Genomic DNA, 72,089 nt, shown 5'->3' on the forward strand with positions numbered 1-72,089 from the left:
ATGAGGCTGACCTTGTCTTTATGCCCTTGGGATTAGTGCCCCACCCCCCATCCTAGTCCACAAACACAGAAAGGTATCCCCAGCAGCTCAAGTCTGTTCCCCTTCTCCTCCAGCCTCTTTTGTACTTAACCCCTGGCAGTCTCAGCACCACTGACTTTTCTTACTTTCAATACCTTGAGATTCAAACCCTACTAGGCTGTGGGAGTGGAATAAGCGTACGGTAAAATTTTTCATACTAATATTCTGACCTTTGTTTTTTTTTTTTCTGCAGGCCTGGGGGGAAAAACAGACCACCTTTTCTAAAGGGAAAGATACTGCAGTTCCACCCAGGAGCAGGAAATATCGATTGCTTCATAAAACAGAGTGCAGGAAGGATTCAGGCCCTGGCACTGCCTGCACGTTTCTGAAGCAGATCCCTCGCCCCGCTGCCCTCAGTTTCCATGTCTGTGAAATTCCATCAATAATTCTTGAACCTTTATCATATCAAAAACATGTTATACTGGTATTATGTAAGAATTAGATAATAAAATTATAGAGCTGGAAACGATCTTAGAGATCATCTAGTCCGGTATCTTTGTTTGGAAGACTGAAAAACACAGGCCAAAAGAAGGAAGTGACATGCAGTGTTATGAAATTAGTTCATAGACTTTAAACACACGGTGCTGAACAACAGCTTGCTAATCAGCTTTGTCACTAACATGCCTTTTCCTAGTTTATCCTATGCCTGATAATAAGCCTTATTGGCCAGGAAAGCAACTTTCTTTCTCCAAGGAAGGAATTCCCCTCACCCAAGGACTATGTTTTCAGAAATGCTTCCCTTTACTAAGAATCCAATGGTCTTGTAATAGAACCTGAGTCACCCAATGCCACATGCCTCTCGTAGGGGCACAGGATGAAATTCAACAGGCTGAAGGTCTGGGGCCCTGCTCTCAAATATGAGTGGGCCTGTCTTTGACCTAAACCTGACTGTGAGCACAGCCTCAAGAGCCGTGAGCAGTAGAGATTGTTAGGAATTTCTTCTTTGAACAAATCTAGTGTTTCCCAGGTTGGAATGTAAACCCATTCATTTGTCATTCATTCACTTACTCACAAGCACTTAATAAAAGCCCATTTTTTGCTAAGCCCCTGAGAGCTGATAAGACTCCTACAATGAGTAGGACCGAGCCTCAAGGAGACTCAGAAGGAACCAGCAGTGTAAACACTTATGTGCAGTAGAGCACTGTGGGCACTAGGATGGAAGGAGGAGATGGTCAATTGGCCTTGGTTGGGGTTTAAGGAATCAGGAAAATGTCATAGAGGAGGTGATACTTGAGCTGAGCTTTGGGAAATGAAGGTTATTTTCCAGGTTGAAGTGAGGCAAGTACATGGCATTCAGATAGAGAGTGAGCCTGGCGTTTGGGGGGAAAAAAAAGAAAATTTTGGTCTGCATTGTATGAGGAAGCATCATACTAAACTGGAAATTTAGTATGATGTGAAACATTATATGACAAAGGAAGAAGTTTAGATTTTATTGTGGCAGCTCATGGGAACCTTCGAAGAGTTTCAAGCAGGGAAGTAACGTGATCCAAACTGCATTTTTGAAAGATGGCTCCAATGTCAGTGTAGAAGATAGAATGGGGAAGAGGTAGGAAGAAGCAAGACCCAAGGCAAATAGACAATACAAAAATTTAGGTGAGACAAGACAGCTGACTCAGTCTCTTCAAAAAGTCAGTGGAGGGGGGCTTCCCTGGTGGCGCAGTGGTTGAGAATCTGCCTGCCAATGCAGGGGACACGGGTTCGAGCCCTGGCCTGGGAAGATCCCACATGCCGCAGAGCGACTAGGCCCGTGAGCCACAGTTGCTGAGCCTGCGTGTCTGGAGCCTGTGCTCCGCAACAAGAGAGGCTGCAATAGTGAGAGGCCCGCGCACCACGATGAAGAGTGGCCCCCACTCTCTGCAACTAGAGAAAGCCCTCGCACAGAAACGAAAACCCAACACAGCCATAAATAAATAAATAAATAAATAAATAAAAATTTTAAAAAGTCAGTGGAGGGAATTCCCTGGTGGTCCAGTGGTTAAGACTGCACTTCCACTACAGGGGGTCTGGGTTCAATCCCTGGTCGAGGAACTAAGATCTTGCAAGCTGCACAGTGTGGCCAAAAAATTAATTAATTAATTAAATTTTAAAAATTTCAATGGGAAGGATCAAAGAGAGGGAACTGTTCTACTTTCCAAGAGGATTCAACTACATGAAATGTGTGGACCTTGTTTGGATCCTGATTCAAACAGGCCAGCTGTAAAGAGAAAATTTGGAAGAAAAACAGAGTATTAGATAATATTAAGGCATTCCTGCTAATATTGTTAGGTGTGAAAATGCTACTGTGGTAACATAATAAAACAGCATACTTAAGTGTTTATGGGTGAGTTGTCATGATGTCTGGATTTGCTCTAAAACATTGTAGAAATAATAGATGAAGTAGCTATGGCAAAAAGTTAATAGTTATTCAATCCAGATGATGGATATGTAGGAGTTTGTTATACTCTATGTATATTTGAAAATCTTCAAAATAAAAAGCTAACATTTTAGGCAAAGGATAATGAGATCCTAAATTAAAGAAGTTATACTGAAAATGAGGACTTCCTGGTTGTCCAGTGGTAAAGAATCCTCGTTCCAATGCAGGGGACTCGGGTTCAATCCCTGTTCAGGGAACTAAGATCCCACATGCAGGTGGGGCAACTATGCCCGCAGAACGCGACTGCTGAGCTTGCACGCCTCAACTAGAGAAGCCTGTGTGCCGCAACTAGAGTGAGGCCCGTATGCCACAATGAAGAACCCGCATGCCTCAACGAAGATCCTGCGTGCTGCAACTAAGACCTGATGCAGCCAATAAATAAATAAATAAATAAGAAGTTATACTGAAAACGGAGAGGAGAAGAGAGCTATGAGAGACAGTAAAAAGGCAGAATTAACAGTACTCAGTGACTGATTATAAGTGGTTAGTGAAATTGAAGAGTTGAAGTGACTTCTAGGCTTTTGCTTGGGTGCCTGGGGAGACGGGAAAGAGTTTACTCTTTCAGGCATGTGGAATTGGACTTTCAGTGAAACATTGACTTAGTGCTGCTTAGTAGGCAGTTGGACACATAAATTTTTAAAGCTCAGGAGAGAGCCTGGGGCTGGTGGTGTGGATTTGTGAGCTGTCAGCTCATCAACACTTGGGTGGTGATTCAAACCGTTAGAGGAGCATGGCAGGTGAGAAGGGAAGATGGCTGAGGAAGAAGCCCAAGGCACACTTACATTTAAGAAGTGGGGATAGGAAGAACTTGCAAAAGAGATTAAGAAGAATGGCCAGTGGGGTATGAGGAGAAACAGGAAAAAATAATTTCTAGAGAATCTGTCAAGAAACAATAGTCAATAGAATCAAATACCCCAAGTTAAAATATGAAACCCATTGGATTTAGCATCTAAATGACAATTGCCAAAGAACTTTCAGTAGAGTATAACGTAAGAGGGGAGAGTAAGTGAAGCCTGGAAGATGAGGGAGGGCTGGATGGTCCTCACAGGAGGAGCGAAGTGGCTAGAAATGGTTTGCAAATGGGCAAGCTCTGGTCCAATGGGATGATCAATTACCTCTGCTCAAGGGGGCTCAGTAGAAGTGAATTCCTGAGAGAAAAAAAAAAAAGTTTCAGTTAGGGCAAGGAGGAGAAGGGTATACTCTGTAGAGATTAAGAATATAAGGTTGGTCCAATGAAGCAAAGATTCCAGAGGGCATTGTGGAGAGAGTTTACAAGAAGGTCAGCAGTGTCTGAGAGTCAGGAGGGTAGAAGGGGACTCTTGTCCTCTGGCTGGAATATTTTAGCAACCTCTTCAATAGTCTTCCAAATACAATTTTCTCTATTCTCTGCCATCTTGCAGGTATCAAATCTGGAAAATGTTTATAAAGTACGGCCTTGATCATGTCAAACCCTTGCCCTAAAACTTTCATTAGCTCCTAATACCTACTGAGTTAGGTATAATATAGATATTGAAAGCCGTTCCATAATCTGATTCCAACCAGCTTTTATCAGCCTGATCTTTCTGGGTTTATTTGTTTGTTTTTGTTATGTTTTGTTTTCCTTTTCATGAACCTTCCTTCCAGGATGCCAGGTATTCACTCTTCTCTGAACATATTAATTATATGAAACATCAATATTATAGGAAAATGGCATATAGTAGTGTCTAGCATATAGTAGTATTCAACAGATGTTAGTTTTTGCATACTGAACTATTTATAATTCCCCTCCAACCATTTCATGAAGTTCTCTTTACCCTGAAGTCTCTTTCTACCTTTCTTCATGTCATACGGCAAGATTCAACTCAGGTGTCATCTGTTCCAGGAAGCCTTTCCTGGGTTCTCAGGCTGGACTGTGGTGCCCTTGTCTGGGCTTCTGCAGCACCCCCATCTCTCCTAACACTCAGCCTATTAGATCTGTTTATATGTCTGTTTCCTCATTAGAGTATAAATTTCCTGAAGGCCATGGCTGAATTTTTTTTTGACATATTTATAGCATCAGTACCTAGTACAGTACATGGCACTATATATGCTTAAAAAAAAAAAAAAGATATATTGAACAAAACTTCACTTCCTCTCTTCTTTAACTGCATTTTTATAGATGTGTGATATTGTTTCTTATATGATACCCTCACTCTACTCCTGAATGGAAGTGGACATTGTTTTTGTCACCACAGTGTCCCTTCCTGTTCTTCTGGCAACAGGCCTGATTTTCTCTGTGAATCCTCTGCTCTTGGTCTTTGTGATCTGGATGGGGCTTCCCCCAACACTTTGCCCCAGGGTGGAGGACAAGACACAGGCCTAAATCAGCCAGTTATTGTTCCATTTCCTGTGGCCTCACTGGTTTAGGTGAGCCACGTGCTCTAAGCCTTTCCAATCACAGTAAATCTCAGGACTGTCTTCAGTTACTGGAAGAGGGATTCTTCTCTCTCTCTCTCTCTCTCTCTCTCTCTCTTTCTTCCACACATGGTCATTAGGCCCAGGGCTATTTTCATACCACAAGAGACAAATATGTTTGAAAATGAAGGCAATAGTTGGAGAGAACACAACCGTGAGAGAGAGAGAGAGAGAGAGAGAGAGAGAGAGAGAGAGAGAGAAACAGAGTCCTGGTGATGGAAAAAGAACTGAATTCAGCCATACTTGGAAAGAAAACTATTGCTTATCAGTTTGTGTTGGATTTTCTGTCATTTGCAACAAAACCATCTTAACTAATATAATATTTATGGGTATCTAGTACATTGCTCGACACATGAGACTATTCAACAAATGTATTTAATAGATAAATAAATTGTTGTGAGGAACAGCAATTATTTACTTCTACAGGGCAATTTGGCAATATATAGCCTTAAAAAAGATCATCCTTCTGGAGATGGATGATGGTGATGTTTGCACAACAATGTGAATATAATTAATGCCACTGAACTGTACACTTAAAGATAGTTAAAATGGTAAACTTTATGTTATATGTTTTACTACACTAAAAAAATGAATAAGAGAAAGGAAATGATCATCATTAGACCAGAAATAAAGGTTTATAGCCCAGTTAACACATGAAAACATAGTGTCAGGAAAGCTTGCTGCACTCGTATTACTATTAATACTAGTAATCATTCTCTACTTTTAGAAATGTATCTTAGGGAAATAATTAGGTAAGTATACAAAGTATGTTTATCTGAACATTATTTATAATATCAGTAGGGATTGGCTAATAAAATTATGATATATTCAAATAATGGAATATCATATAGTCATTAAAATAAGGTAGATTTATGTGCCACTTCTTATGAATATATACATCAGAGTGCTATTGGAATTATATTAATATCAAATCATTTCAGAAAAATCAGGCAAGACTTTTATGAGATTTATGAATTAGAACCAAATGATTGGAAGGAAGAACATCATTCAGTGGCTGGTAGGAGGTAAAAAAGCTCACTCAGAAAGAACTCACGATATTTCACTGAATTTCAGATACCATCGGTCGTGAGATGCTTCCTGATTTCAGAGATATCAAAATGTGAAAAACTATACAGCAGAAAATTGTGCATAGAGATAAATGGGATGAAGGGAAATAGGACATGAAAATCATCAGACACAGTAAACTCAAAAGGAAAAGTGTTATAAGGTTTATAGAATAAAATTATTTTATACCTAGTGAAAGGAAGCTTTGAGGAGGGATGTAAGATGGCCACAAAAACATGCACTGAAGGTTGATTTTGTAACTAATCTAAATTCGGAAGCAAGTAACTCTCCCTGATAATTTGAACACTGCATATTAGGTAATAGTGAGTGTTAATTCATTTACATTTGTGAGGTTTCTTTCTCTACCTTTTCTTAAGTGGAGGCCAGGCTTGTAATTTTAGCTTCCCCTTCTCCTCCTTTAAGAAGGAGTTTGGCAGCTGAAGAGAGATAAAAAAGAATGGGAACAACAAATTGCTAATACTCAAGGAGAAGGTCAAATGTCTACATTTTTCATGTAAACAGAATATACGGAACTCAAGACTTCCCCTTAAGAGTGTTCAGTATCTCTTCCCATCTTTTTTAAAGTAGCCTCACAGGTTAGGAATTTGACCAGCTGTCTATCGGGAAATGGGCTTTTAAAATGTCAAGCATTCTCTCTCTCTCTCTCTCTCTCTCACACACACACACACACACACACACACACACACACACACACACACACGCGTGCGCGCGCGCACGTACACGCACATTCACATTCACAGATTTCAGTGCTTAGCAATACACTATACGTACGCTATTTACTCACATAGCTTGTTCCTTATTTTCAGTTATTTCTGTCCTTGGTAAAGAGGGAAGCATTCGGGAAGGCAAATTGCTCTTAGTTTTACTATGACTCACAATGAGCTCAAGTCAGGCGCCCAGGACCACTGCCACCAGCAACTGCTGCATCCAGAGCATCATCATAAGGACCTTCCATTTGATGTAATTACTGACCACAGACAGAGGGACTTGACCAAAAGCCACAGGTATGGGTCTAGGCAAAATGCATTGGTAAATAAATTTAACCTCATAGGTAAACAAATTTTCAGATCTAGAAGGAAACCTAAAGAACATGTAAGCCCTGAAATTCTTAACTTTTGTCAAGCAACAAACTTACCTCAGGACTCTTGAAACATCTTGGGATGAGGTCCCAGGGTTGTATATTTTTCAAAAAGCTTCACATGCAATTCTGCTGTACATTAAAGGCTAAGAATCACTGTTCTAATCCCATTCCTCTTATTTTACAGATGGTGACCAGGGGCCCAGAGAGGTGCTGCCTTGCCCAAGATCACACACCTGGTTAAAAGCAGAAACAAGTCTAGAACTCAAGCCTCCTGATTCCTGGACCAGGGTCTTTATTCTTACAGTACCATCCTGCCCCACTGACTGTTTTCCAAATATTTACTATTATTCCTTCCTAATACCACTGAAAATGTATAACCATTGGTTATTTAATGACAAATCATAGAGTTGCAAAATCTGGCATTCACGAAAGGAGCCAGTCACAAAAGACCACATATCATATGATTCCATTTATATGAAATGTCCAGAATAGGCAACTCCATAGTGATAGAAGTAGATTAGTAAATTACCAGGAGCTGGGGCAAAGGGTGGAAATGGGTACGGGTTTCTTTTGGGGGGTGATGAAATATTCTAAAATTAATTGTGGTAATGGTTGCACAACTCTGTAAATATTTAAAAACCACTGAGGGGACTTCCCTGGTGGTGCAGTTGTTAAGAATCCACCTGCCAATGCAGGGGACATGGGTTCGAGCCCTGGTCTGGGAAGATCCCACATTCCGAGGAGCAACTAAGTCCATGTGCCACAATTACTGAGCCCGCATGCGTAGAGCCGGTGCTCTGCAACTAGAAAAGCTGCCGCAATGAGAAGACCGCACACCACAACGAAGAGTAGCTCCCGCTCGCTGCAACTAAAGAAAGCCCGTGCACACCAATGAGGACCCAACGCAGCCAAAATAAATAAATAAATTTATAAAAAATAAAAATATATAAAAATAAAAATAAAAACCATTGAACTGTACACTTTCAAAAGATGAATTGTATGGTATATGAATTATATCCCAATAAGATTGTTTAAAAGAGTCTAGGACTAACTTCTCACTGGACTCTGAAGGATAATTTAAAAGTTTTACTTACTTCATTCTTCAACATATCTTTAAAATAATAGTTTCCAAATGGGTCTCATCCTTAAATGTAGTTTATCCCTACTTAGGCGCATTTCCCAGTGCCCTATACCCCCCAAACAGATTAATCTTCCCAGAGCTTAGTCTGGCATTTAGGATTTTTGTCCTTCATGCCACCAGACTTTGTGCCTTTGCCAAGACTGTTCCCTCCACTGAGGAGGCCAAATTGTGTGTTCAAGGCCTGGCTCATATGTCATCTCTTCAAGGGCCTTTTGTCTCCACCACACTGGAGGTGGTCTGCCTTCCAGGGTATAAGAGGTGACATTTTTTTTTTTTAGAAACAGACTGTATTAAAAATTTTAATTAATTAATTAATTTATTTTTGGCTGTGTTGGGTCTTCTTTGCTGCGCGCAGGCTTTCTCTAGTTGTGGCGAGCGGGGGCTACTCTTTGTTGCAGTGCATGGGCTTCTCATTGTGGTGGCTTCTCTTGTTGCGGAGCACATGCTCTAGGCACGCGGGCTTCAGCAGTTGCAGCACGCGGGCTCAGTAGTTGCGGCTCACGGGCTCTAGAGCGTGGACCCAGTAGTTGTGGTGCACGGGCTTAGTTGCTCCACGGCATGTGGGATCTTCCCAGACCAGGGCTTGAACCCGTGTCCCCTGCATTGGCAGGCGGATTCCTAACCACTGCACCACCAGGAAAGTTTCTGTTTTTAATGTATTTATTTTTGACTAATACATCAAAAATAAACAAAAAATAAATAAATCTACTAAAAGAAAAGAAAAAAAAAGTCTGTTTCTAAAAAAAAAAGTCACCTCTTATACCCTGGAAGGCAGACCACCTCCAGCGTGGTGGAGACAAAAGGCCCTTGGCATATGAGCCAAGCCTTGAACACACAATTTGGCCTCCTCAGTGGAGGGAACAGTCTTGGCAAAGGCACAATACACATGTGGTATACATTTTTGGTGTATTAGTCATGTTTCTCCCAACTAGACTATAAATTTACTTAGGGTAGGAACCATGATTTATAGTTCCTTAAGATCATAAGTTCTGGAATCAAAATATACTCAAATCCTGGCTCTCCTACTTGCCAGCTGTATGACATTGGGCAAATGGCTAACTCCTCTGTGCCTTAGTTCCTAATATTTAAGACAGACATAGTAAAAGTACCTATCTCATACGAGTGGCTATAAGGCTAAATGAGGCGGCTCATGTACAATGCTCAGCAGGTACCTGGCACGTTGTAAGAACTCAATAAACATTAGCTATTACTATTACCCTCCACATTGCTCAGCATATCACTGAACACTGAGTAGATGCCTAAAAATTAATTGTTGCTGATTTATTAGGTTACATATAAATTTCTTTTAGATGCCTAAAAGAATCAGAAACTTGTATTAAGACAAAAAGGGTGTATTTGTATAGACACTAATTATTTTTAAACATTTATCTGGACAATTTTACTTCCCCATTTTTGAGGAGCATCTCACCATTGCCCCCATATATGCTCTCACCTGGTCTTGGAGACCAGGTGAGGAAAGCAAGAGGATTATCTCCCTCACTTCATAAGGAAATAGGGAATGAGCATTAGATGACAAGATAAAACTCAGATGCTTGGAGTATTCTGGGTGCCAAGTACCAGCCATCTGCTAAGAATTCATACTAAAGAGTCCATATTTGCATAGTTTTTTTGTTTTTGATTATGTGTACCTCAAAGAAATAAACATAAATTACTGTATTGGCCTGTTGGTAGTTGAGGGGACAGTATGTCTAGTAGAGTACAAGACAATAATAAAGGTGAGAAGAAGGTAATTAAAGACCCAAGGCTGAGCTCTAGACACACACTATTATTATATTTTATATTATACCAATTACCATGCATGCCCCTCCCCCCAACACTCTACAAGCTAAATGGCTTCAATCAGCTTATCTGGAAGAGCCAACACCTTAAGTCCCATGTGGTCCCTGGACTGCATCCTGGTAAAATCCTTGGGACTCAGGTTGCTACAGAGAAAAAAATTATTGTTGGAGGGGGAGGGGATATGAAACTGCAGCAGATGATACTACCTAGACAGTTGTGGGATGTGTGTGTGATCCATACCATTAAAAAAAGATCATAGAATGCGAATTGCTTTGTAAAAGAATTCTTTGGGGCTATTCCTCTTCTTTTACACGTAAGTGTCATATTTTCCAAATGAAAGATTAAAAAAATAAGAGCTGGTTGAAAATCAGAATTGATTTATTTATTTTAGGATGTGATGATACAAGACAAGGCTAGAAGGCAATTGCACTGAATCACAATCCCATCTGCTGACTGTTCCCTTTGTCCAAAACCTCTGATGGATGAGGGGCCAGAGCTGTCAGGCAAGGTGGGAATCAAATGCAGATGTGATGGGAGGTCAGGATGCCGTGAGAAGAGTGAACACACCTGGCTTCCAGCCCAGTTCTGCCACCACTTGGCTCTGCCTCTTTGGACAGGTCACTCCACTTTTCCTCATCAGTAAGATGACCAGCGAGGGACAGGAAAATCATCGCTAAAACTCTTTCCAGCCCTGACATTTTATGATTCTGTTGAGTCTGAGAAAATCTATGCATTATCCTGCAATGTAGATTACTATTTACCTAAAAAGTTGATCTTTCTCTCTCCCCTCCTCCTCCCTCTCCTTTCTCCCCAAAACCTCCTAGCATGCACACACTGTCCCTTTCTCCCCCTGACTTTCACTTCAGAATCTGAAAAATACTCCCAAACCTAAAATTATTGGTTACAACAATGTTTTCCCCTGGATGTGTCTAGGAGGCATTTGCTGAAAGCTTGAATTTAAATTTGTAGTTTCAAAGGAGCAGGAAGGATGATGATACTGAATGCCTGGCCATGTAGAGCTGTCTCAAGGCAGTTTCGTTACACAAGCTGAACAGTAGTTCCACATAAAGCAAATGATTATATTGCTTCTCTATTTCCCTTCAAATGGTTCCTTAGAATTAGGATTGCTCTAAAGTCTCCATAATTGTTTTAAATGACTGGGTCTTTCAATACCGTTCTCTAATATAATTTCTGGGTAGGCAGCCAGCATAAAAAAGGACTAGGTCAGCTCTCTCTGTGTCAGCGCTTGGCAGCACAGCTCCTCTGGGATGTGTCTCCTGGCATCCACCCAGCCTAGCTATCAACAATAAAAGCTTCTGTTTGTGCTTCCAGTAAGTCATAAATAAATCTCCTCAATACCACCTGTTTTCTGAGAAGAGCTTCAACAGTGTCCTTTATCTTGGGTTAAAAAAAAAAGAGACATGATTGTTGCTTTAGGAAAATAGGTTTTAAATGTCCATTAAGTAATTGTTCCTTTTCATTGTTCCCTACTCCCAACATTTAGATGTGTAATTTGAGTTGCAGTCCCTTTGGTTGCCAAGTTTCTGAGACTGGACTGCTTTCCCACTTTATGTTAATTGCCTTTTTGAAGCTGCTCAGCCTTAAGCGACCCTCCTGGGTATGGAAAGTGTTAGTTGTAGAAGAAGGGTTCTTGACCTGAGCAGCAGGAAAGGCATACCCTCCGGTAACGCAACCACACAAGGGGCAGAGGCAGTGACCTACCTGGCTATGGCTTCAGGAACCCTAATTATCATCCTCAAAAGGTGAGAGGTCCCGGACTGTTGGCCCCTGGGGGAGTACCAGGCACCAAGGCTGGTACTAAAGGAAGAACAAAATAGGGTTCCTGTTTAGCTAAACAAGAAAACAGGCAATCTCAGTTGCTGCCCAAACAGGTTGGATATCTTAAACACTACTCGTCACAAACCTCCTCTGAAACATTAAGCCTCATATTACTGTTCTGAGGTAAACATTAATCTTATTTTCCGGCAAGATGTAGAATGAGGTCAAGCACATTGTTTCCTACTGCAGTCAACATTGGAATTAAAGAAATCAGAATCTCTTCTCAATACTACATAAATGAGTCATTTCAGGTGATTCATCACTGAGTTCATATGAGCAACATGTTTCCTGAAGCATTAAAAATGGAAGCAGGGATTTTTTTCCCCTCTGTCACATTCCACTGGCCATGAAAGAAACCCAGAAGGACCAGAAGTGAATGTTACCAAAGAAAGTCTCCTATCTGTACTTTGGTCCTTATGAAGGGACATAGATTTCTGTGCTTGTGCATACTTCCTTCTCTTGTTATTATCCTTTTTTTGTTTTTTTTTCTTTCCCCCGCGCTGTGTGACATGCGGGATTTTAGTTCCCCAGTTCCCGGACCAGGGATTGAACCTGCGCCCTCAGCAGTGAAAGCACAGAGTCTTAATCACTGGACTGCCAGGGAAGTCCTCCATACTTCCCTCACTTGTAATGCCAAACTCTGCAAGAGAACTTTGCACATGTTCCCACAATTCAGATATGTACAAGTTTCCCTTTTTATAAAAATACCAGGGGATTAGGGCCCACACTAATGACCTCACCTTAACACGATTACCTCCTTAGAGACTCTATCTCTAAATAAGATCACCTTCTGAGGTACTGGAGGTTAGAACTTCAACATATGAATTTTAGTGGGGGATACAGTTCAACCCATTAGACTGTCACAAGTAGGATTCCCAGGGAAACAGACTCTGAGATGGAACTTAGCATGCACAGTGTTTTTTCTGTTTTTTAATTTTAAATTTATTTTATTGAAGTATAGTTGATTTACAATGTTGTGTTAGTTTCTGCTGTACAGCAAAGTGATTCAGTTATACACACACACACACACACACACACACACATTCTTTTTCATATTCTTTTCCATTATGCTTTATTACAGGATATTGAATATAGTTCCCTGTACTATATACAGTAGGACCTTGTTTATCCATTCGATATATAATAGTTTGCATCTGCTAATCCCAAACTCCCAATCCATTCCTCCTCCACTCTTCCTCCCCCTTGACAACCACAAGTCTGTTTTCTATGTCTGTGAGTCTGTTTCTGTTTCGTGGATAAGTTCATTTGGGTCATATTTTAGATTCCACATATAAATGATATCATATCGTATTTGTCTTTCTCTGTCTTACTTAGTATGATAATCTCTAGGTCCATCCATGTTGCTGCAAACGGCATTATTTCATTCTTTTTTTATGGCTGAGTAGTATTCCATTGTATATACATATACCACATCTTTTTTATCCATTCATCTGTCGACGGACATTGAGGTTGCTTCCATGTCTTGACTATTGTAAATAGTGCATGCACAGTGTTTATTGAAGCTTGTCCTTGGGATCAACATCTGGGGAAGTGGGGGAAAGAAAGCAGGCAGGATTAGACAGAGGGATGTCAAGTTGTCATGCAGGTCCCACAGCTGCCTTAGCTGACCCCACAGAGCTCTCTGGAGCAAGAATGGCCCTTCCGAGTTGTACTAAGTTGCGCTGAGATGGTCAGGGCTTTATACTGCCACATCAGTCAGTCATTGGACCTAGCCACCTCAGGAAGTGGCATGACTTTGGGCGAGGCAGTTCTCTATAGATGAGGCAGTCTCTGAAGGGGCTGACAGCTGAGAGCATCTGCCAACAGCACGCCCAGCAGCTGGGGCAACAAGCCCTCAGTAAAGGGAGATCTGGTCAGTGTATCATAGAGCCCACCACACTGGCTACAAAAATGGAATATGGTGTAGGTCTTCTGCAACTTGCTTTTCAAAAATGTTAATGATTATTTTCAAACAATTCCAAAGTAGAGAGAACAGTATAATTAACTGCTATATACCCATCATCTAGATACTTCAATTATCAAGATTTTGCAACACTTGCTTCATCTATCCCTTTCTCATTTTTGATTTATTACTTTAAAGTTGACTTCATGTCATTTCACCCCTGAATACGTCAATATCCATCTCTAACAAATATGAACATTTTCTTACATAACCTCAATGCCATTTTCATACCTAATAAATTAATAACAATTCCTTGGTCCATTTTTAGATTTCCCTAATTATCTAAAAAAATTCATTTTTATAATCAGCATGTTTCAACTAGAATCTAAATAAGGGGAACACATTATTTTGGTTATGTCTCATTTCTTTTCATCTAAAGCCATTCCTTTTCCCCTTTATCTCCATGCCATTTTCTTGTTGAATAATTAAAAGAATGTGGGCCATTCTTGTTTATTTGCTTCTTAATGGTTCTTTTAACTTGTCCCTCTATCCTCCATGTTTCCTGTAAATCATAAGCTAGCGCTAATGCTTGCTTAGATCCAGGTTCAAAGATCATAGGTAGTGCTGTGTGCTTCATACCGCACCACATCAGAAGGCACACAATTTCTGGTTATTCAACTGTTAGTGATACTAAGACTCATCAGTAGGTTCAGGTTGTGACTATCTGAGCCCTCCATTGTAAAATTCTCCATCAATCTTTCTTGTGATTGTATCATCCTTTGGTGATCTTTGCCTGAATCAATGATTTGACATTGAGTTGCAAGAGTGATTTTCTAATCCTGGACTTTCCCCTACATTTATCAGCTAAAATTATTTTGTAAAGAAGTGCTATTTGGTTGCCTGAAACATAGTTTATATGGAAAAGATAGGATAAAGCTTAATTCTTTCCCTTTATATTGCCAATTTTCAGAATATAGCGATGAATGTTTTTCACTTTCTCTCTGTAAAATCTCTTCATGAAATCATGATTTTAAAAATATGATCAGTGTGTTTCCATCAACTGCAGTAATTGTTCTTTTGAATGCTATGGTGTCCCATTTTTTACCAAGAAGAGTCTCTTCGTGTTAGCTCCTGTGTCCTTTTGACACAATCCAACTAATTTTTTGAGAACTTACTTGGTTTCTGGAATAACAAGATATCTCAGGCTCGTACTGTACATTTTATTCCCCAGACAAGGAATTAGCCATTTCTCCAAAAAGCTCTGCTTCCTTTTAGTAGGAAATTGTTTTTTTTTCAAATAAACTTTTTGTTATGGAATAGTTTTAGATTACAGAAAAAATTGTAGCGATAGTACAGAGAAAAATCTCAGATACACCATACAGTTTCCCCTATTATTAGCATCTTACATTAGTATGGTATATTTGTTACAATTAATGAACCAATATTGCTGCATTATTATTAACTGAAGTCCATACTTTACTCATATTTCCTTAGCTTTTATGTAATGTCTTTTTCTGTTCCAGGATCCCATCCATGATACCACATTACATTTAGTCAACATGTCTCCTCAGACTTTTCTTGGCTATGACAGTTTCTCAGACTTTCTTTGTGATGACCTTGACAGTTTTGAGGAGTTATGGTCAGATATTTATAGACTGTCCAACAATTGGGATTTGTCTGATGTTTTTCTCATGATTACCCTGGGACTGTGGGGCTTGAGGAGGAAGACCACAGCGGTAAAATGCAGTTCTCATCACATCGTAACAGAAGTTCATGCTGTCAACATGACTTATCACCGATGATGTTAACGTTGATCACTAGGCTGAGGTAATGTTTGTCAGGTTTTTCCACTGTAAAGGTACTCCTCTCCTCCCTCTTCATACTGTACTCTTTGGAAGGAAGTTATCATGCACAACCCACACTTAAGGAGTGGTAAGGTATGTTCCATCTCCTTAAGGGGGAAGTATCTACATAAATTCTTTGGAATTCTTCTGCATAGGAACTTTGTCTATTCTCCTCCATTTATTTATTCATTCAATTATCAGATATTGATTTTATATCCTGGGTGGTTTTTTTTTTAATTAATTAATTAATTTATTTATTTTTGGCTGTGTTGGGTCTTCGTTTCTGTGCAAGGGCTTTCTCTAGTTGCGGCGAGCGGGGGCCACTCTTCATCACGGCGCGCGGGCCTCTCACTGTCGCGGCCTCTCTTGTTGCGCAGCACAGGCTCCAGACGCGCAGGCTCAGTAATTGTGGCTCACGGGCCCAGTTGCTCCGCGGCATGTGGGATCCTCCCAGACCAGGGCTCGAACCCGCGTCCCCTGCATTGGCAGGCAGATTCTCAACAACTGCGCCACCAGGGAAGCCCTATCCTGGGTTTTAATCCAATATTACTTTATTTATTTGTGCTCAGATTGCTCCAGCTTTGGCCATTGGGCTCTTTCAGTCCACTCCTATGTCCCTTTGACATAACCCCATCATTGTGGGGTTTCTTGAGCACTTTATTACTTTCTGGCACTACAAGATGCTCCAGGATCATCTTGTATATTTCTTGCCCTAGTCTTTTTTTTTTGGCTGTGTTGGATCTTTGTTGCTGTGCGTGGGCTTCCTCTGGTTGCGGTGAGCGGGGGCTACTCTTCCTTGCGGTGCGCAGGCTTCTCATTGCAGAGGCTTCTCTTGTTGCGGCGGAGCATGGGCTCTAGGCGCGTGGGCTTCAGTAGTTGTGGCGCACGGGCTTAGTTGCTCTGCGGCATGTGGGATCTTCCCGGACCAGGGCTCGAACCCGTGTCCCCTGCATTGGCAGGCGGATTCTTAACCACTGCACCACCAGGGAAGCCCTCTTGCCCTAGTCTTAGAATCAGCCATTTCTCCAAGGAGCTCTGGTTCCTTTTACCAGAGAATGTTATTAGAAATACAAGATAGGTGTGCTTGTTCATATTGGGGTGTGTCATTGCTTCTAGGCACTCTCAGCTGACAGAGAAAGGAAATATATGTATGTATACTAATCTGTATATATACACACATATTTATTAATATTTCTATATGTAACCACTGTATCTATATCAAGCTAAAAATGGGTTCACACTGATGTCTCGAACTCTAATCCATTATCACATGGATCATTTTAGCTTTCTCCTCTTGCTGTCTGTAACCTCCAACTCCAGCACTAAGGAAGAAATCTGGCTCTCACCATTCTCCATCCATTTACCTGATTGTTCAGTTCCAGTATGGATGTATACTGGTTTCGGAATTGTTAACCTGTACCCTTGTGGGAAACAACTTTATTGACTAGAGTACAGTACTTATGTACGACTCCTTTCACTTTTAGTCATACAGACTACACTCATTTCCAAAGTTACTTAGATCAGCACCTTTTCTCCCCATGCTTTTCAAAGAGGTTGGCTCATACATTTGTCATACAGCTAGATCCTTTTATCACATTCTATTCTAGGATTCTCTGACCTCCTAAATGTTCTGAAATGGTTTTTCCAACTTACAATCTTGGTGCTAAGGGAGCTGTTTGCTACTATCATGTAATTATTTCTAGACCTATTCAGTGAGAACCAGGAAATAATTTTTTTCATGGCTATCATCTTTCTTTTTATTTTTTTGTTTTTGTTTTTTAATTAATTTATTTATATTTATTTTTGGCTGTGTTGGGTCTTCGTTTCTGAGCGAGGGCTTTCTCCAGTTGCGGCGAGCGGGGGCCACTCTTCATCGCGGTGCGCGGGCCTCTCACTGTCGCGGCCTCTCCCGTTGCAGAGCACAGGCTCCAGACGTGCAGGCTCAGTAGTTGTGGCTCACGGGCCTAGTTGCTCCGCAGCATGTGGGATCTTCCCAGACCAGGGCTCGAACCCGTGTCCCCTGCATTGTCAGGCAGATTCTTAACCACTGCGCCACCAGGGAAGCCCCATCTTTCTTTTTTAAAGAAGCTTTATTTAGATATAATCAACCCATTCAATTATATCTAACCCATAAAATTCACCCACTTAAAGTGCACAATTTAATGGTTTTACGTATATTCACAGAGTTGTGCAACCACTGTCACATCAATTTTAGATTATTTTCATCACCCTGCAAAGAAATTCTGTATTCATTAGAAGTCACTCTCCATTTCCCCTAACCACTTCCCATACCCCCTCTCCCTACCAGTCCCAGGCAACCATCAATCTGCTTTATGTATGGATGGATTTGTCCATTCTGGACATTTTATACAAATGAAATCACACAATATGTGGCTCTTTATGTCTGATTTCTTTCACTTAGCATAATGTTTTCAAAGTTCATCTATGTTGTAGCATGTATAAGTACTTCATTCCTTTTTATTGTTGAATAATACTCCATAGTAAGGATATACTGCAATTTATTTATTCATTCATCAGTTGATTAACATTTGGGTTGTTTCCACTTTTTGGCTATTACAAATAATGCTGCTATGAACATTTGTGAACTAGCTTTTGCGTGGCCATTTGTTTTCTTTTCTCTTGGGTATATAGCTAGGAGTGGAACTGCTGGGTTATATGGTAACTCTGTGTTTAACATTTTGAGGAACTGCAAAACTGTTTTCCAAAGTGGCTGCACCATTTTACAATCCCACCAGCAATGTATGAGGTTCCAGTTTCTCCACATCCTCAATAGCACTTGTTATTATCTGTGTTTTTTATTATAGCCATCCTAATGTGTGTGATATGGTATCAGACATTTGTTTTTAATCATAGAATCTTCTAGCAACTATGCTCTTTTCCCAACACATATTCTATGGTAGGAAAGTTTATCAGGTAAATTTCATTTAATGGTTACAGTTTATTGTTGATAAGCAGCTCTGAATTAGTAGAAAGAGAATGAAACCTAAATTTAGATATACTTAAGCTAAGACCTAAGTTTCTGTCTTCTTGTGTGTATAAAATGAAGATAATAAGAATATCTATCTCACAAGGTTGTTGAATGGATTAAATAAGATAACTTGTGAAAGCTCTCTGTAAACTATAAGGCACTACACAAATTCATTATTCCTAGTGTTGTGGGATGGTAAAAAAGTAAAAGTTTTTCCTTAATGATGCTCCTTTATAAGATGCTGCACTAGACTTTGAGCTCCTAAAGGAGTGAAACCATGTATTAATCTTTGAGTCCCGGACAATGTCCAGCACATCTTGAGCCTACCACCTTCTCCTTTACTTAAACTCTCAGGGAACACTCAGACCCATAGATAGGAATCATCTGCTTGCTTTTTCCTCAAGATTCACTTTTCCGTTGTCTTCTCAGATCATTAGAATTTCTGCAGGCAGGGGTTCTTCTGGGTTTCCATCTTGTTTGTTTCAGGTCTTGCCTCCCCTCTTGTTTCACCCATTTGGATTTAGCAATTCAGCTTTAGAATGTGGTAACCTAAGCTCTACTTGCCTGGAAACCTGATGGGTCACTGCGTCTGGCTATTGCCCCATGACTCCATACCCTATATCTCACCTCCCTGCCCCGCCTCGACACTTAGGACATTATGAGTTGTACCATCTGGGGAGGGACACTAGACACTCAAGTCCTATCAGTTACCAAATCCTGAAAAATCTGCTTCTAAATTTCTCACGTTGGATTCTTCCTCTCCATTTTCACTGCCATCAGTCTCATTTAGGTTTCATTACCTCTTAGATCTTTTAAAATCATGTCCATCTTCAAGGGACTTTGCTACTAGAACATAGGGTAACTGGAAAGGAAATAAGAGTACTGTAAATTCTGTTTTAAAATAAGATACCAGTAGTAAACTGAGCCATGGCATGGAGCCATATATACAAAAATCTGGTACAGTGAATTTCAAACAGTAGGTTTACTACTCATTAGTAGGTCGAGAAATCAATTTAGTGAATTGTGGCCAGCATTTAAAAGGTGAAATAGAATAGAATTTTAGGTAGAAAATACCAGATGATATTATGCATAGTAAGAGTATTATTCTGTTTTGGATATATAATATGAATGCAAAATGTATTTTTTACAATGGGTCGATGGTCAAAGGTTGAAAACACTGAACCAGTGGTATTCTATATATTATGTTAAACCTAAATGTTAATCTTGATCTACATTTAACATAAAAAAATATACCAGAAGGCTTCCCTGATGGCGCAGTGGTTGAGAATCTGCCTGCCGATGAAGGGGACACGGGTTCAAGCCCTGGTCTGGGAGGATCCCACATGCCGCGGAGCATCTAGGCCCGTGAGCCACAATTACTGAGCCTGCGCGTCTGGAGCCTGTGCTCCGCAGCAAGAGAGGCCGCGATAATGAGAGGCCCGCACACCGCGATGAAGAGTGGCCCCCCCCACTTGCCGCAACTAGAGAAAGCCCTCGCTCAGAAACGAAGACCCAACACAGCCATAAATAAATAAATAAATATTTAAAAAATATATATATATATATATACCAGAAGGCCTATAAAGGATTAGAACTCAGATTTCTTGGGTTTGAACTCTCGCTCTAATATATACTTGGTGTCTTTCAGCAACTTACTTATAAACATTTTGTGCCTCAATTTTGTCATCTGTAAAATGTGCATATTTGGCACATAGTAATAAATTAAGAAATAAATATTCTCACATCATTTAGCAATAGAAAATTCCATTTTTCTGACAGTTACCATTCTAAGTTGGGTCATAGGCTTCTCACACATAGGCCCATCGTCTATAGACTAGGCCTATCATCTATAGATTTCAATAAAGACTCTTTGGGCTATCATCTCAGAATCCAAAAGCTACCTACAGATGTTGTTATGAGAAATTATGCTGTCCCTGCAACCTGCTTTTACTTTCACTCTTAGACATTCCCAGATACACCCAACATTCTGACAAGATGTGGATCGTACCATAGCCTGTTCTGTGTCAAATATCGAACATAATTTCTACCAAGTCTTATGCTTGAAGGGTATAAGCTGTATGCCCTCATTTAATACTTGTACTAGTACACATCACTGAGCTGAGGACTTCATTTATACAATACAGGAGAAGTTCAGCAACATTATGCCAGTAACACAAGGATTGACTATGTTTCACTGAAGTTAAACAGTTGATGCATTGCTTTTTGAGAACTCCTCTCTTAGTGGTTTTCTAGTAAATGTTTAACAACTAGCTCTCAGAGAGGGAAAAAAGCCCTGATTTGTAGCACTGGCCAGTTTCCATGGTGTAAATTCTTCCCTCATGACCAATTTCAAGCTACCAATATGATTCTGATCACTAAATACAGAACTGGGAAGAGGTACATACAATCAATTCTCACGAGCCCTTACAAGCAGACCACCGCACACCACCTGCATGTAACTATTTCAAGCTTTTTGCCCAGTGCGTGTGGAAGAATGAAAGCTTTTTTAAATAAAATATTTTTTAATCATCAAATATTTCTTTGCTTTGAAATATCAATTCAATGGAGTTGGTTATGCAAAGAGAAAGATTTATTCTGGAATGAAGATTTTTAAAAATATTTTCTTTTTCTTTATCTTTAAAAAATTTTTGGCCACACCATGCGGCATGTGGGATCTTAGTTCCCCAACCAGGGATTGAACCCATGCCCCCTGCATTGGGAGCACAGAGTCTTAACCACTAGACTGTCAGGGAGGTCCCTGGAATGAAGATTTTGAGACAATGTGGCTCCAAGGCACTAAACCACTCTGGATAATGTAAAATGTTACAGCTCTCCAGATTGTTCTTTTAAAAGGCTTTCTTTTCTAAATTAGAATTCAGACCAAACAGCCCCTAAAAATGATCTCCTGTTCTTATTAGATAAGGAAATGAGAAGAAGAGATCAGGTGAGTACAGGAAGGCTCTAGAGGCAAGCCTTCCTCACACTGAAAAAGAACTGCCAGGTTGACTGGACTGGGACTGCAGAGCCCAATCTGAACCATCCATCTAAAGACTCCACTAGGTGTTATTACATATGGAATAACCTAGATTTGGGGAAATGCAAGGATGGGGAACTGCAGGGTTCTGGAGGACTGTCCTGGTAGGGCCATTATGGCAAAGCCAACCAGAGAGCAGACATTCTGAGTTTCAACTACCCTACAAGGGAACAGAGGAACACCAGAGCCTATACTCTTCACCTTGACACAGTGATGTACTACACAATTTATTCCCACACGAAAAGCATTCTCTAATAAATGGAATACATAGAATAGTAGTTCAGAGTCAAAAGCTGGAGCAGGATAGGTCCAGGTTTAAACTATCATTTTGCCACTTACTAGCTGTGAGAGACCTTGGGCATATTATTTAACTTATCTGAACCTCAGTTTCCTCAACTGAGGAAAAAAGTGAATATAACTGTACCTACCTCCTAGAATTATTTTAAGGATTAAGTTAGATAATACATACAAAGTCCTTAGCCTTGATTAGGTGCTCAAAAATTAGTAATAATGACAATAATAAATAACTCTCAGTCCTACTTTTGGAGGCTAGATACCTGATTTTAAGTAGATATCATGTCTTAGCATTATAATAAATCTCACCCCAGATTTATAATTGTTTCCAGGTAAATTCAGAGCTAAAACTGTCTATGACTGGGCAGGTGTTACACAGGAAATGAAATTTAAACCCTGCATCTGTACAGGATGGCTTAAGTAAGTGGGCTGTATTGATTGTGAGGTTCATCTAAGAGCTGATGTTTAATTTCAAGAGACAATGTCCGTTATTCTGGGGATGATGCTGACATGGATCTTTTTTTTTAATTGAAGTATAGTTGATTTACAATGTTTCAGTTGTACAGCGAAGTGATTCAGATATATATATATATTTACAAGATACTGAATATAGCTGACATGGATCTTTAACAGAATCTTCTGGATTCCTATTTGAAATGGTGCCATCATTTGCACCACGGCTTCTGTGGTCACTACGGTGTCATGCTGTCAGCAAACATTAAGGGGACCACCCTACCTCAGAATAGGAAGTCATCTAAATCTAACAAAATCTTTCTTGTCTGTGTTCCCTATCTCAGACTCTTTACTGTGTATTTAGTCAAAGCTGGTGACACCAGAATATAAACCTTATTTTATTAAACCATCCCCCCAGGGTCCTCTTGGTGCTCTGCACTGAGAGCACTGGCATTCATGAAGAGGAAGCTGAGGATGAACTCTTTGCGTGAAGTCTCCATTTTACACTGATTTTCACTGAACACAAGATGGACTGTTTGCAGCAGGACCACTGGGGACAACAGGCTCTGGATTTTGTGCAACGATTTCTATCTCTGGTCTTTCTGGCATTGATTAAGGTTTCAGGCAAACAGAGGCACTGAGGACCTAGCAACAATCGCTAGGGAGCTTCCTGGTTGCCAGCAACAGTAAATACCACAGAGACACAAAGACTCAACCTTTCACATGCACACAATGAAACCTAGAGCCTGGTTTCTTATTTCAGATACCAGAGTCCTCTAGGTAGAGCACAATAGCTTCTTCTTTCCCTTCTTTATTTAGATTTGTTAAATTTTGTACAGAAATACATACCGCCCAGGAGCCTATATAACCACCTTGTTTCTAAATTTGTCCAAGAACATTTATATTATAACCTCCCTCTTAGTACTATCTTTTTTTTACTATTTTGAGGGAGAAATGGAAGGAAATAGTGTTGTATATCTGACTTTGGAATTTTAAATAATGTATGACTTGTTTAATGTGTTTGTAATTGGCAGTCTTCTGTAAGAGTTACAATTGATTTCCACCCTTCTGAAAATATTCAGGAATATTATCGGAAAGCTCTTCTCCAAGTTTACTGTCTAATATGCTTTTAGAAAAGATAGAAGCATACAGAATATGAAATAGAGCACTGGCAATTTAAGGTTTTTTCATGACTCATTTAAGGAAATTGCATAACAGCCTTCCTCGGCCAACCTCACACACTCTTCTCAAATACCTTGCTGTTTTCCTTATTCTATTCCCTCATCCTGGTCTCTTTTTCCAGCCTTTCTATGGGCCATTAACTTTTCTCTCTTTTCTCTAAGGCTGTATACCTCTCTAGGGTACAGTCATGTGGTATGCAAAGTGATGAGGGAAAACTGAACTACCCCCTAGCTTGCTAGTCTGTCTCCTGGCAACTGTATGATATGTTGCTTAGTAACACGAAGGGTGAGAGTGAAGTCTCTCTTACATACCTAAAAATACTGAAATCATTTAAAAATATTAATACTGGGCTTATTTAGTAAAGTATGCTAAATCCAGAGACAATCTTACCATGAGGAGGGACTTATTTCAGGGCATGCTACCTTGAGTAAACCTCTACATCTCTTATAATCGGTATACTAAATAACAGGATGCTGTTCTTATAAATAGACGAAGAAAAAAACCCGCAGCCTTTTCTAATCCTTTCTCTTCAACACATGCATAATCAATGTTTAAGGGGAATAGAGAAATGATCTTTTAGGCTGAGCAGCCTTTCCTCTCTTCTGCACATGCATAATTGATTTTTAAATCTAAAGGAAGATGGAGAAATGTTTCTCAAAACCTTTTGCAGCTGGACATCACTGGGAGTTGCGCCTTTCAGGATTACGACTGTCTGGAGAGCAATTCTCTGTCAACTTATCCAGGGGTTATCAGAATTTAGAAGTAACTGAATCACACTACTCCAAAGCATTAAAACTCTTTAGTTCCAAGCAGTAAATTATTAATTCTAAGAGAATACTATTTACTGAATTAGACCTACTGCATCAGACTTCAATGCAGGAAATGGAATCAGTATTTTTAACTAGCACCCTAGTTACTTCAGCACAGTTAGGAAACACTGGTGTAGTGGATGATTCCAATATGTTACAAAGGGTTATCTTCTACTATTTTGGCTCATGGATTTATACATGTAATGCTTAAAGAGGAAGCTTCAAAGACCAATTCCTAAATATTCTGCCACATCCTCCCCTTGAGCTAAGCCCTTTGGCTAATAAAATTGGTCAAGCTTTAGATGATTAGTCATTTGTTCATCCTGCAAATATTTATTAAGATAATTTTGAAATATAATTGACAGAATTTAGTGATTAGTTGGGATTAACTTAAATCAGTTAATAATACATATAAAGTGCTAAGAATAGCGCCTGGCACATAGTAAATATTATATGAAGTTATTATTATTTTAATCTCACTTGATAGACTAGAAAGATGGTGACAATGAACTGATATTGAGAATAGAATAATTGAGAGTATAGAATACTGAGGAGAGTAATGGAGAAAAATAACTAATTTCACTTAGATATATTGAATTTGAGATGCCTGCAGGTCATCCAGGGGGATAAAAACCAGTAAGAAATATAAGTCTCAAAGATGGGGGCATGTTGTATAAGACCTTTAAAAAATAAATTCTTACTTTTTGTGTGGTTAGCTCTACATAAAAATGGACCAGTTATAATTCATCAGTATTTTACTTCCAACAATATCAAGGCATCTATAAACAATTTTGGAGGCAGTAAAAATTTTTTCTCACTAGTAAATCAATCTCACCCTGATTTCTCTATAACATGGAATTAATTAAGACAAGGACTTGAGAGAAAAAAAGAGAAACGCACATTTGGATGGTTGGGGGAAGGGACTCTGGAGCTGTTTTTGATTGCTATTAAATCCCTGTAGACAGTACACCATGGCAACCTTCCCAGTCTGACACCTAATTTCCATCTGCTTTGAGGTAGAGGGGCAGGACTGAGGCAGTTCAATGTGCATTCTTGTGAGTGTATGTAATTTGGGTTAATGAAATGCAACTAAATTATAAATTGTGTTTCATGGAAAACTGAGATTACCTACTGTCTTTTACACTTCTTTCTCTTTCTTCTCTTCTCAGGATGTCTTTGAGCCTCTTCAAGTTTTGTCCCCTTTTTCCAAATGTCAGATTCCATCAGTAGACTTGGGTAAAGCACCTCCTCAATGTACCAGAGCAAAATTACAAATTAAAATGTGTATCTCAGTACATAAATATTTTGTTAAAAACAGTGGTTCAGTAAATGACTGAACATCAATGAGTGACCTCAAAACATTGCACTACAATACCAGAGATATATTTTTCATATTACAGAGTACAGGTGTTTAATGTGTTATTTTATAAGTCTTACTTCTGGAACAGAAATTCATTAATATTTACCTCTGCTATACTACATATAAACGTCCTTCCCAAAACAGATGAAACTCAGGTACCAGAATCACCACAGATAATTTTCTTAACCACCATTATCCAGAAAAAAACTATTATTTAGTAATAGTGCATTTGTTGCCCAGAGGTTGAAAAAGTGAATGTTAAGCTTTAAATAAAACTCTGAATTCGGGTGTAGGGTCATATTCTTACCTAGACCTTATCATTGAAATTTTGCCAAGGGGAATGCAGCAGATAGTTTTTAAAGGCCATACTTAGTGAGAGCCAATTCACTCAATACCTTGATCAGTGCTGAACCCTAAAATAAAGATAAGTGTAAAAAAAAAAAAAGATAAATGTAAATTCAGCATGTCAGCATAATCATATTCATCTCCTTGCTTAAGTTTAGAATTTGAGGTGTGTTTTTGTTGTGGAATTCAAGGGAAACTTAGTTGTTTGAATTTATCCATTTACAACCAAACCTACATGAGGAAAGCAGCATGAGGTGGACAGGTATGGTCATTTCAAAAGGATGCAGAGGCAGTGTACACCATAGTGGGATGAAGTGGGGAAATGTGACACAGTTCTTTGTGTGTGAAAGCTCCTGCACTGACCTCTCTCTCACAGCGCTCAACACAGTTTCCATTCTCGGGACCTTGAACTCCTCTGGGCCAGAAAACATGTTTTATGTCTTTTGGCCAAGCCCTTGCTGTATACTTATTTCCTTGTAGCTAAATCCAACGAACACTCTACTGTCCTTATTAACAACCCCTCTACAGTATTTGTTGTTACTCAGCACTCTATCCTGACACTGTCCTTCCTTTGTTTCTATAACATCAATGTCTTCTGCTTTTTCTCCTCCTTCTTGGCCAGTGCATCTGTGTGTCCTTTTCTGACACTGCTTTCTCTTGAAGTCCTTTACTGTTATTTATTTATTTATTTAATTTTTTGGCTGCGTTGGGTCTTTGCTGCTGCACGCGGGCTTCCTCTAGTTGCAGCGAGTGGGGACTACTCTTCATTGCGGTGCGCGGGCTTCTCATTGCGGTGGCTTCTCATGTTGCAGAGCACGGGCTCTAGGCGCTCGGGCTCAGTAGTTGTGGCGCACAGACTTAGTTACTTAGCTGCTCCACAGCATGTAGGATCTTCCCGGACCAGGGCTCAAACCCGTGTCCCCTGCACTGGCAGGCGGATTCCTAACTACTGCGCCACCAGGAAAGTTTCTGTTTTTAATTTACTAAGTCTATTCCCAAATCAGGTAAGTCAAACTCCAAAATATCCACCAAATCCGTCACTTTCCTTCCAACCACTCTCTTTCCCTCTATCCCCATGACTTTCATCATAAAGCCTGGATGATTGCAATAGCCTCCTAATTAGTCTCCTTGTCTTCCATCTCAAACGCTTCCAATTCATTCTTTAAATCCATAATGGTCTTTCTAATCTGGTCTAAATTATGACAAAAAGGAGAATTAAGCCCAAGGCTGCCTGGCTCTGGAGGCAGTAGCCCCATGCTTCATTCCTTGCTGCTCCTCATTCCTACATATCACCAGCTCCTCTAGATTCAACCTTCCATATATTTCCCAAATATATCCACTGTTTTCCATTGCCACTACCACTTCCTTAAATTAGTGTTATCATCAACTAACCAGCCATCTTCTAACCAGTCTCCCTGCCTCGTGTTCCTCCATCCCCAACTTTGTTCTATCTATTCTCTCTGCACAGAGCAGTCAGGATCTTGCTGAAATGCAAGGTTCATTATTCCTCTTTCCTTTAATGGCTCTCATTGAGTTTGGAATAAGGTCCTTTCATAATCAATTCTTTGCATAATCCTCCAGACTAGTACTCCCCAATCCCCTTATACTTTATGTAACAAACCACTTCCAGTTTCCGAAACTCACCCAGTTGTCTGCGTATTTCCATGTGGACTCTCCTCCGCATTTGTACCTACTACTCCTATTCATTTTTCAAGACAGCCCCAAGTATCACCTCTTCCAGGAAGCCTTCCTGCATCCTCTACACCACACCACCCCCCAAAGACCTGGAGATTATAAGTAATACATATCTCTTTGCACAGGATCATGCCATGCCTCTTCCTTGGGACTTATCAGAATGCATTATGTCCAGTTAAATCTTAGCCAAACAAGCACCTATTAATACCCTAGACTATGCTTGGCCCAATATATGCACCTTAGAAGGCAATCAATATGTTTCCAGAAAGAAAACAAATGAATAAACATGTGAAGCCTACAGGGTTGTTCATCCATATGAGTTAATCACTTGGGTTAAAAAAAGATTTTAATAATTTAGAAAATGATTAAGTTGGAATACATATGAGCTAGAAAGAAAGGAGGCTTTCCATATATATATGGTACCTTGATTTATGACAAAGGTGTCACTGCAGTCTAGTGGGAAAAGGATGGTCTTCTACATAAATAGTGCTGGGTCAACCGTTATCCATATGGAGAAAAAAATAAATCTTAATCCCTACATTGCACCATACACACATAAAAATATCAATTTCCATGTGTATTGTGGAACTATATAAAAGGTAGAACAATAAGTCCTTTAGGAGAGTATGTTAATGACCTTGTGGGTAGGCAATGATTTCTTAATTATAACTCAAAAAATGCTAACAATAAAGAAAAAATGGTAAATTGAACTACATTAAAATTAAGAACATCTGCTCATCAAATGACATCATTAAGAGAGTGAAAAGGCAAGGTACAGAGTGGGAAAAGATTTTCTTTTTCAATCTGTAAATCCAACAAAGGACTCTTATTCATAATATATAATGTATTCCTACCAACGCTTAAGATTGGTAAAAACAGGCAATCCATGAGAAAACATGAGAAAGACTTGAACAGGCATTTCAGCAAAGAGGATATCCAGATAAAAAAATAAATAAACAAATGAAAAGGTGTCAACCTCGTTAGTTAAAAATTAAAGTCACGGGACTTCCTTGGTGGTCCAGTGGCTGAGAATACATCTTGCAATGCAGGGGACCCCAGTTTGATCCCTGGTTGGGGAACTAAGATCCCACGTGCCATGGGGCAACTAAGCCCACGCGCCACAGCTAGAGAGAAGCCCATGCACCGTGACGAAGAGCCCGTGTGCCGCAACTAAGACCCAATGCAGCCAAAAAATAAATAAATAAATATTAAAAAAAAATTTAAGTCACAATGTGATAGATATACTATAAACTCTCCTAATGGCTACAGTGAAGGAGGATGAGGAATAACCAGAACTCTCCCATACTACTAGTGGGAGTGTACATAACCACAACCACTCTGGAAAAATTAACATTTTTTTCTACTAAACTGAACATATACATGCCTTATTACCCTACAATTCCACTCCTAGGAATTGAAATTCCTAGCAGCAGAAATGCAAACAGCAGAAATTTGTAAATATATTCACCCAAACACATGTACAAGAATGCTAATAGCAATGCCATTTGTAATAGCAAAAAACAATGCAGATATCCATTAACATTGGGAAATAGATAAATAAATTATAGTATATTCATACAATGGGGTACTACATAGAAATGAGAACAATTTACAATTGCATTCAATGGTATGAGTAAATTTCACAAACATAACATTGAATAAAAGAACCCACATATAAAAGAGTATATTCCACTTATACAAACTTCAAAAACAGGCAAAACAAATCCATTGTGCTAAAAGTCAGTGGGGATTACTGAGAGTAGATAGTGACAGGGTAGGGGAACCAGAGGGAGGCCTCTCAGATAGTTCTGTTACTTGATCTGCATACTGGTTACACTAGTAATCATAAGTTTGCAAAACTGTACATTTATGATTGGTGAAAATTTATGTACATACGTTATCCTTCAATAAAAAGTTTTCAAAATAAAGAATAAAAAAGAAAGAAAGGCTCTTCACTTGGTGAACATAACTGTACTTGTGTTGCCCATTCAACAGCATAACTTGAAATTCTGGGTTACACTTGGAGAATTCTATTCTTATACCACACCACTGGCACATAATGCTGTTGTCATTAGGTTCCAAATATACATTGTCACACCTCTGATGCTGACCTCTCTCTGAGAAGTGCCAATCTCAGATTCCCAGTGGCCTCTACGACTTCTCCACTCAATTCACCTATCACCTCAAACAGTATAACATTGAACTTGTAAGATCACATTGACTGATGGGTCCTGCCCTTAACACCCTCCCCAAAACACACACACAAACGCATTTCCTGCTTAGACATGTATCCCTTCTCAACTTCCCTATTTCTGTAAAAAGCAGCACTACCATTTCATTCTCTTAGTTCTCCAGGCTCAAAACTTTAAGGGTTAATTTTGACTCTTTCCTTTTTACCTCATGTCTAACCAATCACCAGTGGGATTCTTCCTTTGGATGGTCTCTTCTATTTTTACCTTCTACCCATTCCTACTGTAATTACAATGGTTTGACACCTTCTGCTTAGATTATTACTATAACCTCCTTATTGATCCACTTATCCCCAGTCTCTTTCCCTGCTCCACTTACCTGTCAGATTAATTTTACAAAAATGCTGTTCCTTTCCCTCCACTCTTTTCTATAAGAATATAAAGGCTTCACACAGTCTATGTGTGTGAACTCAGCCCAAACTCCTTCTTCAGACTGGGGTTCAAAATGCTCCACTCTCCTCATATAACACATCACCCACAATTCTCTTGCATGCCCTAATCAAGTCAATTTCTTTGCCCTCCCTTATACAGGCACCATATCATCATCATACTATGTCTTTGCTAATATTATTTTCCCTATTTAAAGTACTCACTCTGGGCTTCCCTAGTGGTGCAGTGGTTAAGAATCCACCTGCCAACGCAGAGGACACGGGTTTGAGCCCTGGGCCGGGAAGATCCCACATGCCGTGGAGCAACTAAGCCCATGCGCCACAACTACTGAGCCAGCACTCTAGAGCCCACGAGCCACAACTACTGAGCCTGCGTGCCACAACTACTGAAGCCCGCACACCTAGAGCTCGTGCTCCACAGCAAGAGAAGCCACTGCAATGAGAAGCCCACACACTGCAACGAAGAGTAGCCCCCACTCACCACAACTAGAGAAAGCCTGTGCGCAGCAACGAAGACCCAACGCAGCCAAAAATAAATAAATAAAATAAATAAAGTTTTAAAATAAAATAAAATAATAAAGTACTCACTCTACTCCCAACCCATTCAGTTAAAAGCCACCATTCCCAATAAAGGTTTTCACGATAAACCATAGATCATAATATAAAGACTTTTTCCTCCCTCTTAAATTTCTATAACTTTCCACTTAAGGCAGTAGAGAATAAATTGTGAAGTAGATAAAATTTGTCTTCAGCATTCACAATTTCTCCTTTTTATATCTTTTAAATTTTTATTAAGAAATTTTCAAACATACTCAGAAATAGAGAAAAAAGTATAATGAACTCCATATACTCATTATTAAAACTCAACAACTATCAAGATTTTTGCCACAATCTTTTATCTATCATCGTTTCCCTTTTTCTTTGCTGAAGTATTTTAAAGCAAATCTTAGACCTTATTTCATTTAACCTACCACTTTTGCATGCAACTCTAAAAATTATGGAAATTTTCTTACATAACCACACTACCATTATCACACTTAATAAAATTAATAATAATTTATTGGTATTATCTAATAACTAGTCCATATTCAAATTTCCCTGGTTATCTTCAAAATGTTTTACATTGGTTTGTTTGAATCAGGATCCAAACAACATCTGCTGTTATATTTAGTAGTTAGTCTCCAAAATCTCTTCTAACCTAGAGCTGTCCCCCTTTCCCACCTTTTCCACCCATCCCACCATTGACTTGTTGCAGAAACAAGATAATTTGTGCTGTAGAATGTCCTACACTCTGCAGTTGTCTGTTTTCCTCCTCGTGATGTCATCTGACTTCACGGAAGTTGAAGTTGTCAGACTAAACGGAAGTTGGCTCTAAAGGCTTAATTAGATTCAGCACAACTGTTTCTGCTAGATCACTTCATAGGTGATGCTGTGTACTTCTTACTGGATCACATCTTAGGTTCACAGGGTGTGACTGTCCCACTTTTAGTGATGCTATGATTGACTAGTGAGTTCAGACGGCAACAGCCTATCCTTCCATTAAAACATTCCCCATCAATATTTTATCTGAGTTTTCATCCACTGATAATCTTTGCCTTAATAAATTGTTTCATTAGAGGATATAAAGGGTGATTTTTCTAACTCTATTATTACTTCCACATTTACAAGCTGGCATTACTCTGTAAAGAATGATTTTCTCTGGTTAACTAGGGCCATTTGGTCACCTTGAAATACAATTTGTACAGGAAATGCAGGACAAATGCTCAATTCTTTATTTGACTATATGATTGCCAGTGTATAGAATATGCAGTTGGTGCCCTAGTTATTTCCAATGGTGCAATGGTATCAGATGATTATTTTTAATTCACTTTTATCTTTTTTTAAATTTTCTTTTGCTTTGTGGGGATAACTTTATGAACTCATGAGTTTATACTGTTAAAATTAACATATTATAACTGTATTACGACATGATCAGTGATATGTATTACAATAAGATCACTCCAGCTGTTGTATGGAGACTGAACTGGACAGGGGTAAGAGTGAGTGAATGTAGAGGAAATCTAGAAGGGCACTGAGGTTTTCTGGGCAAGGGATGATGTACTTATTAGAGTGGAGGCAATAGAGATGAAGAGAAAAGAATAATATTTGAGAGATATTTAGGAGGTAGACTTGACAGGACTTAATAATTAATTCTATGGTGTTCAGAAAAGGAGATGGAGATGTCAAGAGTAATTCTTGTTTCTGATTTGAGAAAACAGATGTGTGCTGCTCTATTTACTGAGCAAGAGAGACTTGTAGGAGGTGCATATTTGTGAGACGATAACTAGTTCAATTTGGGATACATGTGAGAAACCCAGCCAGAGATTGGAAGTTTACTGTAAGATCTGGATCTAAAAGATGTCAAGCAAGACAGGAATAAAGACACAGATGTAGAGAATGGACTTGAGGACACAGGAGGGGGAAGGGTAAGCTGGGACGAAGTGAGAGAGTAGCACTGACATATATACACTACCAAATGTAAAATAGATAGCTAGTGGGAAGCAGCTGCATAGCACAGGGAGATCAGCTCGGTGCTTTGTGACCACCTAGAGGGGTGGGATAGGGAGGGTGGAAGGGAGACGCAAGAGGGAGGGGATATGGGGATACATGTATACATATAGCTGATTCACTTTGTTATACAGCAGAAACTAACACAACATTGTAAAGCAATTACACTCCAATAAAGATGTTTTAAAAAAAAAAAAAAAAAAAAAGAAGATGTCAAGGAGCCATTGGCATACAGAAAGGATCTGCAGTGTTGGGAATGAACACACTTACTAGACACTAGGGTAAGATCCATAGAATAAAATTAGGAAAAAGTCTAGGACCGAACCTTGAGGAACTCCAACATTTAAAGATTAGGAGAAGAGGAAGAACCAGCAGAAGCTGAGAAGAAACAAAAAAAGTAGGAGTGAAACACAGAAAATAGAGAATTTTTGAAGCCAAGAGCACAAAATGTCTCAAGAAAGAGATAACAGTCAACTGTGACAAAGCTTATCACGGGTCAACAAGAACCAAAAAGTGTCCAATGGATTTGGCAACAAATGGAGAGGGCATTTGGTTTCAAGAAGTGGTAGGAGCAGAATCCAGACTGAAATGTATTTAGGGATAAATAGGAGGTGAAGAAGTAGAAAAATTGTTAGACAACTCCCTTGTTTCCTACATAAGTTTTAATACATGGGGTCATGCAATGGATTCTACAAGGCTCCTCCCCATACACACACAGAAACACATGCCATTCTCAAAACTATGTACTTGTACTTCTTTTATTTCTTCGATTGGACCAGAAGATTCTAGAGAAGAGACCACGTTACTACCTCTGAATTCTCCATGCTACACTGGATGGTCCAGGGCTTATTGCAGACAGCAAGTAAATGCTTATTGAATAAGCAAGGTAAGATACTTTATTAAATACCTTTAAATTATTAACCATGGTAATAGTTATGAAAATATGCACAGACAGAAAGCATTCATTTAATTCAACAAACATGTATATGATGTCTACAATATGCTAGGCAATCTGTGACGAGGATTCACATTTTAATGGAGAGGAGATGTAGACACCCAAATAAATAATTTAAATTCCACAAATACTATGAAAGAAAAAATGTTTTATCCTAATTTTACTGTGGACAAGAAAGAATACATTAGTAGAATATTTATACATGTATACTGATGTAAGTTAAAGAATTTGGCAGTAAATATAAAAAAATGATCTAGTAGGACTTCCCTGGTGGTGCAGTGGTTAAGAATCCGCCTGCCAATACAGGGGACACAGGTTTGATCCCTGGTCTAGGAAGATCCCACAGGCCGCAGAGCAACTAAGCCCGTGCGACACAACTACTGAGCCTGCACTCTAGAGCCCGCGAGCCACAACTACTGAAGCTCACCTGCCTATAGCCCGTGCTCCGCAACAAGAGAAGCCACTGCAATGAGAAACCTTTGCACCTCAACGAAAAGTAACCCCTGCTCGCTGCAACTAGAGAAAGCCCGCACACAGCAACGAAGACCCAACGCAGCCAAAAATAAATAAAATTTAAAAAAAAAATGATCTAGTAAAAAAATTTTTTTTTGCTTCCCATAGCTTGTATGCTATTAAGTCAGATAATCAGGAACAAAAAGAATAGATTATTATTTTCCCTCCTCTCCCACTTATATATTTAAGATTAACAGTGCTCACATAGTCTATTTCTGACCTAGATCTTATTGTTACTTATGTCCAAGAGGAGGGAAAAAAATCCTAATTTTCATGAATGCTTCTGAGATAGAATTACAAAGAATCAATTGCATGAACCCTCCTCTCTTTTATTTAATCCTCTGTAAATTGCAATAAAGAACTGAGACTATTGGGGAAATGACATATTGCTTTCGAATTGTAAAGAAAATAAAATTCAAGACTGTGCCTCTCATTCCAGAAAAGGAGATTTGTACACTTTACCATGGTCCAGTTGTGTGTAATTTATTTCTTTATTAAACTTTTGAAAGAAGTATTTTCAAAGAGCTACTTATTAATCCTTATATTTCCCTATGCCATTTAATTCTTACTTTTGTTAAGTGTATTTCCTGGTTCAGTAAAAAGTATTCAAGTCATCCTTAACCCTTCTGTCTCTTTACTGAAATATACTTTTATTTGCTAAAGGGATAGACACAAGATAATGAAGATTATTTTTCCTGTAAAATATGCAAGAAATAGATAAAATTATTTGTGTGTCGGGTCTCATTTTTTTGTAGGGATGACTACTGCAGCAAATTTGAACAAGTAAAGCAGAGCTGTGGCTGGCAGGCTAGAAAAATCCATGGTCGCCACTGTCACACCACAACCTGCAGCAGCTGTCTCAAGTTCCTCCCTCCCACGCCCAAGCACTGCCTGCCAGCCCAGCAGGAATGAATGGGCTCTGCAGAGCACTATAAATGGTGCTGTAGACGCTGAAAATCTGTTGCTAAAAACCAAAAGGAAAAATTATCCACCAAAATACAAATTTTCAACTTCGGTGGCAATAACCAACTTCTTTACCTATGAAATTTCATTAGCAACGTCAAATGGTACCCAGTCAGAGTCATATTCTGCATACCACATCTTTGTTGGTAATGGAACCTTTCTAAATAGCAAAAGAATGTTACTGCAATCCATTTCCTAGGGCTGGAAGCAAAGCCTTTTGTCCCAAGAGGCAATTGAGCAACCACCAGAGTCTCTAGTTGAATAGTAACAGTATGAGGCTGGCTACAATTCCCACAGTTAAAAGCCCAATCTTAGAGGAGGAGAATTTACTGAATTCACATAAGAGCTACATAAAAAAGAAATGCAGTTATTGAGCTGACATCTACACGGTCATCTGTGGAAGGAGACAATATTACAAAACGGTTTTCTTTTTTACACTATACAGCTTTCCTCCTTTTTAATTTTCTCTTTCCGGAAGAGAGAACAATGCAGAATATAACTGCATGCACAGGTAGTACTAGCTTCTGAACTCAGTTCTTTCTCTTTGTATTTTCTCAGTTCTTTATTAGGAAAGATGATTCATTTTAAGGAACAATACGTTACATAAAATATATTACATACACTTCTGGTAAAGGAATATTTCTAGCAGACTAAGTATGGTATGTTCATTAGATCTTAATTATCTTCATGTTAGAACTACTTGTGTGCTTCCATATTTAGTATGATTATTCTTTCCATCTTCTGTTTTTGTTTAACTATTAGGGAGAGGGTTGCAAAAGGTCTGAAAATAAATTACTTGAACCTGAGAAACCATTTTGGATGGTCCTATTATTGAATCTTATTTAATTAAAAAAAAATTACATTTACCCAAGCCATTTTAAGCAACATTCCCATCTTCTCTTCTACTTTATTTTTAAAGCAATTAGAGATGTTGAATCCTCACCGAATGCAGTTTAGTATACTTTGAGGGAGAGGCTGGGAATAATTTTCCATTAAATATCTCATCGCAAATTCTGCGATTACATGTTGGGGAAAAAAACTCTTACATTGGTAATTTTAACTGTAGTTTGAGGTTTAAACAATATAAAATCATCCAACTCCAGTTCTCTTTCTTCCCTCCCCTCACCCCTTCCCAACCCCACCCCATAATGGATATTCGGCTGACTGTTTTTGCACGGTCTCTTTGTCTGAGGGATGCAAACAGTCTATGGATGCTAGGGAAAAAGGGGTGGGTGAGAGATTACCTCATCCCATGTCGCTTGCACCAATCACCACTCTTCTGTCGTGGCTTCTCTGGGCAGATTGAGGGGTCTGGACCAACAGGAAAAGGCCCCAGCCCATCCCCATGGTGACCGAGTTGTATATAGGGAGCCGCATCCGCCCATGTGCCGCAGGTTCTCTTACATCGACCGCCTAAGAGTCGCGCTGTAAGAAGCAACAACCTCTCCTCCTCCTCTCCGCCATCTGCTCGGCAGCCACAAAACAGCAACTATGGTAAGAATGTTTTCTCCGGCTCTTTGTGACCGTTGGGTGGGGTCTACTTGGAAAATCTTAAGCCCTTCTTCCTTTACAACTCGTTTGGATCAGTGGAGCTTTACGCTTTATTTGCGAGGTGGAGATTTGCCCCAAATCCTTGAGCCCGGCCGCCGCCGCAGTGCGGGGTGCAGGAGCCCAGCCAGAACCGCGTCGAGGGCGCAGCGCAACAGTGAGGGGAGAACAAAGGCGGCGCGGAGGGAGTTTTTGTTATCCGAGCCCTTCGTGGCAGCAAGCAGCTCATCTGTCGGTGATGAAAGGGTCTGGGGCAGGGAAGGCGATATTGGCGGCGCCTGCTCGGCCCCTGTGTGTGCGCACGGTATTCGTGTGACTCGAAGAGCCCTTCCTCGCGTTGTTCCCCAGGGACAGGGAGAGGCGGAGTCGACCAAAAAGTCGGGGGTCGGGGGGTGTTGCTGGGAAGAAGAGGTGGAGGGAAGGAAAGGAACAAAGCGGAGCTTCGGGTTAATATAAAAAGATCCCTCGCCAGTTCGTTGGCGTTTTAGAAAGATACCCATGTATTAACGGGGAAGATGGTTAGTTTCTGTTGGAACCCGTGGCGGCCGGCGTCACGGCGGCGCAGGGGCGGAGTTGTTTGTTTTTTGCTTCTCTGGCCTTGGAACCACAGGGCGGGGTTCGCCCTCACTAAGCCTCCTCTGTCAGGAGAAGACGTTTAATAAGCCTTTCATCTTTGCAGAACCGTAGGCGTTAAAAGGTTTTTCATTCACTGTTAAAACTTAGATGAAATTTTTTTTTCTTGAGGAGCAAAAATCACAATTCACTTGACAAGCCCTTTAATGTCTGGTCTGGGGCCGCCCAGCCCTGACTGACTCGTGTGTGTCCGTCTTCGCCGCACGTTCAGCGAGAGAGAAAGTCGATTTTGTGAGCCAGGGTGCTGTATTGCGGAGGACCCAGGGAAACGCCCTTCCCTCCCCCCACCCCCACCCCCGCCCCCGCCCCCGCCCCCGCCCCCATTTGTCAGTGAATAGACAACGGATAGACAAAGGAAGCTGTAGCCATAGAAGCCATAGAGAAGACACTCTCTGTTGAAGGTAATGAGTACGAATATTCTGTATTCTGTGATGGTTACAGAATCTCAGAATGAAAATACTATTTTTTGTTTTAAATAATATTTCATTATCCCTTCACTGGGCTTTTATTCCTTGTTTGGTAGCTTCTCATGTGCTATTTATTTGTAATTTAGGAACCGTTGTTTTAAAGATACTAATAATTTTTCAGTTTTTTGCAGTGGAGAAGATTCTGGGAAAACTTTTTTTTTTTTTTAAGTAATGAAAATGCTGCAGACAAAGAAGACATACTCTTGTGCAGCTGTCTTTTGTTCTAATGCATCTTCATTAATTCATTTCAATGTAGGCATATGGTCCCAGGCTGGGTCAGAGGAGGAAAACTGGCAGAATAGCACAATGAGATCATGCAGGCAGTTGCTGGAAATCGAGCTTGTTCTGTTAAATAATGTAGCAGACAGTACAGGCTGGCACCAGGCACAGCAAATGCAGCAATGCAGCAATGCAGGAGGCATTCCTTGTTTAGCTTCTAACCCGCTAGTACTGATGGATTCTGCAGAAAGACTGCAAAAGGGTGTGGCTTCCAGCCTCAGCTGCAGTACAGATGTCCATGTTGGAATACCAAGTCCTGTTTAGCAGAAATGCTCATCTTTATTTAAAGGGAAAGGAGGCAGTAATATTGATTACAGTTAATTACTGATTGAATTTACTTCATTTTACAAATTCTGTGCTTTGAATATTTTTTAAATATGAGAAATCTTCTATTCAATCATGGCTTTTGGAACAATGGGCTTGCACCATGTGCTAAACAGTGCAACATTATTATTCGGACCACTCGCATCTGCAGCATTCACAGCAGGTGGTTTTCCTTAACTATTTCTATTGTGTTATGGATATGACCTCAAATAAATTTGAAGAATACTTCTACATTACTTAGTTTTAGAAATTTACTGAAAACTGAAAATGCTAATATAACTAATTTTACAGTTTTTCTCTGTTCCTTCCCACAGCGTGAGTGCATCTCCATCCACGTTGGCCAGGCTGGTGTCCAGATCGGCAATGCCTGCTGGGAGCTCTACTGCCTGGAACACGGCATCCAGCCCGATGGCCAGATGCCAAGTGACAAGACTATTGGGGGAGGAGATGACTCCTTCAACACCTTCTTCAGTGAGACAGGCGCTGGCAAGCACGTGCCCAGGGCAGTGTTTGTAGACCTGGAACCCACGGTCATTGGTGAGTTGATCTCAGTAACCCCAATGAGATCCCAGGGGTCTGGGACAGGAGGTGTGTCCTGGGGGCTCCACTGATGCCCTGGGGTCGAGAAGACTTGTGCAGGTTGTTAGTGATGGGTGGCTGCTTCGTTTTCCTTTTCCAGATGAAGTTCGCACTGGCACCTACCGCCAGCTCTTCCACCCTGAGCAGCTCATCACAGGCAAGGAAGATGCTGCCAATAACTATGCCCGAGGTCACTACACCATTGGCAAGGAGATCATTGACCTCGTCTTGGACCGAATTCGGAAACTGGTATGTTTATTCTCAAGAATAAAGTAAATTAATGAACCTAAGGGAGATATTTGGAATATGCTCTTTTTTTCACACAGAATTGAAATGTAATAGTGAGGTTAATTATTCCTTTAAAGTTTTTTTTAAAGTTCAATTAAAATATGAACTATTTGATGTCATTTTATAAATATTAATAAAGATATTTTTGATAAAGAAATGCTGAGTAAGGAAGGTCTACATTTTTAAAAAACCTGTTTCTTGTCAAAATATGATCTAAATCTTTGTAATTAATATGAAAAGTGAAAATATTTACTATGATTACTATGATGGTATCACAAAGAGCAATAACTATGTTTTTTCTATTCCTCTTTTCTAACAGGCTGACCAGTGCACAGGTCTTCAGGGCTTCTTGGTTTTCCACAGCTTTGGCGGGGGAACTGGTTCCGGGTTCACCTCCCTGCTGATGGAACGTCTCTCTGTCGATTATGGCAAGAAGTCCAAGCTGGAGTTCTCCATTTACCCAGCCCCTCAGGTTTCCACAGCTGTAGTTGAGCCCTACAACTCCATCCTCACCACCCACACCACCCTGGAGCACTCTGATTGTGCCTTCATGGTAGACAATGAGGCCATCTATGACATCTGTCGTAGAAACCTTGATATTGAGCGCCCAACATATACTAACCTGAATAGGTTGATAGGTCAAATTGTGTCCTCCATCACTGCTTCCCTGCGATTTGATGGAGCCCTGAATGTTGATCTGACAGAATTCCAGACCAATCTGGTGCCCTATCCCCGCATCCACTTCCCTCTGGCCACATATGCCCCTGTCATCTCTGCTGAGAAAGCCTACCATGAACAGCTCTCTGTAGCAGAGATCACCAATGCTTGCTTTGAGCCAGCCAACCAGATGGTGAAATGCGACCCTCGCCATGGTAAATATATGGCTTGCTGCCTGTTGTACCGTGGTGACGTGGTTCCCAAAGATGTCAATGCTGCCATTGCCACCATCAAGACCAAGCGTACCATCCAGTTTGTGGACTGGTGCCCCACTGGCTTCAAAGTTGGCATTAATTACCAGCCTCCCACTGTGGTACCTGGTGGAGACCTGGCCAAAGTACAGCGAGCTGTGTGCATGCTGAGCAACACCACAGCCATCGCTGAGGCCTGGGCTCGCCTGGACCACAAGTTTGACCTGATGTATGCCAAGCGTGCCTTTGTTCACTGGTACGTGGGTGAGGGCATGGAGGAAGGAGAGTTTTCTGAGGCCCGTGAGGACATGGCTGCCCTTGAGAAGGATTATGAGGAGGTTGGTGTGGATTCTGTTGAAGGAGAGGGAGAGGAAGAAGGAGAGGAATACTAAAGTTAAAATGTCACAAAGGTGCTGCTTTTACAGGGAAACTTATTCTGTTTTAAACATTGAAAAGTTGTGGTCTGATCAGTTAATTTGTATGTAGCAGTGTATACTCATGTACAATTACTGACCTATGCATTAAAACACGATGCTTTGTTATAGTTCCAAGCTATCCATTTCTCTGGTCGGTTTGAATAAAGTATTCCCTGTCTTAAATGAGCTCAGTCTTGTGCTTTCTCTTTGGGTGTCTGAAAATTTTCATCTATTCAGTAGATTGAGAAGAAAGAATAACTATTGACTGTGGTTTATACATATTCTATGCAATGATTTGTTTTTTAATTTTAAATTGTCTTAGTATATTATAAAACTTATGTATAAAATATAACATGCATATCTAAAGATTACTATTAGATGTAAATCAACCATACTTCAATTTTAAAAATCGATTAAAAAAAAAAGGCGGTAAAGATTACCATTAGATAACATCCATGCTACTTTTAAGTTTTGACTCCATTATAATAGTTACTTAAATTGCTAGTACTTTGAGAATTGATATTTGCTAATGCACAACCAAAATCTGGTTGACTGCTGAGTCTCATACAACTAACAGATAAAATGGTGAATATTCCAAATGCATCATCAGGTCTTATAAGCTTATTTTCATGCCCCTCATCTCCTTGGCAAGTGTCTAGTGCCATCATGCTTCCTCTGCCCTGGGTTCTCAAAAGTAGTCTGTTCTCTCCAAGCAATTTCCTACTGTGCTAGACCTAGTTCTTTACTTTCTTCTCTCCAAACTTATTTTCAGCTGAATATCACACTGGAAAAGCCTGATACACTTATTCACTCTAATGTGTTAGTTATATGTCTGAACTTTAACTCTCCAAGGATATTCTTATTTTAATATGGGCCAATAACTTCAAAGGACAAAACTCTAACTGTAATAGTAGGCATCAACAACCAACACAGTGAATGAAACAGTTTTGGACCAAGGGGTTTTGTCAGCAATAGAGTTCAGCTGCCAGTCCAAATGACCAAAAGGCTAAGAACCCAGGAACAGCAAGTTGTTCTGTGCCATCACATTATCTTGTTCTGGGATAATACCCAGTGATGATGAAAAGATTTTTTTGGTATTAACCGCCTATTTAATCTGTTTTTTCCTTGGCACTGCCAACTAAGGGGTGTAATAGAATTGTAGTACTGGAATCTGAGTTTAATGTAAGTTAGTGGAGATAATGAAGAAGAAGAAATAAGCCAAGATCAGCTAATTTGAGGAACTTGCCTGGTGGTGCAGTGGATGAGACTCCACGCTCCCAATGCAGGAACCTGGGTTCGATCCCTGGTCAGGGAACTAGATTCCCACATGCATGCTGCAACTAAGAGTTCACATGCTACAACTAAGGAGCTGGTGAACCACAACTAAGGAGCCCACCTGCCGCAACTAAGACCAGGTGCAACCAAATAAATTTTTTTAAAAAAAAAAGATCAACTAATTTGAAAGCCAATTCAGAATTGCTCAGTTTTAATTAAAGCTAATGCAAACAGATCTGATGCACAAGAGTAAAAGGTCTTGCTCATTCAGATAAAAAACAATGTGGAGGGACTTCCCTGGTGGTCCAGTGGTTAAGACTCCACGCTTCCACTGCAGAGGGCATGGGTTCAATCCCTGGTTGGGGAACCAAGATCCCACATGCTGCACGGCAGGGCCCCCCAAAAAATTTGGCAACTAGATCAAATGTCAGTTTTTAACGTACATTCCCAGCACACAGCAAAATATAAGGGATATGGTAGATGTACAATGGTTATTGGTTGAATGAGTAAAATGTAGGATAAAAGAGATACAAATATAAAAATCATAGAAGTTAAATAAAAGCCCTATGATCCTAATCTCAATTGTAAATATCAGTATGAATTTGTTATACATTCTCTGTTATGAAAGAAAAAAAAAACATTTTATAGTTTTGTCCACTGAAAATGCCTAGAACCAATGTAACAGTAGTATCCCCAGCACTCAGATGGTGGTCGCTAAATATCATTTCTCACTGAAAGGAAGCAGGACATTTTAGAGAAATGACTAATTCCAAGCCTGGAGCGGGAAATATACAGGTTCAGCCCAAGTATTTTCTCATTCCAGAAAGCAAGGAAGATATAAAAGACTAAAGTCAAATCAAAGGGACACAGGAGTCAGGTTGAAGGGGCTCTCACTGACGGTACAACGTAAGTATTGAAAACAATACTGACTGCAATGTATTGAACCATACAAAATTTGTTAAAATCCATGAGATCATAATGGCTTTTGTTTAGTTTAAAAAAGAATGTAAAAATTACTAAAAACATTAAATAGAATGACCATATGATCCAGAAATTCCATTTCTGGGTAAATACCCAAAAGAATTGAAAGTAGGGGCTCAGATATTTGTACACCCATGCTCATAGCAGCATTATTCACAATAGCCAAAAGGTGGAAGCAACCCTAATGTCCATCAATTAATGAATGAATAAACAAAATGTAATATACATACAATGGAATATTATTCAGCCTTAAAGAAGGAAATTTTGACACATGCTATAACATGGATGAACTTTGAGGACATCATTCATAAGCCAGACACAAAAGGACAAATAGTGTCTCATTCCACTTACGAGGTAACTAGAATAGTCAAATTCATAGGGACAGAAAATAGAATAGGAGTTCCCAGGGGCTGGGGGGAAGCATATAATGGGAAGTTATTGTTTACTGGATACAGTGTTTCATCTGTTTGGAATGATGAATAGTGGTGATGGTTGCACAATGATGTGAATGTACTTAATGCTACTGAATTGAACCTAGGGGCAGGACAGGAATAAAGACGCACACGTAGAGAATGGACTTGAGGACACGGGGAGGGGGAAGGATTAGCTGGGATGAAGTGAGAGAGTGGCATTGACATATATACACTACCAAATGTAAAATAGATAGCTAGTGGGAAGCAGCCGCATAGCACAGGGAGATCAGCTCGGTGCTTTGTGACCACCTAGAGGGGAGGGATAGGGAGGGTGGGAGGGAGACGCAAGAGGGAGGGGATATGGGGATATATGTATATGTATAGCTGATTCAATTTGTTATACAGCAGAAACTAACACAACAATGTAAAGCAATTATACTCCAATAAAGATGTTAAATAAAAAATAAAATGATGATAATAATAATAAAAAATGGGTTAAAATGGAAGCAACAGGGATATATTGTACAGCACAGGGAAATATAACCATTATTTTGTAATAACTTTTTAATTTTTATTTTTTAAGTATAGTTAATTTACAATATTTTGTAATAACTTTAAATGAAGTATAATCTATAAAAATATTGAATCACTATATTGTACACCTGAAACGTGTATAATATTGTAAATCAACTATACTTCAGTTTTTTAAAAAGGTTAAAATGGTAAATTTTATGTTTGCATATCTTACTACAATTCAATAAACAATGGAAGCATAAACCAAAAATTTTTTTAAAAATTACCTGCAGGGGAAGGGAATATGGTCTAACCAGACTTCTTTGAATGTATTTGTTGTACTTGACTGTAGAAACATGTGACTGTATTATGTATCATACAAAAGAATTAAATCAAGGTGGAAAAAATATCTAATAATTAAAAGCAAAATGAAACCAGTGAATCTAACCAAGTATGAAGTTGGTGGCTTAATTACAAACTGGAAAATTATTTCAAGTGACTTAAAAACAAAGTAATTTGGGAATTCCCTGGCGGTTCAGTGGTTGGGACTCTGTGCTCTCACTCCCGAGGGCCCAGGTTCGATCCCCGGTCAGGGACCTAAAATCCCACAAGCTGCGGGGGGGGGACAGCCAAAAAAAAAGAAAGTAATTTGGTTGTATATCCATAGTAAGTATATAGCCTAAGGAAGAAAAGGAACTCCAAAAAACCAAGCTGTAAAATTAATTACATGGGACTGAGTGAACTGATGAGGATGAGTATAATTTTTGTGTCTTTCTGTCTGAATTAAAAAAAAAAAATCCCACAAGGACTCAGAGGCAAAGAATATACAAATCAATTTTCACTGCAAAGTAAAGGAGCTGTTACAGTGGAGGATTACTGGACTGAATGTCAATATTATGACATAGTATGAGTGTGTTTCATATTTGGTAATTGCAATCATTGTTGCTTTTGTTGTGGTCATCCATGTACAATGCTTGGTGTCAGTCTATTTATCTCTTGTAAAAATAAAATACAGTGTGTGTGTGTGAAAAAAAAAAAAAAGAAATGAAACAAAATTCATCAACTAAAAATTGTTGTAGAACAAGGTCTGGCAAATTAGAAAGGTTCATTCTTTACCAGTCTTTCTTCTATAAAGAGAGTTTTCACATGGTTAATTAGTAAATCATGTTCCATGTCCTGTGTTTTGTACTGAGGTTATCAAAATAGTTCTTGCTTTTCGTGAGTTTACTGTATAGGTGGAAAGACATACAGTAACTAAGATAATAACACACTATACCTACAATTAGAAAGAGGTCAGTGACATGCCCCAGATTGGAGGAGGAATCGGGTAACATTACGTACTTGAGGTGACATTGAATTACTGGATAAGACTCACATTGGCCATGCAGATGGGAGGGGAAGGAGATGCCAATCCTAAAACAATCATAAGACCACAGGGCAAGCACTAATTCTAACAGTCTCAACTAATAAAATCATCCCCACCCAGCACTCTTTTACAGCTGCAGTTTTACTTTCATCACTTGAAAACCCAAATTGGCTTTACCTGCAAAATCATATAATAAAAGTGTTACTGGTAAAAAAAAAAAAAAAAAAAAAGAAAGTAGAGATATGAGGAACAATCCAAAATTCTAGAGATGAAAAATATATCTGAGGTTTAAAAAAAAAATACTAAATGGGATGAACAGGGGACTTACCTGGCAGTCCAATGGTTAAGACTCCATGTTTCCACTGCAGGGGGCACAGGTTTGATCCCTGGGCAGGGAGTCGGGGAACTAAGATCCTGCATGCCACACAGTGAGGCCAGAAAAAAAAAGGGATGAACAGTAGATTAGACCACAGAAGAAAAGATTAATGAATTGAAGACATAACAATAAAAAGTATCCAAAATGAAAAAAATGAAACACAGAACAACAAAAACTGAGGAAAAAAATGAACAAATATATGGATACTAAATAGAACGTAAGCAGGAGCACATCGATGATGACACAGCATTTTTAAACAGTTTATAAACCTTCAAGAATGAGATTTTAAACTTCTGGCTTTTATATTTTCTCAATTACAAACTACTTTCACATAAAATACACTGCTACAAATAAATTTAAAATAAATTTTATAAATTTTAAATAACTTTAAAACACTTTTTTAATATATCATTTATTTTACTTTATTTTTTACTTTTTTTATTTTAATTTAATTTAATTTTATTTTTTGCCACACAGCTTGTGGGATCTTAGTTCCCCAACCAGGATTGAACCAGCAGGGAATTCCCTGTTTTACTTTATTTTTAATTGTGGTAAAATACACATAAATAAAATTTACTGTCTATCTTAACCATTATTTAAGTGTACAGTTCAGTAGTGTTAAGTGCATTCACATTGTTGTGCAACCAATCTCCTAAATTCTTTTCACCTTGAAAAACTAAAACTCTATACCCATTGAACAATAATTCCCCACTCCACTCTCCCCTAGCCTCTGGCAACCACTGTAGTAGAGAAGAACAAATCTGACTCCATATTGGATCTGTTTCTTTTACTTCAACCTTTGTATTCTATTACTTTTTCTGTAAGTTAAGAATGTTGGGGGCTTCCCTGGTGGCAAAGTGGTTGGGAGTCTGCCTGCTAATGCAGGGGACATGGGTTCGAGCCCTGGCCTGGGAGGATCCTGCATGCCGCGGAGCAACTGGGCCCGTGCACTACAACTGCTGAGCCTGAGCTCTGGAGCCCGCAAGCCACAACTACTGAGCCCACGTGCCACAACTACTGAAGCCTGCGTGCCTAGAGCCTGTGCTCCACAACGAGAAGCCACAACAATGAGAGGCCCATGCACCGCAATGAAGAGTGGCCCCCACTCGCCACAACTAAAGAAAGCTTGTGCACAGCAGCGAAGACCCAACACAGCCAGAAATAAATAAATTAATTAATTAATTAAAAAAAAAAAAGAAAGAAAGAATGTTGGGCTTCCCTGGTGGCGCAGTGGTTAAGAATCCGCCTGCCATTGCAGGGGACCCGGGTTCGATCCCTGGTCTGGGAAGATCCCGCATGCCGCGGAACAACTAAGCCTGTGTGCCACAACTACTGAGCCTGCACTCTAGAGCCCACGAGCCACAACTACTGAAGCCTGCACGCCTAGAGCCCGTGCTCTGCAACAAGAGAAGCCACCCAATGAGAAGTTTGCACACCACTATGAAGAGTAGCCCCCGCTCGCCGCAACTAGAGAAAAGCCCATGTGCAGCAACAAAGACCCAACGCAGCCAAAAAAAAAAAAAAAAATGTTGCGGGAATTCCCTGGCTGTCCAGTGGTTAGGACTCTGCACTTTCACTGCCAAGGGCATGGGTTCGATCCCTAGTCAGAGAACTAAGATCCCACAAGCAAAAAAAAAAGAATGTTGCCTATAGCCTGAAATATACAGGATAGCCCATTCTCAATGTTCTTACTTTCAAAGGTATAAATCTTTTCTATTCCTATAGAGATAAAAAGTTTCAGAACAAAATATACAAATAGTTCATACAGCTCAATAACAAAAATCAAAAACAATCCAATCAAAAAATGGGCAGAAGACCTAAATAGACATTTCTCCAAAGAAGACATACAGACGGTCAATAGGCACATGAAAAGATGCTCAACATCACTAATTATTAGAGAAATGCAAGTCAAAACTACAATGAGGTACCACCTCACACCAGTCAGAATGGCCATCGCTAAAAAGGTTACAAATAACAAATGCTGGATAGGATGTGGAGAAAAGGGAACCCTCCTACACTGTTGGTGGGAATGTAAATTGGTACAGTCACTATGGAAAACAGTATGGAGGGTCCTTAAAAAACTGAAAATAGAGGTGCCATACAATACAGCAATCCCACTCCTGAGCATATATTTGGAGAAAACTCTAATTTGAAAAGACATACGCACTGCAATGTTCATAGCCGCACTATTTACAATAGCCAAGGCATGGAAGCAAGCTAACTGTCCATCGACAGACGAATGGATAAAGAAGATATGGTGTATATATACACAGTGGAATACTACTCAGCCATAAAAAAGAATGAAATAGTGCCATTTGCAGCAACATGGATGGACCTAGAGATTATCATACTAAGTGATGTAAGTCAGAAAGAGAAAGACAGGGGAATTCCCTGACCGTCCAGTGGTTAGGACTCTGCGCTTCCACGGCCAAGGGCCCAGGTTTGATCCCTGGTCAGGGAAATAAGATCCCACAAGCCACGTGGCATGGCCAAAAATAAAAAAAATAAAAAATAAAAACAGTCTTAAAAAACAGTGAAAAAAAATAATAAAGAGAAAGACAAAAACCATATGATGTCACTTATATGTGGAATCTAAAATATGATACAAATGAAGTTATTTATGAAACAGAAACAGACTCACAGACATAGAAAACAAACTGATGGTTACCAAAGAGGAAAGGAGGTGGGGTACTGATAAATTAGGAGTTTGGGGTTAGCAGATACAAACTATTACATATAAAATAGATAAACAACGAGGTCCTACTCTATATAGCACAGGGAACTATATTCAGTATCCCATAATAAACCATAATGAAAATGAATATGAAAAAGAATATATACATATAACTGAATTACTTGCTGTACACCAGAAACTAACACAACATTGTAAATCACCTATACTTCTATTAAAAACTTAAAAAGTTGCATAACAGAGAATAACATTTGTCTTGTCAGAGGTTTATAGGAAAATTCTGACCAGACCTATGTGGACAGTTGCAACAACAAAGGATTCTGGCACCAAGAAGTTTGCAGCAACCAACCACCCCCCCTCCCCTTTTAGTATAAAAGAAGCTTGAATTCTAACTCGGGGAAAGTGGTTCTTTGGGACACTCGTCCACCATCTTCTCAGTCTGCTGGCTTTCTGTATAAAGTCGCTATTCCTTGCGCCAAAGTGTCTCTTGATATATTGGCCTGTGGTATGGCAAGCAGTACAAGCTTAGACTCAGTAACACCACTTATTCCACTTTCTGTCTCTTAATTTGTCTATTCTAAGTACCTCAAATAATAGAATCAGACAATATTTGTCTTTTTGTGAATAGCTTATTTCACTTAGCATAACAACCTCATGGTTTGTCCATGTTATAATATAGTCAACATTTCTTTCCTTTTCAAAATTTCCTTCCTTTTTAAGGCTGAATAATATTCCATTATATGTATATACTACATTTTGTTTATCCATTCATCCATTGAAGGACATTAGGGTTGCTTCCACATTTTGGCTATTGTGAATAATGCTGTCATGAACATGGGTATAAAATATCTCTTCCAGACCCTGCTTTCAATTTTTTGAGTTTTATACCCAGAAGTGGATTTGCTGGATCATAATATATGGTAATTCTATGTTTAATTTTTTTTGAGGAATTGCCACACTATTTTCCATGTAGACTAAACCATTTTACATTCCTACCAACAGTGTATAAAAGTTCCATTTTCCATATATATCCTTGCTAACACTTGTTATTTTCTGTTTTGTTTTTCTTTCCTTTCCTTTCTTTCTTTCTTTCTTTTTTTTTTTTGGTTGTATTGCACGGCGTGCAGAATCTCAGTTCCCCGATCAGGGATTGAACCTGGGCCACAGCAGTGAAAGTCGGAATCCTAACCACTAGACCACCAGAGAACTCCTCTTGTTTTTCTTTTTTTTTTTTTTTACAGTAGCCATTCTAGTGGGTGTTAGGTGGTATCTCATTGTGGTTTTGATTTGCATTTCCCAAATGATTAGTGACGTTTAGTATCTCTTAATGTCCTTATTGGCCATTTGGATATCTTCTTTGGAGAAATGTCTATTCAAGTCCTTTGCTCACTTTTAAATTGGGTTGTTAGTATTAAAACACATTTATTGGGACTTCCCTGGTGGCTCAGTGGTTAAGAATCCGCCGGCCATTGCAAGGGATACGGGTTCAAGCCCTAGTCAGGGAAGATTCCCACATGCCATGGAGCAACTAAGCTTGTGTGCCACAACTACTGAGCCTGCACTCTAGAGCTCATGAGCCACAACTACTGAGCCCGCATGCCACAGCTACTGAAGCCCACACGCCTAGACCCTGTGCTACACAGCAAGAGAAGCCACTGCAATGAGAAGCCCGTGCACCACAGCAAAGAGTAGCCCCCGCTCACTGCAACTGGAGAAAGCCTTGGTGCGGCAGCAAAGACCCAACACAGTCAAAAATAAATAAATAAATAAATAAATTTATTTAAAAAAAAATAAAACACATTTATCTTGGGACTTCCCTGATGGTGCAGTGGTTAAGACTCTGAGCTCCCAATGCAGGGGGCTCAGGTTCGATCCCTGGTCAGGGAACTAGATCCAACATGCACGCCTCAACTAAGAGTTCACATGCCACAACTAAGGAGCCCCCCTGACGCAGTGCCACCAAATAGATAAATAAATATTTTTTAAAAACCACATTTGGACTTCCCTGGTGATGCAGTGGTTGAGAATCTGCCTGCCAATGCATGCGACACAGGTTCGAGCCCTGGTCTGGGAAGATCCCACATGCTGCGGAGCGGCTGGGCCCGTGAGCCACAATTACTGAGCCTGCGCGTCTGGAGCCTGTGCTCCGCAACAAGAGAGGCCGCGATAGTGAGAGGCCCGCGCACCGCGATGAAGAGTGGCCCCCGCTTGCCACAACTAGAGAAAGCCCTCGCACAGAAATGAAGACCCAACACAGCCATAAATAAATTAATTAATTAATTAATTTAAAAAAAAAAACCACATTTATCTTGCTATTTAATCTATGAGGTTATAATAATCTTGAGAAAATCAAAATGTAAAAAATTGACAGCAAAAAGAATATTTTGAGACCATTATATAAATTTTATAATTATCTTGTATGTAACAATTTCTTCATATTAAAAAGTATGGTGCTCATCCTATCCTTTTCTCTATCTTTAATTGGAATGTAAGTCTTGGCCTTGAGACAACATATGTTTTGTAATTTTTTTAATCAAATGTATGGAAAGGATATATCTCAATGTAAGAATTTCTATCTTATTTATATAATGTTAAGAATTTTTATCAGAATGGATATTGAATTTTATTAAATGTGTTTCCAGTAATGTTTGGAGGCTGACATGATTTTTCTCCTTCAGCACATTATAATGAATTATTCTAAAAGCTTTTCTAATGCTGAGTCATCACTGCATTTCCAATACAAAAAACTTGGTCATGGTGATTACTCATTCTTCTAATGTGCTACCAGATTCTATCTGATGATGTGAATTTTCACTCCCACCAGCAATGTTTTGGAGTCTTATATTATTTTTAATATAAGTTCACTAGAGTCCTGAGAATGGGCTGAAGGTGAAATATTTTCTCCCTAGGTTTTTACCAGTCTCACATGTTTCCAACTATCACCTTGTGCCACCAAACCTTGATTGGTGTTTCTAATTTTCCTCCTTCCAGGGAGGGATTTTGCAGCTTTTTAGCTAAAAGGAAGGTCTGTGTGTGAGTATCTCTCACACTCATACATTGTCCTCTACTATCTTTTTATTTAGGTTGGGAGTGTGGGAGGTTGTGGGCAGGGGGAAGGAGGAATGGGAAGGCTTCACTGTCTTTGAAATGAGAGTTTCCTTTTACTTTCTTCTATTGTCTCTGAGAGCTTTGGGTCTGGAGGCCTGACCACGAGGCCATCAGCTGCCCGAGTCTAAAGCCTGGAGATGGTGGATGATCTCCAAGCCACAGAATTTTTGTCTCTGGAGAACTGCCTTCTTCAAAGAGGAGGTAGGGGGATGTGAATTGGTTATTAGTTTCCGAGTTTTGCCAAATAAAGTACAATCTAAGAAGAAAAAATACCCCATATGAGTCATATTATGTATTTTTCAATATAGACTGTACATCACACTAGAGTACATTCCAGAAAAAAAAATGTGATTCCACCAGAAGCCTATATCTTGCAGTCCAGGTAAGTAGGCCTTTGATGACCTAGCTTAATTCAGAGATAGAACTTAGAGTATCTAAAGCAGGAGGTCATTCTCAATGACTACAGGTAGTGAGAGCAGATATCCTCGTCTTGTTTCCAATCTTAGAGAATGTTTACTATTTCACCATTAGGCATGAAGTTAGCTGTCAGTTTTTCATATATGCTCTTTATCAGGTTAAACTTTCTTTCTATTCCTAATTTGCTGAGAATTTTTTTTTATACGTGGATATTGGATTTTGTCAAAATTTTTTTCTGAAATGATCACATGGGTTTTTTTCCTTTATCCTACTAATATGGTGAACTGGGTTCATTGCCTTTTGAATATGAAACCAACCTTGCATTTCTGGGATACACTATACTTGGTTTATATTTTAAAGCTGAGATTCTTAACCTAGGACTCTGGAAAACATAGATACTTTAGGGACTTGCCTGATGGTCCTGTGGCTAAGACTCCGTGCTCCCAATGCAGGGGGCCTGGGTTCAATCCCTGGTCAAGGAACTAGATCCCACACGCCTCAACTAAGAGTTCGCATGCCGCAACTAAAGATTCTGCACGCGGCAGTGAAGACCCCGTGTGTCACAACTAAGACCCATCGCAGCCAAATAAATAAATAAATATTTTTAAAACAAACAAACAAACAAAACATAGGTACTTCATAAAGGATTCTCATGGGTTGGTGAACTCCCTGATGTTGTATGCAAAATTCTGTGTGAATACACTCATGGTAGACCGTTGCCAAAGATAGCCACTAACTATTTCTCTCATCCCTGTAGGTACATGCTATGTCTCCCATCAAGAGGTGGAGTCTAGGGGCTTCCCTGGTGGTGCAGTGGTTGAGAATCTGCCTGCTAGTGCAGGGGACACGGGTTCAAGCCCTGGTCTGGGAAGATCCCACATGCTGCGGAGCAACTAGGCCCGTGAGCCTCAACTACTGAGTCTGTGCGTCTGGAGCCTGTGCTCTGCAACAAGAGAGGCCGCGATAGTGAGAGGCCCGCGCACCGCAATGAAGAGTGGCCCCCACTTGCCGCAACTAGAGAAAGCCCTCACACAGAAACGAAGACCCAACACAGCCAAAAATAAATAAAAATTAAAAAAAAAAAGAGGTGGAGTCTATTCCTCTCTCCTTAAAACTCAGTTGGCCTTATGACTGCTTTGACTAATAGGATGTGACAGAAGAGAAGCTACACCAGATCTAGGTCAAGCCCTTAAGAAGTCTGGCAGCTTATTTTCATTCAGAGAGGTCATGTGGAAAAAAACCAGGACACCCCATCCAACAGCGAGCACAAAGACCCCAAACATGGAAATGTGACTGTCCTAGGCATTCCAGCGCCAGCTGAAATCCTAGCTGAATGCAATTACATGAGTTAGCCAGATGACACCTCATGGAACAGAACTGTCCATAACCCACATAATCATAAAAAATAATAATTGTTGTTTTAAGTCAATAAGTTTTGGGGTAGTTTGTTACACAGCAATAGATATCTGATACAGGGCTTACCCACACATCTGGAGAGAAAATATACAGTTTGTTTTTATTTGTTTGTTTTTTAAAATTTCTTTTTGGCTGTGTTGGGTCTTCATTGCTGCATGCAGGCTTTCTTTAGTTGCAGCAAGTGGGGCCTACTCTTCGTTGTGGTGCACGGGCTTCTCATCGCGGTGGCTTCTCTTGTTGCAGAGCACGGGCTGTAGGCTCACGGGCTTCAGTAGTTGTGGCATGTGGGCTCAGTAGTTGTGACTTGTGGGCTCTAGAGCACAGGCTCAGTAGTTGTGGTGCATGGGCTTAGTTGCTCTGCGGCATGTGGGATCTTCCCAGACCAGGGCTCGAACCCGTGTCCCCTGCATTGGCAGGCGGATTCTCAACCACTGCACCACCAGGGAAGCCCCTAATTATTCTTTTTTTTCAGTGTTTTTGATAGATATTAGCAGTAATGTGCTTAAGATTATAATCTTTTGCCCTATGTAAGTAGACTATAGCTACTGAATTTGGCAATTGAATGAAAGGTCATATGCTTTAGCAATCTAATGCAACTGACAACCTAAGGTGAAAAATGAGAAAACTTACTGGACCATCCCTCCTCTACTCTGAAGCAAGTTTAGGTAGTGCTTGAAGGTTCTTCAAAACCCTTCACAAAAAAAATATACATATGAACATGTGAAAGTATACACACAAAAATTATATGCAGAGGAATGAACAAAAACAAACCCAAAGTTCTACACCATAAAATGTCATAAAAATATAGTTGCATACATAAACCAGCTGAATGTATTCAACTGTAATCATAAATAGTGCACCCATGGTGGGAAGTGAGTGTGATTTGAACCTGAGCTACAATCTACCTGGGTAGAGTCTGGATAAAAAATGACTGAGACATAGGGTATGGCTTCCATCTGATAAATGGGGTGGGGTAGAGAAGAGGGTTGGAAGGATAATGATAATACTGTAGACAACTAGTTCCTATCGAGTAACAGGCATAAGGAATCAGAAGGGTCCAAGATAGTACGGCAAAGAGAAGCTAACCCTGGAAAAAGGAGCTTGAAGAGATCAGGTGAGGTACCCAGATAGTTCAAAGAGAATATATCAGGGACCCAGGCAAGGCCTGCTAGGCAGATTGGCTCCCATGTTAGGCATTATTTAGGGAAACAACAGCTAAATGTTCCTTTAAGTGTCCAGGATGTTGAAGGCCAAGATATCCAAGGTCTGACCTACAGAGGAAGGACAAACCCAGGATTCTGGGTGGCATTCATAGAAATCCTTGCTGCAGCATATCACAGAAGGAATGACCCAGCCCAGTGACAATGTACAAGAAAGCATACCAAATGAGTTACATACTGGAACTCATGGGGAAACCCTTGATGAAGGAAACACAAGAAAACATGGTGAGAATCAAGGAAGCTGATCAGTTGTAATGCCGTAATGGAAAGATTAGAGCAGCAAGCAGTTGAAGAGATGAAGTGAGGGTCAGGAATATGGGTGCAGCCAAGATGGCTTCTACTAGAAAAGATCTCTCATGAGGTTTCAGTCATGCTGTTGGCCAAGGCTGCAGTCTAATCTGAAGACTCAACTGAGGGAGAATTCTATTCCAAGCTCACTCCCATGGTTGTTGGCAGAATTTAGTATCTGGGCAGCTGTTCAATCGAGGGCCTGAGTTCCTTGCTGCCTGTTAGCTGGAGACCTCCTGCATGCAGTTCCTTGACACATGGGCCTCTTCAAAGGGCAGCACAACCTGGCAATCGGCTTCCCTCAGAGCAAGTGAGCAAGAGAGAAAAAGAGAGCCCTCAAAACAGAACCCACAGTCTTTTTCCAACCTAACCTCAGAAACAACATCTTATTACTTTTGCTGTAGTCTGTTAGAAGTGACTCACTAGGCCCAGCCTACTGTCAAGGGGAGAACACAGGACATGAATACTAGAAGAAGGGGTACAATGGAGGCCCCATCTTAGAGGCTGTGTATCATATTACTCGGATCTAAAAACTCTATCCCTATATTTAATTGTCACAAATATCAAATTTCTGGCAGTGATGATCTGACTGGCCCAGTTTGGGTTAGAATTTCTCCTGTGGGTCTGTTAGCCTTGGCTAGATGGGGCAAGATCATGTAATACATTTTATTATTTTTAGACACTTCTAGAGAATAGGAAATTGTTGTAGGCTTGTTAGTCACATGAAAATTTGTTACAAAGATTATCAAGCTATTATTACAACTATATAAAAACTAAAAAGATTACTTGAGATTTAGTATTGGGAAATCAAGCTAAGGAATGTTTTCACTCAGTCTCATTGATGATTGCCTTATTCTCTAGAGCTAAAGGGAGAGAGTGAGCCATCATTTTATCACCTGCAGAGACAATTTAATGGGACAATTTAGACACATCTTGTCTAAGTCAAATTAGAAGACTCTCAGAATTATGAAGGAAGTAGTGGGGGAGAGAATAAAGAAAACAGATATAGCAGAAATAAGACCAACAAAAGGAGAGATTTTTAAAGAAAAATTCACTTGATGCCCTTGAAAGTCAAGGCGTCTCAAAGGTAAATAGAAAATCATCTTTGCTGACACTGACACAATATTTACATAAAGGCAAATAACTTAAGGTAGGCTCTGAGTATCACTGCTTTGCTTCGATTGTCTTATTTTTAAAGTTATTCTGTAGGGAGTTCTGCTCTCAGTAATGGTGGAGTTTCTTGCAGACCAAGCCTACAGCAAAAAAACAACTGGAAAATATGAACAAAATTTAAAATTAAAAAATCTATTTGTAGATATCAGAGAGGTACCAAGGCAGCAAGGACTTGAGGGGCTAAAATCTCAGACAGAAAAGAAGTTCTAAGAGATAAGCCTGACATCCAGTGCCTCTTTTCCCCTTAAGGCATTACTGATTCAAAAGTAGTAATGACAGTTTGAGAAGCTGAGCAAAAAGCAGTAGCTAAATGGCTGAAAAACTAAACTGGTTTTCCTGTAGTCTTACAGAGCTTGTGGGGGGAAAAAAACTGGAGGTTCAGGACCTAACAAGATAGAGGAACCCTGGCAAGCGCGCTTTACTTTTAGTTGAAACCCTCAAAGGCCTACACCTAAGGAGAGACCAGCTCCTATAAATACTAAAGCTCAACTTCTCATTACAAAATCCCTGGCTTGATTAAGATAGTCTAAGCTTACCCTAACTGACTGTCAGAAGCAAAAACAAACCCTTGCAAGAAGAAGACTACACCATTCAGGGCTTCAAATTATCTCTTTAATTTTTCATAAACCATTTTCAGTATTAAACAACAAATTACTAGTATTCCAGACAAGATCAAACGACAAAAACTGAAGAGATATCAGAGAAGAGAAACAGATCCACAGAAGAGCCAGATACTGGAATTATCAGACTTGAACTTTAAAATAACCATAATGAATAGGTTTGAGAAATTAAATGACAAGATGGAGAAATTCCGTAGAGGAAACTGTATGAAATATGAAATGGAAATTCTAGAACTGAAAAATAATCACATTTAAGACCTCAACAGGGCTTAACAGCACACTGCACACAAATAAAAAGATAATTAGTGAACTAGAAGACAGGTCAGAAAAATCATCTAGACTGAAGCTCACAGAGATAAAAAAGAAAAAGAACGGGAATTCCCTGGTGGCCCAGTGGTTAGGACTCCTTGCTTCCACTGCAGGGCGCCTGGGTTCAATCCCTGGTTGGGGAACTAAGATCCTGCAAGCTGTGCAAAGGAACAACAGTAAGGCTAACAGTTGGCTTCTCAACAAAGTGATGAAAGCAAAAGATAATGGAACGACACATTCAAAGTGTTGCAAGATAATAACTGCCAAGCTAGAATTCTATACTCAATAAAAAAATGTCCTTCAAAAATAAAGACAAAAAAAAAAAGAAGAAGAAGAAAAATTAAATACATTTTCAGACAAACAAAAACTGAGAGAACTTGCCACTGGCAGACCTGAATTAAAGGAATACTAAAGGGAATTCTTCGAATAAAAGGAAACTAATCCTAAATGGAAGCACAGATATGCAAGAAGAAATTTAGCAATAAAAAGGGTAAATAAGAAGGTAAATCCTAAAGATTACTGAGCTGACATTTAAGGATATATGAGAACAGGTAAAAATAAAGAACTTATGGAATGAAAAGCTATGATCTTCCAGGAAAACAATTTGCAGATGAATTAAAGGAGAGAATGTTTACTGTCCAGATCTGAATTGTGGCTGGAAAATTAAGCAGAAGGACTATCTCAAAGCAAAGAGCTTAAATACAAACAGAAATCATGATGGAAAATACAAGACTTAGAGGATAGATCCAGGAGACCTAATACGCAAATAATGGCAGTTCCAGAAGAGAAAAGAGAACAACAGATGGCAATACTTTAAAAAATACTATAGATTGCTGGATACAAAAATATACAAAGGCGCAAAAGAGCGCGCGTCCGTCGGGTGCTCGCGTGGGGCTGGTACGGCGCCGCTCAGGGCTGCGGGAACCTGGTAGCGCGGCTGCAGCCTTGGCGAGGCCGGGAGGAACCGAGCGGAGGGACAAGCCGAGGACTGAGCTAACTGGACAATGGCAGTTAAGTAGGTTTTGGAAAATGTCTGAAGTTTAGTGAACTGCATCTACGTTCTGCCTTTTCCCCATCCTTTACAAAAGAATAAATGGGATGTTTGAGAAGAGAGCTGTATTAAGAGTGTTACAAATGGCTTCAGAATCTATGAATGCAAAACAAGCTAGGAATCGCTTCACAAAGGGGAAAAGGCAACAGCACCAGCAAATAAAGAACAGATCTTCACCTGGTGATGGTGATGGAGAAGACTCCTTTATCTTTGAAACAAATGAAGCTTGGAAAGATTTTCATGGTTCTCTTCTTCAGTTTTATGAAAATGGAGAACTCTGTGATATCACATTGAAGGTTGAACTTGTGGCTAGAGCTTGTTGTGAATACATGAAGTTACATTTTCAACCCTCCAGTTGTCTGGCAGTAAGAGTCTTTGCAGAAAGTCACAGTCGTACGGACTTAATGGACATGGTGGATCAGTATGCCTGTGAGCATTTTCCTGAAGTGGTGGAGTGTGAAGACTTTGCTCATTTGCCGCTGTTGCCAGTTGATTTTCTTATGGGTGCTGTGGCAAAAGAACAGATTGTCAAAGAAAACCTAAAATGTAGAGATTTATTGGATGAAGCAAGAAATTACCACCTTCACTTGAGTAGCAGGGCAGTACCTGACTCTGAATACTCCTTTCGGACTACCCCAAGGAAACATACTGCTGGTGTGCTATTTTATGTAGGTGGTCAAGGTGGATCAGGCGACCCCTTTCGCAGTATCGAATGCTATTCTATCAACAAAAACAGTTGGTTCTTTGGACCAGAAACGAACAGTTGAAGGCGACATGTGGGTGTAATCTCAGTGGAAGGTGAAGTGTATGCAGTGGGTGGACATGATGGAAATGAACATTTAGGTAGTATGGAGATGTTTGATTGTCTCACTATTAAATGGATGATGAAGGCATCAGTGAACACAAAGAGGTGAGGAATTGCCTTGGCCTCCTTGGGAGGCCCGATTTATGCAATTGGAAGGTTAAATGACAACACTTGCTTCAACGATGTTGAGAGATATGACATAGAATCTGATCAGTGGAGTACAGTGGCACCAGTGAATACTCCCCGTGGAGGAGTTGACTCTGTGACTCTTGTGAACCATGTTTATGCAGTAGGTGGCAAGGATGGAGTAGCTTCTCTATCTAGTGTGGAGAGGTGTGATCCACATCTCGATAAATGGATAGCAGTTAAAGAGATGGGTCAGCGAAGAGCAGGCAATGGAGTTAGTGAGCTCCATGGTTGCTTACATGTTGTTGGTGGTTTTGATGATAATTCTCCTCTGAGTTCAGTTGAGCGGTATGATCCTCGAAGCAACAAGTGGGATTATGTAGCAGCCCTTACCACTCCCGGAGGTGGAGTGGGGATCACAACAGTGATGGGCAAAATCTTTGCAGTTGGTCGTCATAATGGCAATGCATACTTAAATACAGTAGATGCATTTGATCCAGTGCTGAACAGGTGGGAGCTTGTTGGATCTGTGTCTCACTGCAGAGCTGGAGCAGGTGTAGCTGTGTGTGCCTAACTAGGCAAATTCAAGATGTAGGTCGTGGATCCAATAATGTGGTTGACTGTATGTGACTTGAGTTCTAGCCACCAACAATTTAATCATATCTGATAGGCAAGAAAGACTACCAGGATTTTGTAATGGCCACCTTTGAACAGTTTTAACTACTACTAGAGTCTCATTTAAATGTAAGCTGTTGTATTGTGACTAAGTGCAACTTTTGAAATGGTAGCTGAAACTACTCGTAATAAAGTTGATACTTCCCACTTGAACAAATAATGAAGTAGGGAAGGAAGACACTCTAACCTGAAACCATACGTCCTCCAAAGAAAATGTGTTTAAAGGAGTGCCAAAACCTTGAAATTCCTTTTTTCTAAAAACTATGGATGAATCAAAATGTAAAATGAAGTCATTTGCTGAGCTTTACCTTTTGCCTAAAGGTGTTAACCTTAGGCAGTGGACTTTTCCTAGAGGGGAGATTGTGAACCTATTCATCAACACAAGGATATCAGGACACATAACAGACCTGCAACATTTGAAGATCTTTTCTACTTGGTGCTGATGAATTTATGCCTTGTTTTTTTCTAGGTGTTGATTTTTCAGTCCCTTGAATATTTACAGAAATAGGAAAAATGTTTCATCTTTCTGAGTGCCCTTTGGCTGTGTTTTCAGAAGCTTATAGGAATGCTGTAGGAAGCCCTTAATTTCAGTTTGAATTGTTAGGACACCAAAAGATCTAACTGAACTAATTCCACCTGAATGAATCTGCACTTTTATTTTTTCATCTCATGCCAAAAGGATTTGTTTCATAATCAAAAATTGAACCAGAGGGGATATTAGAGGAGAAGGCTTTAAAGTCGACATTATTCTAGTGCCCACTCGAGAGCCTTGAGAGGGAATGGTGTCTGTTACATGACTCCCCAATGAGGGGACTCCAAAAATATGTTTAACACTCTTCTTTGATTTAATCATTTCATTTTGAACCCAAGATTTATTATCTTTCTATTTTGCTATTTGCCACCATCATAGTTTTTCTAAACTGTACAGAGTCTGGATTTATTTATTATCAGAAAATGAATGCATTTTTACAAAAACCCTTTATAGACTGTAGCTGAACTGTTGATTACCTCAAGTCCATCATTACCAATAAAAGATATTGTAAAAACAAACAAAAAAAATAGAAAAATCAACTACATTTTTATATACCAAAAATGATTAGAAATTTTAACTTTACAAAGGATATTGTTCATAACAGTATCAAAAAACATATAAAGTGCCTAGGGATAAAATTATCCAAAATATGCAAGACATATTTTAATAAAACTTTATTGAAAAACACTAAAACACACTTAAATACATGGAATTATATACTTATTCTGTGAGTTGGACGAGTCACCTAATAAAATGTGAGTTCTCAAATCAATCTATAGATTCAATGCAATTCCAATCAAAATCACAAAAGGTTCCATGTGTGCACTTGCACATGTCATCTAAGCATGCACTTGACAAAGAGCATATATCATAGATGGCACCATACCAGATTTTTTTTAATACAGAATGAATAAAAGTTCCTGTGGACCGTTTTATACAACACAGGGAATAGTGGCATCATGAGACAAAGTGCTTTCAGGGGGTCTGCTCTTCTAGAGCAGAATTCCTCATCCTTCTAAGGCTTGGGTAAATATCAATTACATAGGCACTATGTTTATTTAGACACTATGCTATAAATTGCCTTTCTGTGTAAGAAAGTTGAAGGATAAGAATATTTACTACTCAGAAAGCTAAATACAGATCCTTTTTATCTGGCTATTCAGGCTAAGGTGAAGGACTTAGGTAAGATTAAATTTGACTATGTTCTGTTCTCTGTGTTCAGACTTTCTCTGCTATAACAATTTTCTTGACAAATCATGTAAAGAGAAAAGGATTTTGTGTGTGTGTGTATGTCAAACTGTTATGCTAAAGAGTCTATCTTTACCATTCTGGAATGTAGCCCCTTCACTCCAAGACTTGGGCTAACAGCAAAATTTTACAATATGATTTAGAGAACTAAAGAGAGTCACAAATATGTCTATAACAGATTTTTGTTAGTTTATAAATTGTACCAGCGTTAATCAAATAAGCTATTAAGATGATCTTACTAGCTTTATATTAATTTAGCCAATAACCATATATGCTGTATAGATTCCCTAGTTAGAAAAATCACAGATCTTGGATCTAGTTTTCTCTTGGCAAGCTTGCAAATTATAAATAAAGAAAAGAAATGCCTCTAACAGATTCATAACCAAATACAATTCCAAGTCTTCTTTCTCCACAATATATAGTACGTATAAATCCATTTATATAAAATTATGTACATATATGTACATACATAGAGAGATATCTAAAAGGATCTTTATCAAATATTACAGTATTTTTACTAATGACAAGATTTCACGTAAATTTTACTTTCATCATAACTTTCTAAGTTGTCTGAATTTTCTAGAATGAGTATACAGAGCAAAGGAAAGAGGAAATGTTTAAAAAGAAAGGAATTTTTCTGATTTGAACTTAAAAAACTGTTTATACTGGATATATAGGCTGGGTGTCAAAAAAAAGTCCAGGGTATTCTCAGTGATGCACTCTCTTAGTTTTACAAGTCTATTTATAGCTGATGGCTAGCATGTTCTAGATGCCACTCCCAGTTAAGAACCTCTCCAAATCATTATCATAAATCACTTTGTGGCAATGAATTAGGAAGTAATTTACTTAAAAGAACACATTAGAGGTGGTAATCATGGGACTTCCCCAGTGATCCAGTGGTTAAGAATCCGCCTTCCAATGCAGGGGATGCTGGTTCAATCCCTGGTCAGGGAATTGCCACGGGGCAGCTAAGCCCGCGTGCCACAGCTACAGAGCCCATGTGCTCTGGAGCCCACATGCCACAACTAGAGAGAAGCCCACACGCCACAACTAAGACCCAACGCAGCCAAAAAAACAAATAAATAAATGAAATAAATAAATATTTTAAAAATATATTTGAAAAAAAATGTTAAGCAAATGTCTCACCTGCAACCTTGAGCCTGAGCAATTCTCATTCTTTCAGTTTTTTTGGTAAAGAGCAAAAAATCTTAATTTTATCAAAAGAGCATAGGGTTTAAGCAATGTAGTCATAAATAATAGCACCAACTTTAGGAATACTCTGATGTAAATGAAGTTTTCTTCTGAAGAGTCTCACATCCTTATTCAGTACCTCACTTTCTGGTACTGGCCACTCTCAACCCTTACCCATACTCTAATACCCCATTCTGTTTCTCTTACCCAAAGCTTTAATTTCTATCAACAGCCTACTAGTATCTATAGTAACTGATTAAAATATCATCTTTTACTAAAGTACTGGCATTTAAACACGGAATTTTTAGGAACTAAAGATTTGACTTTTAAAAAAAACCACCAGGAGAGGAATTTTAAGCACTGTCTTAGGCAAAGCAGATGACATTTTGGGTAGCTATTTCAAGTATCCTGAGACATTAAAATCAGAGTACACAGTGATAGACTAGCATCCATTCTCCCTACCCCAAGGTTAATGCCTGCCCCTCACACTTTATCCCTTGTAGGTTTTTTTCCCTAATATAACAATTTTATTTAAATATAATTCACGTCATACAATTTAAAGTGTACAATTCAATGATTTTCAGTATATTCAGTGCTGTGTGACCATCACCACAATCAATATTAGAGCATTTTCATCATCCCACCTCCCACGCAAAGAAACTCTGTAACCTAGGCAACCCCCACCCCTAAAGAACCACTAATCCACTTCCTGTCTCTTTACAGCTTCCTATTCTGGACATTTCACATAATGGAGTCCTGAAAGCCCACAGGCACACCTTCCCATCAGGGGCTCCCCATGCCCTTCGGGCCAGCTTTTGATTTTCACCTCCCCCCAGTCTTCCATTTTCCTGCTGCGCAGTTCTGTAAACATTAGTAAACTCATAAAGAAGACCCAAGCTCCAAACACAGCCCCCAGTGCTGTGCCTGACCTGGCAGGAAAGTTTCCCCAACAGCCAACGGTTCTTTATGGACATGAACCCTCCTCCTCTCTCCACCACTCTGGGCGTCTGGGGCTGCAGAGAACAACCCACAGGTCCTCTCTCCTGCCATGTTCCTCTCCAAGGCAACAATCTTTGCTACCACCCCACCAGTGCAGCACAGGTGGGCGTCTTCCTTGCCCCATTCTCCCTTCCCTCACCTCCCTTTCCCCACCACGCGCACAGAATAAAGTCCTGGGGGAAAATAATAAATAAAGAAATAAGTAAATAAGTGAATAAATGGAGTACACAATATGTAGGTGTAACTGGCTTCTTTATTCCTTTTTAAAAAAAAAAAGTCAAGTAGACTTTTTTTTTTTTTTAATTAATTAATTTATTTATTTTGGCTGTGCCAGGCCTTAATTGTGGCACGTGGGATCTTCCTTGCTGCACTCCTCAGGATCTTTAGTTGTGGTACGCAGGCTCTAAGTTGCGGCATGCATGTGGCTCTAGTTCCCTGACCAGGGATCAAACTTGAGCCCCCCTGCATTGGGAGCATGCAGTCTTACCCACTGGACCACCAGGGAAGTCCCAAGGAGACATATTTTTGAAATATTTCTTTTAAAGTACTCCAGACTGTTATAGGGTTAGGAAACACCAGTAGGGCAAGAAATTTTAAAATATAGCAATTTCTCTGCCTTGTTAATCAATATATACTTCACATACCATAAAATTCACTAATTAGTGTACAATTTTAGTGTACAATTTGTTTTTAGTATATTCACCAGGTTGTGCAAACATTACCATCTAATTCCAGAACAATTTCATATTCTACAAAAAAAAAACCCTAAACTCTGTACCTATTAGCAGTCACTCCCCATTCAAACCTCCCCCTAGCCTATGGCAAACACTAATCTATTTCCTGTACCTAGGGATTTGCTTATTCTGGACATTTCCTGTAAACAGAATCATATAATATGTGGCTTCTTTTACTTAGCATGATGTTTTCAAGGCTCATCTATGTTGTAGTGTGTACTTCATTTCTTTTTATTGTCAAATAATATTCCATTGTATAGAGATACAACATTTTCTTTATCCTTTCATCAGTTGATGGGCGTTTGGGTGTTTCCAATTTTTGGCTATTACGATAATGCTGTGAAAGATAGCAGAATTTGCCACCCCAAAACGTGCCACTTTGTCATAAAGATTATTTTGAACTGAAGGCAACTGAGAAGAAGCAGATACCAAAAAAAAGCTCTCTGGGCTTCCCTGGTGGTGCAGTGGTTGAGAATCTGCCTGCCAATGCAGGGGACACGGGCTTGAGCCCTGATCTGGGAGGATCCCACATGCCGCGGAGCAACTGGGCCCGTGAACCACAATTACTGAGCCTGCGCGTCTGGAGCGTGTGCTCCGCAACAAGAGAGGCCGCGATAGTGAGAGGCCCGCGCACCGCGATGAAGAGTGGCCGCCGCTTGCCACAATTAGAGAAAGCCCTCGCACAGAAACGAAGACCCAACACAGCCATAAATTAATTAATTAATTAATTAAAAAAAAAAAAAAAGAGCTCTCTGCTTTCCCCCATTTGCCTAAAAGCAGGCAGGACATAAATTTGCACAGAAGTTAATCACTGATAACTTCAGACCTTTATCAGCCCAGAGACAGCACCAGAGGTTCTCTACAGCAAACTTTACTGACGAGTCCTTATCTTCCATTAGTTCCCCACATATTTACCTTCCCACAATTTGCCACCCCTAGAGACTCAAGATCCTTTCTTTGCCTTTGTCACTTTTCTAAAAATTTGTTCCTTTGCTAAGATGCTATATAAGCCCAAGTTTTAAACAAACCTTTAAATTACTATTCCTGAGTTTCTCCCATGTATATATGAGATATACGTGTTAATAAACTTCCATTTGTTTTTCCCTTACTAATCTGTCTTTTGTTACAGAACTCCAGCCAAGAACTTGGAAGAGTAAAAGGAAAATATTTTTTTCCTCCCCTACAGCTGCTATGAACATTGTATATGAGTTTCTGTGTGGCCATATGTTTTCATTTCTCTTTGATATAATCCTAGATGTGGAATTTCTGGTTTATAGGTAACTCTATGCTTAATATTTTGTGGAACTGCCCAACTATTTTCAAAAGTGGTTGCACCATTTACATTCCTACCAGTAGTGTAGGAGAGTTCCAATTTTTCTATACCCTCGCTAAGACTTATTATCTTTCTTTTTGATTGTAGCCATCCTAGTGGGTGTGAAGTGGTATCTCACTTGGATTTTGATTTACACTTCCCTGATGGTTAATGATGTTGAGCACCTTTTCATGTACTCATTGGCCATTTGTATATCTTCTTTGGAGAAATGTATATTCAGATTCTTTACCCATTTTTTATAAATTTATTTATTTTTATATATATATTTTTATTTTTGGCTGTGTTGGGTCTTCATTTCTGCGCGAGGGCTCTCTCCAGTTGTGGCAAGCGGGGTCCACTCCTCATCACGGTGCGCGGGCCTCTCACTATCGCGGCCTCTCCTGCTGTGGAGCACAGGCTCCAGACGCACAGGCTCAGCAGTTGTGGCCCACGGGCCTAGCCGCTCCGCGGCATGTGGGATCCTCCCGGACCAGGGCTCAAACCCGTGTCCGCTGCATTGGCAGGCAGACTCTCAACCACTGCGCCACCAGGGAAGCCCTACCCATTTTTTAATTGGATTATTTGTCTTTTATTATTGAGTTGTAAGAATTCTTTACATGTTCTAGATATGAATATCTTATAATTTGGAAATATTTTCTCCCATTATGTGAGAATAAATAAAATGGATATTATATACATAATTTTTTTTTTTTTTTTTTGGCCACGCAGCATGTGGGATCTTAGTTCCCCAACCAGGGATCGAACCTGCGCCCCCTGCCTGCAGTGGGAGCAGAGTCTTCATCACTGGCCCACAGGGGAAGTCCCCGTACTATTTCCTGATAGAGTCCTTTGAAACACAGAAGTTTTTAATTGCCTATGCTTGGGGTGTCATATCAAAGGAGGCTTTGACCCAGGGTCATTAAGATTTACTTCTATATTTTCTTCTAAGAGCTTTATTGTTTGATCTATTACACTAGGTCTATGATCCATTTGAGTTAATGCGTGTATACATGTTTGTGTATGTGTGAGGAAGGGATCTAACTTTATTTCCTTACATATAGATATCTAGTTGTCCCAGCAATATATGTTGAAAAGACTATTTTTTCCTCATTGAATTATCTTGAAACCGTGTCAAAAATTAATTGACTGTAAGTGTGCAAGTTTATTTCTGGACTCTTAATTCTATTCCACACATCTATACTTATGCCAGCACCACACAGTCTTTTATTATTAATTTACTTATTTTTGGCTGCGTTGGGTCTTCGTTGCTGCATGCGGGCTTTCTCTAGTTGCAGCAAGTGGGACTCCTCTTCATTGTGGTACGCGGGCTTCTCATTGAGGTGGCTTCTCTTGCTGCAGAGCACGGGCTCTAGGCACTCGGGCTTCAGTAGTTGCGGCTCGTGGGCTCTAAAGCACAGGCTCAGTAGTTGTGGCACACGGGCTGAGTTGCTCCGAGGCATGTGGGATCTTCCCCGACCAGGGCTTGAACCTGTGTCCCCTGCATTGGCAGGCAGATTCTTAACCACTGTGCTACCAGGGAAGTCCCACACAGTCTTGATTATTGTAGCTTTGTAGAAAGTTTTGAAACCAGGGAATATGAGTCCACTAACTTTGTTTTTTTTCAAGTTTTTTTGGCCATTCTTGGTCCCTTGAATTTTCATATAAATTTTAGGATCAGTTTGTTAATTTCTGCAAAGAAGCCAGCTGGGGGTTTTGATAGGGATTGTATTGTATCTGTATATCAATTTGGGGAATGTTGCCATCTTAACAATAGTAAGTCTTCCAATACTTAAACTTTTTTCCATTTATTTAGATCATCTTTAATTTCTTTCAACAATGTTTTATAGTTATTTGATGATGTTAAATGCAATATTATTCATTGTTAGACAGAAGTATTAGTTATAATTAATGTTCCCTGAAGGAACACTATTGTGCTGCACAACATATTCTCTATACTCATCAGGGATCCAATATGATCGTTCCACTGGGATGGCTTTTTACATCTGTGATAAGATGCAGGGATTTTTCCCTACTTGGGTTTATTAAGTAGAATATTTTATTCTACAGCTACAGTAGAGAACAGCATTAAGACACCTTCTGTAGGGACTTCCCTGGTAGTCCAGTGGTTAAGAAAATCCGCCTTCCAACGCAGGGGATGTGGGTTCGATCCCTGGTTGTTGAACTAAGATCCCACATGTCATGGGGCAACTAAGCCTGCGTGCTCTACAGCCTGCGTGCCACAACTAGAGAGCCTGCGCGCCACAACTAGAGAGCCCACGTGCCACAACTACTGAGCCCGCGCGCTCTGGAGCCTGGGCGCTGCAATGAAGAGCCCGTACTTTGCAATGAAAGATCCGCATGCAGCACTAAAGACCCCACAACTAAGACACAATGCAGCCAAATAAATATTAAAAAAAAAAGACATCTTCTGTAGAATGTATTAAAAGGGGCAAGGTAGGTTCTAATTTGAGAGAGAGAGAGAGAGAGAGAGAGTTAGCTTTTAAAGCATCCTTATTTAATATTCTGAACTTGAAGTTCTGCCAGATGGGAAATTTAAACACAGCATAATTTTCTCCTAATATATATAGAAGCAGAATATCTGTCTGCTTCCCCTACAGAATCATATTTTGGTTGGTTGAAAATATGCCAACAGTCTTCATAACTTACATATTTTATATCTCCCAATTTATACTTTTTAGGAGTATTGAAGCTAGTATAGTCAGTGAGATATAGATTTCATTAATCTTAAAGAAAAGCCTTACTTAGATAGTTCCCCCCAAAAAACTATATAGGACTAAACATCAATTCCCTTCCTTCATATATAAAATATATTGTTTTAAATTTTCATTAATGGAAATTTAACTTGAGTGAATATTTCAAAATTACCAGCTTCTCATTCATTTTTACAGTTTGTCCTCTCTTCAAAAACACCAGAGGTAAAGTCAGCATTTTTTCACTACTGACCCGACATAATTGCTATTCTTTCTGAGTTACTAAGGATAGTACCTATGTGCAACTATGTTTGATAATGTGATTGATATTTTTACTGTTTAAAAAAAAATTCCTTGTTTTCTCTATCATGCAGAAATGAGTGTTATTTGATAGTACACATGAGAATTAGTTCTTGAACCTGTATTGTGCCAAAATGACAAGTAATTCCTTTTTTGCAAGATGAAATCACTTTATAATATTTTCTGTGGGACAAAAATGTTTATATTATAGGCAAGAAAAGTGGCCTAAGCTCATTTTGATTAGGTTGAAAGGCAAAAATAAAATTTACAAAGTTAATCTAAACTCTAAAAATCTAAAAAATAATTCGCTGTCTGTCCTTTAAAATTTCACTGGGCAGGCTTCCTGTCCATACTGTTAGAAGTTAGGGAATGGAGACGCTATAAAGTCATTTGAAGTGCTGAGGATTAAGATTGAGAACCTGGGTTGGTATCTCAAAACCTAACAAACTGAGAAAGAAACAGTCCTCACATTATGCACAATGTAATCTTCCCAAATAAAGGAAAACAATGAAGTACACGAGTGATACTATATCCATTCATTCATTCATTTAATATCTTTTCAAAACTAAATATATAAATAGCCCTATGGCGGGCATTGGGTGATACACATTTATACATTCAGTTCATATTCAATACATGTTTATTCACCACCTACTACAGAAGATGCTGGGGTTAAGGCAGTGAACAAAACAGACAAGATACTACCCTTTTATAACTTATATTCCAGTGAGGAGGTAGAAAATAAGCAAATAATAAATGTGCTAAGAATTTAAGGGGGACAGGAAGGGATGGAAGATGCTATTTTACAAAGAAAGGTCAAGGCCTGTTTGAGGTGATAATATGGAAGGAGAAACTTTAAGGAAATGAAGGAGTGGATATCTGGGGGAAGAGCAAACTAGGCAAAGGGAACTATAAAAGTAGAGGCAAAGTAGCATATTTACTGTGTTCGAGGTGCAGTAAGAAGGCCAGTTCAGCTGAAGTGGAATGAGTGAGTGGGAAAATGATATAATATGAAGCCAGAAAGGCAGCCAGGAGCCAGACCACATAGAACCTTTCAGAACAGTGTAAGTATAATATTTGGATATTATTCTAAGAATGAAAAGAAGCCTTCAGAGTGGGCATGATCAAAGTTATATATATATATTTTTTTAATTTTTTATTTATTATTTATTTATTATGTTTATTTTTGGCTGTGTTGGGTCTTCGTTTCTGTGTGAGGGCTTTCTCTAGTTGCGGCGAGTGGGGGCCGCTCTTCATCGCGGTGCGCGGGCCTCTCACTATCGCGGCCTCTCTTGTTGCGGAGCAGAGGCTCCAGACGCTCAGGCTCAGTAGTTGTGGCTCACGGGCCCAGTTGCTCCGCGGCATGTGGGATCTTCCCAGACCAGGGCTCGAACCCGTGTCCCCTGCATTGGCAGGCAGATTCTCAACCAATGCGCCACCAGGGAAGCCCTAAAGTTATGTTTTTAAAGGAACACTTTTTAAAAGCAGACGGTAAGAATAGAAATAGCGGGGCTTCCCTGGTGGTGCAGTGCTTAAGAATCCGCCTGCCAATGCAGGAGACACGGGTTCGAGCCCTGGTCCGGGAAGATCCCACATGCTGTGGAGCAACTAAGCCCGTGCGCCACAATTGCTGAAGCCTGTGCGCCTAGAGCCCGTGCTCTGCAACAAGAGAAGCCACTGCAATGAGAAGCCCACGCACCGCAACGAAGAGTAGCCCCCACTCGCCACAACCAGAGAAAGCCCGCGCACAGCAACGAAGACCCAACGCAGCCATACATAAATAAATAAATAATTTTTTTTTTTTTTTAAGAAGGATAGAAATAGGGAGAGCAGTGAGTAGACTACTTTTACATCTAGAAGAGAGATAACAGACAACTTAGGATATATTTTGTAGGTAGAGCTGACAAGATTTGCTGATGCATTAGATGATAAAAAACATTTTAAAAAGAGGAGTTAAGAATCACTCCTGAGGGCTTCCCTGGTGGCGCAGTGGTTGAGAATCTGCCTGCCAGTGCAGGGGACACGGGTTCGAGCCCTGGTCTGGGAAGATCCCACATGCTGCGGAGCAACTAGGCCCGTGAGCCACAACTACTGAGCCTGCGCGTCTGGAGCCTGTGCTCCGCGACGAGAGGCCGCGACAGTGAGAGGCCCGCGCACCGCGATGAAGAGTGGCTCCCGCTCACCGCAACTAGAGAAAGCCCTCGTACAGAAACGAAGACCCAACACAGCCAAAAATTAATTAATTAATTAAAAAAAAAAAAAACTCCTGAGCAGCTGAGTGAACAGAGGTAACATGTACTCAGATGGAGAACACTAGGAGAGGAAAGGAGCAGACTGTGTGCATGTGAGTACTGTATAGGGAGAGGGTAGAATTCAAGAATTCTGTTTTGGACATGATAAATTTAGGATGCCTGTAAGGCATCCTATTGGAGATGAGTAGGCAGCTGGATATGTGCTTCAGGGAATAGGGGAAAAGCCTGGGTGGGAGATATAAATTTGGTATTCACCATTATACAGATAATATTTAAAGCCATGAGATTAGATGGGTATAAATGTCTTCTTAAACAATTGTGTGACCATTCCTCTAAATTGGTGGTCTTCACATTTTTGAAATACCTAAAAATTTTCAAGTTAAGCGTGTGGTTAAAAAAGAATGTAATTTTAAGCATACTGTAAATTTTGACATTGTAAAGTAAAACTTACACTATTCTGTTACAACTAATAGAATCTTAAAACACAGTAATTTGATATCTGCCATCGTCCATTTTCAAGTGATAAAAAGTTGGCACTCTGAAGGGTTAAACCTTCAGTGTAATATTGAGCTTGAAGTAAATCTACCCCAACCCTCTCTTCAGGGGATTGCAATGAAAATTGCCTTGATATAAGCAGGTAAAAGGGGAAAAACAAACGAAAAAGAATACCTGAGAAATGGCCAGAATAACCAGCTCTTCAATGAATTTGCAACTCTAATTCACACAACTTGGGTGTTCCAAAAATCCTAAAGCCACGAGTTTAGTTTAAAGTCTTCCTACAATGGTAGTGCCCCCAGGCATCTGGCAGAAGAAAAAGCAAATCCTTAACTTAGGCATTAAAAGATTTCCCCCTGGGCTTCCCTGGTGGCGCAGTGGTTAAGAACCCACCTGCTAATTCAGGGGACGCAGGTTCGAGCCCTGGTCCTGGAAGATCCCACATGCCGCGGAGCAACTAAGCCCGCGAGCCACAACTACTGAGCCCGCGTGCTACAACTACTGAAGCCCACACACCTAGGCCCATGCTCCGCAACAAGAGAAGCCACCACAATGAGAAGCCTGCACACTGCAATGAAGAGTAGCCCCCACTCGCCACAACTAGAGAAAGCCTGTGTGCAGCAACAAAGACCCAACGCAGCCAAAAATAAATAA

General features: G+C 39.7%; 1 protein-coding gene, 2 long non-coding RNA genes and 1 pseudogene across 4 annotated transcripts in view; 2 read left to right on the forward strand and 2 right to left on the reverse strand.

The window, feature by feature from the left end:
- Window positions 1-8,539: 8,539 nt before the first annotated feature.
- Window positions 8,540-46,133, reverse strand: LOC309641481. The gene is made up of 3 exons (XR_014252622.1): window positions 45,714-46,133; window positions 25,508-26,152; window positions 8,540-13,414 (listed from the first exon to the last, which is right to left on the reverse strand). It is a non-coding gene; the product is annotated as an uncharacterized lncRNA (long non-coding RNA).
- Window positions 36,729-41,023, forward strand: LOC309641415 (tubulin alpha-1A chain). Its single transcript, XM_082421441.1, has 4 exons — window positions 36,729-36,889; window positions 38,961-39,183; window positions 39,326-39,474; window positions 39,833-41,023. Exons 1-4 carry the CDS (start codon window positions 36,887-36,889, stop codon window positions 40,811-40,813), a joined length of 1,356 nt encoding a protein of 451 aa, XP_082277567.1. The 5' UTR covers window positions 36,729-36,886; the 3' UTR covers window positions 40,814-41,023.
- A 4,613-nt stretch (window positions 46,134-50,746) lies between the features above and the next one.
- Window positions 50,747-62,880, forward strand: LOC309641406 (kelch-like protein 8 pseudogene; annotated as a pseudogene). Its single transcript has one exon. The product of its transcript is annotated as a kelch-like protein 8 pseudogene (transcript).
- A 6,951-nt stretch (window positions 62,881-69,831) lies between these two features.
- The window catches only part of LOC309641487, a 3,320-nt gene continuing 1,062 nt past the window's right edge, over window positions 69,832-72,089 (reverse strand). The window contains exon 2 of the long non-coding RNA XR_014252630.1: window positions 69,832-71,741. This is a non-coding gene — a long non-coding RNA (uncharacterized lncRNA). The remainder of the gene's footprint in view (window positions 71,742-72,089) is intronic.

The sequence above is a fragment of the Balaenoptera physalus genome (genome assembly GCF_965194825.1).
Source record: "Balaenoptera physalus genome assembly, chromosome: 13".
Taxonomy (NCBI): Eukaryota; Metazoa; Chordata; class Mammalia; order Artiodactyla; family Balaenopteridae; genus Balaenoptera; species Balaenoptera physalus.

What these genes read in the sequence shown, in the direction of transcription:
- LOC309641415 (XM_082421441.1), top strand. An exon ending in CCTGGAACCCACGGTCATTG is followed by an intron (nt 39,184 to 39,325) that starts GTGAGTTGATCT and finishes TTCCTTTTCCAG; the next exon opens with ATGAAGTTCGCACTGGCACC. An exon ending in TGGACCGAATTCGGAAACTG is followed by an intron (nt 39,475 to 39,832) that starts GTATGTTTATTC and finishes CTTTTCTAACAG; the next exon opens with GCTGACCAGTGCACAGGTCT.